General features: G+C 31.5%; 4 protein-coding genes and 2 pseudogenes across 4 annotated transcripts; 2 read left to right on the top strand and 4 right to left on the bottom strand.

The window, feature by feature from the left end:
- Positions 1-642: 642 nt before the first annotated feature.
- Positions 643-1,331, bottom strand: LOC132254508 (elongation of fatty acids protein 3-like; the record flags this gene model as incomplete). The annotated part of the gene is made up of 1 exon (XM_059740346.1): positions 643-1,331. A coding segment is annotated over one exon (636 nt), but the record flags the coding sequence as incomplete, so codon positions are not given.
- Positions 1,332-16,064: 14,733 nt separating this feature from the next.
- Positions 16,065-18,715, bottom strand: LOC100854680 ((3S,6E)-nerolidol synthase 1-like). The gene is made up of 7 exons (XM_059740361.1): positions 18,437-18,715; positions 18,086-18,350; positions 17,605-17,974; positions 17,287-17,505; positions 17,047-17,185; positions 16,719-16,967; positions 16,065-16,535 (listed from the first exon to the last, which is right to left on the bottom strand). The coding sequence occupies exons 1-7, from the start codon at positions 18,632-18,634 to the stop codon at positions 16,221-16,223; spliced, it is 1,755 nt and encodes a 584-aa protein (XP_059596344.1). The 5' UTR covers positions 18,635-18,715; the 3' UTR covers positions 16,065-16,220.
- Positions 18,716-23,645: 4,930 nt separating this feature from the next.
- LOC132252611 ((3S,6E)-nerolidol synthase 1-like) lies at positions 23,646-26,240 on the bottom strand. The gene is made up of 7 exons (XM_059740376.1): positions 26,072-26,240; positions 25,704-25,968; positions 25,174-25,546; positions 24,843-25,061; positions 24,622-24,760; positions 24,259-24,507; positions 23,646-23,978 (listed from the first exon to the last, which is right to left on the bottom strand). Exons 1-7 carry the CDS (start codon positions 26,168-26,170, stop codon positions 23,688-23,690), a joined length of 1,635 nt encoding a protein of 544 aa, XP_059596359.1. The 5' UTR covers positions 26,171-26,240; the 3' UTR covers positions 23,646-23,687.
- Positions 26,241-30,972: 4,732 nt separating this feature from the next.
- LOC104878457 ((3S,6E)-nerolidol synthase 1-like) lies at positions 30,973-33,081 on the top strand (annotated as a pseudogene).
- Positions 33,082-53,085: 20,004 nt separating this feature from the next.
- On the bottom strand, positions 53,086-55,118 carry LOC132254469 (G-type lectin S-receptor-like serine/threonine-protein kinase At1g11410; annotated as a pseudogene).
- A 1,208-nt stretch (positions 55,119-56,326) lies between these two features.
- On the top strand, positions 56,327-58,811 carry LOC100853639 ((3S,6E)-nerolidol synthase 1-like). The gene is given in 7 exon segments (NM_001281131.1): positions 56,327-56,428; positions 56,532-56,796; positions 56,954-57,326; positions 57,439-57,657; positions 57,740-57,878; positions 57,993-58,241; positions 58,521-58,811. Coding segments are annotated over 7 exon segments (1,638 nt in total).
- The last annotated feature ends 2,422 nt before the right edge of the window (positions 58,812-61,233 follow it).

Raw genomic sequence — 61,233 nt, 5'->3', positions numbered from 1 at the left:
AAGGGTGTTTTAGCATTTCTACATGGATGGTGGAACAAAAATAAAGTTTAAAAAAAATGGTAGTATCTACTAGTGGATGCACTATGGAATTGAAATCATAAAATAAGCAAAAAAAATTAGCTTTACAACTAAAATTCTCATACAGTTAAAATTCTCAAAATCTAGAAGAAATACAATAAAAACACATACACCAAAAATCAGAAGAAAAAAAAGTTTGAAAGCAAGGGAAAAATGAAAAAGAAAGATGATTACCCCTCCATTTTCCATAGCAGTGGCCATGATAGCAGCAACTTCCATCACTTATGATAGTAGATTCCACATAAAGCCCAAGAATTTAAGCAACTTGTTTTCCTGTTTTGAAAAATTGTTCTTACCATATCAGTTTTTCCATCATTATTAATAAAATAAAACTAGGGCACTACTCAACAACATAAAGAATTAACCTTTTTCTCATCCAACCTGTTTGGACCAAAGATCTAGAGCCTAGTTTCCCCTTCCTCTATTGCCAAACAGCTTGAATTAAAGCAACAACATGAACTGATTTTCTAAGCAGCTAGAGAGCATTTCAAAGGAAAGATGCTCTTCTATCACCATCAACGTTCTATATTGAAATTTTAGCAGCCTTTAAAACTGCAATATTAGTAGAAACAGAGTCCATCACATTCTCATTGGACTTAAAGAACAAAGGTGACTTGTTAAATGTGCTTCTGCCAAATATCCAACAATTCCTTTAAGGAAGTTTTATTGAAGATCCAGGCCCCAATTCCATTACAGCCATCTTTCCTCAAGTGAAGTAAAAGGGCCCCCACATGGCAGAGGACATTAGAGCCCAATAAAACTATTTGGCAGCTCAACACATACGGGAAGCATGTACTGGGTGGCCCGATTGCAACCCAGAACTTGTAGCCGTATACAACAAAGTACACTAGGGTGGCCAACATGATTTTTACTAATTGGAATGACTGTGAGAATTCAAGCCACATAAATAACATGCATAACATCATTAAGTTCTTGAAAATGTTGAGTAAACCCAGCTTACGATGTCCTAATATGGTGAAGTATGTGCGGAACATGTGGAGGAAGTGAGAGAGGTAGTAGGCGTACAACCAGAAGAAGGTTGGCCCCGATGGTTGTGTCCCCAAAAGGAAGCATAACAGCCGTTGTAATGGGGTCTTGGACCTCCACCAGAACCACTGGGTGTCCCGGATCTCAGTGGCGGTGGAGAAAAACGTCCCGGTGAAGATAACGGTTGAAATCAAGGCCATGGAGAGGCTGTAGACAGCGAGAATGGGGCCTAGAGGCACGGGTCTGCCAAAAATTTGAATGCACTTTCACAGTGGAATGGTGAGTACACTCTGCAACAGGTAATTCCAATTGAGAAATTGAAATCTGTAAGAATGGTGTAAGGAAGAAATTAAAGCCCTAAAATAAAAGAAATTGAATCCTTAAAATGGTATAAGAGAATCAAAGGCCATCATGCAAATAATGGAAAAGCTAATTTCAAGGGAGATAAAAAGATATACCATGGTTATGCACAACAATGTCCATTAGGGTTGGGTTTCAACATCACGATTTTTTGAAATCTCTCTCAACAAGAGAATGTTGGAAACCCAATACTGCTAGGAGTGTTTTGGCAACTCGTGGGTGTTGACAAAAATCATCTGGCTTTAGAACGAACACTTGTTGATTTGTTGGAGGTGAGTGTGAGTATTGCGCATCGAGTGCAAGAACTATGAGGTTAAAGTGGAGATTGCGAGATTATGTGTACTTAAAGATGGCGCTCTTATAAAGCGCCAAGGTTAAGCTACTCATTCAATGACGCTTCTAAGAGTGCCATCATTTAAATTTCATCTTACAATGACCCTTCTAAAAGCGTCATTGTTTTAAAGCACCATTGTTTCTACCTACAAAGCGTCAAGGGAATGTAAGCGCCAAGAAAAGTCATTTTTATTAATAAGCAATGACGCTTTTTAAAAGCGCCAAGAAATAAAACGCCATTGATTTCATTTTTTGTAGTAGTGTGGTTAAATTATTTAACTTAAATATCTAGGTGAGAACTCAAGGACTTTGTAACTTTGTCTGATGGAACGTACAAATGGTGACCATTGCTTTTATTATTTGGGTATATGTTTTTTTTCTCTATTTTTCTAACAAAATATAAAGAATTTTGACATTGATTTTAGAAAATATTTTTAATATTTTTAATATTTAAAACTTTTTATCATTGAAGTATTAGAAATGTTAGAAACTATTTTTAAATTCACTTTTAAACGGGTTTAAAGTATCCAAAAAAAAAAAAGGCGATGACATAATTCAACATTTTTCAAGGTAAATGGTCCATTTCTTTCTTGCCACATGATCTTGAGGTTAGTGAGATTGCCTAACGGAATAGATTGAAATGGAAACTTGGAAACTAATTAAATAAATAATAAAACTAAAATGTTATATTGATTATTTGTGAGGGTGAAGGTCATACAAAATTTTTCCACAAAAAGCATGATACAAAATTTAGACTTGACAATAATGTTGAATCCTCTGGGTCCTTTAACATGATGGGTATCTTTTTCGTAATTGGGTGTTTTTGTCTCAAAACATTGTTTCCCACTTTTGTAATCAACATGTTATTTAACAAAGTTTTACTTGGAAAGTAAAAAAATAGATATAATTTTATTATTTACATAAATACTAGAATTTCTATAAAAATAATATAATAAATTATGCATTATTAACCTAGTTTATTATTCTGTATTAACATCATAAATGATTTTTCATTATGACATCATTTTGATATATTTAATACATTTGTCATTTTTTTTGTTACTTTTTTGGTTGTGTGGGGTTGAAAAAAATTGAAAAAGTATATATATATATATGTCAAAGAAAAATAATAAAAGATTAAAATAAAAAATTGCATAATTTTTTTTATTTTATTATAAGAAATTAAAAATTTTTAAATGTACTTTTTTTTTTAAAAAAAAAGATTTTTTTTTAAAGAACTTGATAAAAAAAAAAAATTTTCAGTATCTCTTAAATAAAAACCACACGATAAGGTTATTATGTTGTTCTATATATATAATATACAATTAAAAACTTTGCTATCTTGAACAATTATTTTTTATGAGCACTCATTAATTGAATTACACAACTATTTTTTTGATATAGCACATGATATTTTTTTTTTAAATAAATTAAATTATGTTGTAATGTATTGTTATATTAGTGTATTTATATTATAAGTATAATGTATTTATACCATACCTATATTATGATAAAAGTAATAATTGAAGAAATATTTATTTATATCCTATTAGCATTAATATTAATATATCATATCAATATATTAATATCATTCACTCAATGCATTGAAATTGTTTAATAATTTATATATATATTGTAACTACAATATATTTTTGTGCACCTGTATTTCATAATAAAAGTAATAATGATAGAGATTTTTTTTTTTATACCTCATTGATATTCAACATATTATATGTATTAATATAGTCAACTCGATGCATTGAAAAAGAAAAAAAGAAAAAATATATATACAAAAATTAAGAAAAAACACAATGCAAAGGAAAAATATAGAAAAATCATATAATTTTTTGAAATTATTTTATTATAAAAAATAAAAAACAATTAAACATTCTCCATCATTTTTTAATTCTTTTTAGACAATCGAAATAAAAAAAGTTCCATCTTGCTTGAACTCGATACAAAAATATGATTTATTAACTTAAAATTAATAAATCTATATATGAAAAGTTCATTATTCTTATTACATAATCATGAAACTTGTTTTGTTTTCAATCATTATATATAGTTGTTAAAACCCAAATTTTTTATTTAAAAATTAGATATCAATGATTATAATTAATGTGGGGCCCCATACCTTAAATATCCCGACAAATTTTGATTTAAAATTAGATGTCAATGATTATAATTAATGTGGGGCTCACATACCTTAAATATCATGACAACAAAAGTGGAGTATTTTAAATGCTTTGAATTTTGAAAGCTTTTAATGAAAGGATATTTATGATATTTCACTTTATTATCATGAAAAGAGAATTTTTTTCTCTTTTATCTTTTCCAATTGCTATTCACAACACCATTTTTACTAATGCAATATTTTACATTCCTAAACTACTCTCCCCTAGTCCTTCCTCCCCCTCTCTCCTCCCCAACCTCACGTCCCAATTGCACCCATTTTTTTTTTCCCAACCCCCACCCCACATTTTAGCATTCTTTTTCTTTTATTATAAGCAAAAAAATTTAGCCTAACCACCATTGCCGCTACCGCCTCCCAGGACGTCGAAGCCCCACCCAGGTCGCCGGAGCCCCACCTAGGTCGTCGATTTTTTTTTTTATAAATATATATATTTCTTTATAAAAAAAATGAAAGTTATAAATCTTACCTAAAAATTGTCATCAATTTCATTATTCATTGTATTTCGTATGTGATTCACAACCTTAATCAACTAGAATTTAGGTTTAATATGTTGAGAGGAGATTAGAGAAAGTTTTTTTTATTTATTAAAAATGGTATATATGAAAAAAAAAATGATAAAAAATAGGCACTAAAGGCACAGTGCTTAATGTTGGGCTTTGTGGAGCCTAGTTTTGTTTGATCCGGTTTGATGACCCGACCAGAATAATATTGCATGGCTTTTTAATGGGAGATTTATTGAGGCCTGTTGGGCCCGTTTAGCCCATTGTGGAACCACCTTTTGTAATTAGGGTTTTTTAGTATGGTAGGATTGCCGTGCTATATATATATAGAGAATATTGTAGCCGCCAGGTTGTACTCTGTATTCTTCCCTGATAATAGTGATATCCCTGCAACTCCGTGGACGTAGGCAAATTGCCGAACCACGTAAATACTGTCTTGTGTGTGTGATTGTTTTTTCTTTGGCGTGTGTTTTCTCTATTTTTGTTTCTCACGGGTGGGGAATTCGGTTTAATTCCCTACAACTGGTATCAGAGCCTAGGGTTAGGTTTGAGTGGGAGCAATGGCAGAGGAAGCAGGAAAGGCGTCTGGAATAGAAAAGTTTGATGGCACAAACTTTGCATATTGGAGGATGCAGATTGAAGATTATCTCTATGGGAGGAAATTACATCTGCCTCTTTTGGGGACAAAACCTGAGAGTATGAAGGCTGAGGAATGGGCGCTTCTTGACAGACAGGTTCTAGGAGTTATTAGGTTAACTCTGTCTAGGTCTATTGCACATAATGTTGTAAAGGAGAAGACCACAGCAGATCTGATGAAGGTTTTGTCCGGTATGTATGAAAAGCCGTCCGCAAACAATAAGGTGCATCTGATGAAGAAATTGTTCAATTTGAAGATGGCAGAGAATGCATCAGTAGCACAACATCTGAATGAATTTAATACAATCACAAATCAATTGTCGTCTGTAGAAATTGATTTTGATGATGAGATTCATGCTTTGATCTTCTTGGCTTCTTTGCCAAACAGTTGGGAGGCAATGAGGATGGCAGTAAGCAATTCTACTGGAAAGGAAAAGCTCAAGTACAATGATATACGAGATTTAATTTTGGCTGAGGAGATTCGCCAAAGAGATGCAGGTGAAACCTCAGGATCTGGTTCTGCCCTAAACCTTGAGACAAGAGGCAGAGGTAATAACAGAAATTCAAATCAGGGTAGATCAAATTCCAGAAATTCTAATCGGAATAGAAGTAAATCTAGATCAGGCCAACAAGTACAATGCTGGAATTGTGGGAAAACAGGTCACTTTAAAAGGCAATGCAAAAGCCCTAAGAAGAAGAATGAAGATGATTCTGCTAATGCTGTAACAGAAGAGGTACATAATGCATTACTTCTTGCAGTAGACAGTCCACTTGATGATTGGGTTTTGGATTCAGGAGCTTCGTTTCATACCACTCCACACCGAGAAATCATACAGAATTATATTGCAGGTGATTTTGGTAAGGTGTATTTGGCTGATGGTTTAGCCTTGGATGTTGTGGGTCTGGGAGACGTCCGGATATCGTTGCCCAATGGGTCTGTTTGGTTACTGGAGAAGGTTCGACATATTCCTAACCTGAGGAGGAATCTGATTCTGTTGGACAACTTGATGATGAAGGACATGCAATACTATTTGTTGGTGGTACTTGGAAGGTTACAAAGGGAGCTAGGGTATTGGCTCGTGGAAAGAAGACTGGTACTCTGTATATGACCTCATGTCCAAGAGACACAATTGCAGTTGCTGATACAAGTACTGATACAAGCCTATGGCACCGCAGACTTGGTCACATGAGTGAGAAAGGGATGAAGATGTTGTTGTCAAAAGGAAAACTACCAGAATTGAAATCCATTGATTTTGACATGTGTGAAAGTTGAATCTTAGGAAAGCAAAAAAAGGTGAGCTTCTTGAAAACTGGCAGGACACCGAAGGCTGAAAAATTGGAACTAGTACACACTGATTTGTGGGGGCCTTCCCCGGTTGCATCCCTAGGAGGTTCAAGTTACTACATCACTTTTATTGATGACTCAAGTAGAAAGGTATGGGTTTATTTTCTGAAAAATAAATCTGATGTATTTGAAACTTTTAAGAAGTGGAAGGCCATGGTTGAGACAGAAACAGGTTTGAAAATAAAATGTTTGAGGTCAGATAATGGAGGAGAGTACATAGATGGAGGGTTCAGTGAGTATTGTGCTGCACAGGGAATTAGGATGGAGAAGACCATTCCTGGGACACCATAGCAGAATGGTGTGGCTGAGCACATGAACAGAACTCTCAATGAGCGTGCTAGAAGTATGAGGTTGCATGCTGGACTACCAAAAACTTTTTGGGCTGATGCTGTTAGCACTGCAGCTTACCTGATAAACCGAGGACCATCAGTTCCCATGGAGTTCAGACTTCCTGAGGAGTTTTGGAGCGGTAAAGAGGTGAAGTTTTCACATTTAAAAGTTTTTGGTTGTATTTCTTATGTTCATATTGATTCTGATGCTCGTAGTAAACTTGATGCAAAGTCAAAAATATGTTTTTTCATTGGCTATGGTGATGAGAAGTTTGGCTATAGGTTTTGGGATGAACAAAACAGGAAAATCATCAGAAGTAGAAATGTGATATTTAATGAACAGGTTATGTACAAAGACAGGTCATCTGTAGTGTCAGATGTTATAGAGATAGATAAAAAGAAATCTGAGTTTGTCAACTTAGATGAATTGACTGAAAGTACTGTCCAAAAAGGGGGTGAAGAAGATAAGGAGAATGTAAATTCACAGGTAGATCTGAGTACACCTGTAGTTGAAGTTCGCAGATCTTCTAGGAACATTAGACCTCCGCAGCGTTATTCACCTGTTTTAAATTATCTCCTGTTGACTGATGGTGGTGAGCCAGAGTGTTATGATGAAGCCTTGCAAGATGAGAATTCAAGCAAGTGGGAGTTAGCCATGAAAGATGAGATGGATTCCCTATTGGGGAATCAGACATGGGAACTGACTGAATTGCCAGTAGGAAAGAAGGCTTTGCACAACAAATGGGTATACAGAATAAAGAATGAGCATGATGGTAGCAAACGTTACAAGGCCAGATTAGTTGTTAAAGGGTTCCAGCAGAAGGAGGGCATTGACTACACAGAGATATTTTCTCCAGTTGTGAAGATGTCAACAATTAGACTTGTACTTGGAATGGTGGCTGCAGAAAACTTACATCTTGAGCAGTTAGATGTGAAGACAACATTCCTTCATGGTGACTTGGAGGAAGACCTTTACATGATTCAACCAGAAGGGTTCATTGTTCAGGGACAAGAGAATCTAGTCTGCAAACTGAGAAAGAGCTTGTATGGCCTTAAACAAACTCCTAGACAGTGGTACAAGAAGTTTGACAATTTTATGCATAGAATTGGGTTCAAGAGATGTGAAGCTGATCACTGTTGCTATTTTAAGTCCTTTGACAATTCTTATATCATATTACTATTGTATGTGGATGATATGCTTATTACAGGGTCTGACATTGAGAAGATTAATAATCTGAAGAAACAATTGTCCAAACAGTTTGCAATGAAGGATTTGGGAGTTGCAAAGCAAATCCTTGGTATGAGAATCATTAGAGACAAGGCTAATGGTACATTGAAGCTTTCACAGTCAGAGTATGTGAAGAAAGTTCTCAGCAGGTTCAACATGAATGAAGCTAAACCAGCGAGCACACCCTTGGGTAGTCATTTCAAACTAAGCAAAGAACAGTCACCAAAGATAGAAGAAGAAAGGGACCATATGAGCAAGGTGCCCTATGCCTCAACTATTGGCAGCTTGATGTATGCTATGGTGTGTACAAGGCCAGACATTGCACATGTAGTGGGAGTTGTGAGCAGATTCATGAGTAGGCCTAGAAAGCAGCATTGGGAGGCAGTCAAGTGGATTTTAAGATATCTGAAGGGTTCATTAGATACATGTCTTTGCTTCACAGGTGCAAGTTTGAAACTGCAGGGTTATGTAGATGCTGATTTTGTTGGTGATATTGATAGTAGAAAGAGTACTACTGAGTTTGTTTTTACTCTAGGTGGTACAACTATATCATGGACTTCAAATCTACAGAATATTGTTACTTTGTCTACTACAGAAGCTGAGTATGTTGCAGCAACTGAAGCTGGAAAGGAGATGATTTGGCTACATGGTTTCTTAGATGAATTGGGTAAGAAGCAGGAGATGGGCATTCTACACAGTGACAGTCAGAGTGCAATTTTTCTTGCCAAAAATTTGGCTTTTCATTCAAAGTCGAAACATATACAAACAAAATACCACTTTATCCGTTATCTTGTTGAGGATAAACTGGTAATACTTGAGAAGATTTGTGGATCTAAGAACCCTGGAGACATGTTGACTAAGGGTGTCACTATTGAGAAGTTGAAGCTGTGCGCAGCTTTAATTGGTCTTCTAGCTTGAGGACAGGAGGATGAGTTGTAGGGATGAGGGATCGTTTCTTGGAGGATAGCGGTTTGATGTTGGTGATTGGACTAGTCTCCAAGTGGGAGATTTGTTGGGCTTTGTAGAGCCTAGTTTTGTTTGATCCGGTTTGACGACCCCACCCGAATAATATTGCATGGCTTTTTAATGGGAGATTTATTGAGGCCTGTTGGGCCCGTTTAGCCCATTGTGGAACCACATTTTGTAATTAGGGTTTTTTAGTATGGTAGGATTGCCGTGCTATATATATATAGAGAATATTGTAGCCGCCAGGTTGTACTCTGTATTCTTCCCTGATAATAGTGATATCCCTGCAACTCCGTGGACGTAGGCAAATTGCCGAACCACGTAAATACTGTCTTGTGTGTGTGATTGTTTTTTCTTTGGCGTGTGTTTTCTCTATTTTTTGTTTCTCACGGGTTGGGAATTTAGTTTAATTCCCTACACTTAAGAGCAGAGACTTGATATGCACTTTTCAAGGCTGGGGAGGCAATGTTTGTCATCCTGAGTGTGACATCAAATGAACCAGTATTGCATTATTAAAGGAACCTTTTTTGAAACAAGTTGAAAATGGATTTGGTGAGAGGCATTCTTGGTTGAGGCGCTTCCACGTGTCTGAAATCATATGGGTTGCACTTTGTTTTCCATGTTCCTTGATTGGTTTTCCTTAGGTGAAAGCTACATCAAACTTTTAGATCTACCCAATCTACCTACAAACGAAATTTCAGGTGGCTGTGTGGTCCAAGGAAATAACGGCATAACATATTAATAACCTATGGGCCTGGGCCTTGCCTTGGCGCCTCATAGGTCATTTGAAAGAGGAATCTTTTCTGTTCAAGACATAAAGCTTGGAAAGTCATCCACAAGGTGTACATTTCCATGGGTTACATCAAACTTTTAGGTCTACATTGCCATTGGTTATGTCATGACCAAGAGAAAACCATGTGAACAAGCACCACGTGTACCCCTGAACTAACGACTCCATTCTTCAAGTACTCCTCAGCCTTGGGCACATGCCCTGAAGCAAAATCATTTTGCTTCTACTATAAATGCATTGCATAAACTCGCCCACCGTTGAAATAATGGATCCGTTAAATGCGCTTCCATTTGTGACTCCCAAAAAAATTTCAATGTCCATTTTGATGGGAAATTTGGTCAGAGGGTAAATGATAATTTGGTTAGAGTATATCTTCATGTTTTGGTTGGTGAATCCATAAGAGTTTTGCCACATATCTTCATGCAGTCTTGACGTTGCTCCAAATAAGAATTCCCAATTTGGTGGAACTTAATTTATATAAGCATATCAATGGATTAACTCCATTGTGAAGAGAGTGAGCTCATCTAGCGGCCCTTAAATATAAAAAACGTCATCATAATGTAGATTAGAGAGATGGTTTTTGTGAGCTCAATTCTTTGCTCTGACAACCTTGGATCTGGGAGGATTGCCACGAGCCACATATGCCATTTCAGTGTTTGGTCTCTTGTAAACTTCATACTCATTAGCCAAACCTAGCTCTTTCCAACTAAGACAAAGACTTATATTAGACGTCAGGATCATTATCTTGTATGAAATGAAATAAATAAGGCCCTGAATCATTTTTCAAACTTACTTGGAAATTTGAAGTGTCTCTGGTTGTACATATGGACTGAACCATATGGAAATCCAAGTTAATTTGTTAGTTCTTACAGGTTATTTCTCAATTCATTTGTGCCCTAGAAATCGGTAGAGGAGTTTATGGCCATGAACCTTACCAAGCTCTTATGATGGGAATGTTCCAATGTATGCCTAACAACTGTAACTTAATGGCATCAAGATGTTTCAACCATCATGTATTAAGGAATTGGCTGCTGAAGTTTCCAGCTTCCTCAAACTCAATGATTCAAAAAGAAGTAGCCGAGTTATTTTTGGAGATGCATCCAAAATGATGATAAACGATAAAGCAATTTTGCTTTGTTTGAAATTCAAAATGGAAGATGCCAATTTATTTCAAATGATTATTATGTTGCAAACATTAAAAACAATAAACTATGTTTGGGTCAACTCTTAGAAAAAGACTGATATTTACATAAAAGATTAAAATTGATCAATAAGATATCAATATGCTAGTTTTATTGCAAATTATGTGTCCATGATAAGAATCAGAATGTTATTGTTGAACATTCAAAAGTAAGAAAAAATGTAAAGGATTTTGATTTGCAGGAACTCACAATATCGTTTATTTATCAAATTGTTCTCTCAATTAAAGTATATGGAACAAAACACCATAAAAAATATTGGAAAGGGAGGAGCAAAATTTTTACATTTGAGAGCATTTGAAAGCATTCCATAAGTTCATGTGTCATGGTAAAAGCAACCAAAGTTTGATGACAATAGTAAAAAGTATATTTTCCATAAGTTACAAGTTGTACAATCAAAGTGATGGAAAAATTATTATTAATGATCTATCAAGTTTAATCAAGGAAAAAATGAGATTAGGATATCCAAGAAGATAACTATGGTACTCCTTTAAACTTTGAACAAGAAGAAAAAAATAAGTGAAGACTTATAAAAGGTCACTATTCCACCTATATTATCACTTTCATTTATGAACATGAAGTTCGAATATCATTTTCATTAATTGGAAAGCTCAAGTTAAAGGACACCATGCTCAAGAGTCTACAAAATTATAAGATAACAAAAAATCAAAATAATTTTTGCTTTATTTTATTTTATTTTCTTGCAAGTTATGAATTAATCAATAGATTTTAAGGGAGTAATGCAATATTTAAAAAAATAAAAAGGGACGAAAAGATATTATACATGATGAAATAAAAAAATTGAGGAAAAATGACACATTGAAGTTAAAATATCTTCTAATGAGGGAAAAAGACAACTATTCAAGGCAAACAAGAAATCAAAAGAAGTAAAAAATGTATAAAACAAGATTGATGGTTAAAGGCTATAAACAACAATAAAACATTGGCTATGACAAGATATTTGCTTCTACAAACTATATGATTAACAATCTCTTTAATAGATTAAAATAATTGGAAAAAAAAATTGACAAATGGATGTAAAATCAATTTTTTTAATGAGCATCTTAAAAGAAAAAATATATGTAGAATAACATATGAGTTGTGAAGTAAAAGGCATAAGAACAAGGTTTTAGAATAGAAAAAAAAAAGTAAAATAACAAACATCAAGAGTATGAAATAATAAAATTGACAAATATTTTAAAGAGAATAATTTTATTAAATCTTCATAAAAATGATCTTTATATTAAGGTCAATGAAAAAAGTGATATGTTACTTGTTTGTTTATACGTGAATGATTTTATTTTCACTTAAAATAATCTAATTCGGGCTCATGTTATACAATATTGCATTGAAGTGAAACAAATTGAAAAAGTTGTTTTTTTTTTTTTTTAAATGATGCAAATTTTTTTAAAGAACTTCAACAATTCATATGCAATCCAATAAACAATCTAATAGAATGTGAAGTACTAAAAATATCAAAATATAAAGAAAGAGAAAAGATAGAACCAACACGATATACAAGCTTAATGGCAAGCCTTTGCTCCTTGACTTGTACAAGGTTGTATATTTGATTTGGAGTTGGACTTGTTAGCTATTATATGTAGGGATGACAACAGAGCGGGTTTGGGATGAGTCGCCTCCATCTCAACCCCGACCCATTTATCTAAAATAATTTTCATCCTCATCCCATTTAAAAAATTAAATGGGATAGGTATAAGAAACTCTCATACCCTCCCCGCTCAGCCTCCTTTAACTTTTTATTTTTTTATTTTTATTTTTATTTTTTAAAATTACTTTTAAAATTTTAAATTACATTCAAATAAATATGTTTTATAAATAATTAAATTATTATATTTTTTTATAACTTATTTTATTAAAAAAAATATTTTATTATTATCTATATATTAAAAATAGTAAAATAAAATTAATTTAATTTAATTTAAAAAATTAATTTTATATATAATCAGGGTAGGACGGGTACCTAAAAAAACTCGTCCCATTGTCATCCCTAATTATATGGAAGCGCTAATAGTGACTATTAGAAGAATTCTTCATTGTATCAAAGGTATATTTGATTATAGCTTATTTTGTTTATCTTGATAATTTTAAGCTTGTTAGATATAACAATAATCATGGAGGTGGAGAGTTAAATTATTGAAATAGTACTGTGTTTTATGTCTTTTAATTTATGGGAGAAATTTCTTTCACTTGGAACTCAAATAAGTAATTTATTATAACATTTTTAATTTATGAAGTGAAATTTATTTTGGCAACATGATGTATTTTTTATGCAATTTGACTAAAAAGAAATTATTGATGGAGCTTTACTTACCACAAAAAGAACCGGTGAAAACATATGTGGACAAAAAATTGACGTTTGCATTGTAAAAAAATCCATTGTTTTATGATTGAAGTAAGTACATAAATACAAAATATTATTTTATTAGAGAATATATTATAAAAAAGAAGTACAATTGAAATTTATAAAGTTTCAAGATTAAAATATTTTGAAGTTTGAATATTTTAAAAGATTATGCATTCTACTTAAAGTTACAAATCAAGTTTAATGGGTATGGTGGAAAGTGACATGAATTTTAAAAATTTTAAAATTTAAATTTGATTTAACGTATAAAAGTCAATTAAAATACTTCTTTTTTTTTTTTAATTACATCGTAATAGATTTTGTTTTTGTGTTTAAGTAATTTAGCCCTATCTCTCCAACAAACTAGAAGAATGGAGCAAGCATAGAAGAGATGGGATCATGAGAGAAGCCCGTTGAGAATGCTAATTACCCAGGAGTGAGGGGAGTGAAGTAATAAAGTTTGTGTGGCTCATACGAGGAATAGAGTTTATTGAATTTGATGTTGTAAAGCATTTAGAGAAAGCTTTACATGTTTGAAATGTAGGCTGCATCTTCACTCTTTTTCTTCCTCTTCCCTTTTTTTTCTTACTCATGCACTTATCTTTACCAAGTGGGGAAAGTTTCTCTAGCGTGTCTCACGTTTATGTGTGGAAGCAGCATGATATGAGGTCACTTTTGACTTAAACCTCATCCCAATAAGAAGGTGCACAAGTTTTGAAATATGTCCACACTGGGTTGGGCATGTATTGATGACAATGATATCTTGTTTGATATTCCAACTCCGGTCCCTCTTCTTTTTAATGCTTTTAATTGAAAGGAAAATGTTATGGTATATTAGTCGTAGATACGTACGGAATAAGGGATTCGGACTAATCAATACGTGGAATAAGATCTAGTTTGAAAATGTGCATGCAATACCACTTAAGTAATAATATTTTTTTTGATAGGTATTAAAAAATACACTTCGATATTATAGCAAGAATCTAATTGAAAACAATCAAATGATTAGTTTTTTTACCAATATTCATGACTAGTGTTAGCGTAAACAGAATCATTAGCACAGAGGTACAAAAGTCTAATATTAAGTCAAAAAGAAATGCAAATTAATTTGCGATGCACCAACATTAATTTTGGTTGAGAGAACATGTGAATGAATCTTAGAATGATTTTTCTTATCATGAATTAATTGGGTCTCCGTCGATAGATCATATGTGCCACACAATTCCCTGTCACTATCTCAAGCAATTCCAACATCGATCATCACCATCAGAAATGAAAATTCACATGGGCCGCTATTAGCCCCTACACTGATAGCTTCTCTATTCATGGACCCCCATATTTCTTGACATAGACTTGCAGAGACTATACAGGATTTATATTCCCTTGTGACTGACAACCATGACCCATGAGAAGGAGTTTTCTTTGGTTTGAAAACTCTGCTGCATGTGTTCCCACATTAGCTGGATTAATCCACGCTTTTGGTTGATTATTTTGACGAATAGACTAGATAACAACTTGAAGCCACTAAATAATTTGCTTTTGGTTGTTTCTGGGAGGGTGAAACAAATATAAAGATTTTCTGAAAGAACTGTGCAAGATGTAGAACCAAAATATATATTTCACTGAATGATTGATCATGCTTAAATTTTATACATTTATTCTATCATTTCAGCTACTGAGAGATTAAATTTTTTCCAAAGTATTACATATGTGTGGCTTGGAATTGAGGCTGATGTTGGATCTAAAGAAACTAAACAAACCAGTTTTCACATGCATAGTGAATTTATTTTTATTAACTCATCATTTGATCAAGGGGCATACGCTTGAATTCGAGTTCATCATGCAAGGATTCAAATTCCTTTTTATATGTGTATTTCCAGAACCCTACTAAGCTTGTCATTTGGCATGATCATATGAGCCTGCTTTAGATCAAATGCCTAAGAAAAGTCCTTTGTCCCCTAGAGGTGATGGACAGGTCAACACAGAATAGTATGGCTTCACGTTGTTAGAGTACATGATATACAATGTGGGTTTAAGTCCTATAAGTTTAAGCTTTTAAAAAGATTTGATAGTTTTAATATCATATCAGAGTTTTGTTTGGTGGGAGGTCTTGATAAGGATATACAATCAAGTTGAGAAAGTCAAGGGAGAAAATCAAGGGATTTCCAAGTTTTGAATATTTTGGAATATTTGTAGTTATACCATTTATTTGTATAGTTACTCAATTTATTTTGTTTCCTATTTCTTTGTAATCAGTTTCCTATTTTCGTACTCATGCAATCTGTATATATACTAACCATATCAATGAGAATCACAAGTAAATAATTCTTCAATTTCTCTCTTCCAAAAATCCTTTAGGTCTTAGGTGCAACATTGTAATCCTATTCTCGCTCTTGAAAAATCCTACATTCCTTAATGACTAGTAGAACTTTTCTCCCATTCAAGATCAACTCCTTAACCCCAATTGGTTCTGATTGCTTAGCACTATATGAACATGTCATGCGATAAGGGATGACTCAAACTTGGGCTAGAAAGGGCCACGTCGAAGTACTTCAAAATCACATGCATGTTTTCGTGATTTTGAGCAGCATTTCAAGTTTTTATCACATGGCTGCAATTATGATTTCGTGACGGAAAAGAAAACGTTGAATAGCACGTGTACATCCAAGTGGACCAGATGCATGCAGTAGTTTGGAATCATTTGCAAAAGGAATCCAAACCAAAGGATTTTCTTGTCTAAAGAACTTGCTTAGGCAGTGGAAACGGAAATGACTTGCAGGTAAATTTATTCAATAAGATTGCACTGAGGCCATGAGTATCTCCAATGGGATGCAAAAGAGGATGCTGTTCTTGTAGGAAGAGTGCAAATTTCACTACATCAAAGCGTATCTCCAATAGGCTGAGGCAAAAATTTCACTCATCTATTTTTTGAGCGTTTCTGTATGGTAGATTCTCAAGGAGCAAGGACTTCATATGCTCCTCAAGGCCAGGAAGGCACTGTTGGTCATCATAACTATACATCAAAGGGACCATTCTTGCAATATTGAGGGAGCCTTTTGTAAAAGAAGTTGAAATTGGATTTGGAGAGAGGCATTCCTTGTTGAGGCGCTTCCACATATCTGAAATCATATGGGCTACGATTTGTCTTGCATTTTCAACTGAAGAGCCTCGGTGTTCCTTCAAGTAGCACTCTACATAGGACCCATCATGCCCGTCTTGATTCTCATCCTGTCAATTTATTCAACTTAGGGTGGTTCTGTGAAACCAAACATTATGACATACCACTTCAAAACATCAATTAGGCCAACACTACATTTAACTTTTAAGGCCACCTCAAAATAACTTTTTATAAACCAAACATGAAAAATTGTAGACAGATTAATTAACAACCTGCATGTGGTTGGCATTTACCTTGGCGCTTCCGAGGTCATCCCAAAGACGAAGAATTGTTGCTGTAGAAGATATAATGCCTGGAAAGTCATCCACAAGATCTACATTTTCCTTGGTTATGCCATGACCCAATAGAAAAAACAAGTGAACTAGCACCACATGTACCCCTGAACTAACGGCCCCATTCTTCAAGTACTCCTCAGCCTTTGGCACATGCCCAGAAGCAAACCATTTTGCCTCTACTAGAAATGCGTTGCATAAACTCGCCCACTGCAGCAATGGGGGATCTGTTAAGCGTGCTACATTTGTAATCCCACTGAAACCCATACAAAAATGTTTTGAATATTACCGCCTTCCGTAGAGAGCCCACTGGGTTCCACTTATGCTCCTTGTGGACCTTGGTACTGATCTCATTCGTGATGTCATCAAGAGTCTTGAAACACATCTTCATGTACTCTGGAAGCTCTTTGAAAGCAGACAAATCCCATCTATATACAATAATTAATGACACAAATTATTGGAATTATGTATATATATATATACACACATACACACCCATTAGCGAATCAATGAATTAGTCCATTTCTACCTATTAACAGCTTCTGTGAACAGAGTGAGTTCATCAAGGGTTCCACCAACATCAAAAATGTCATCTATTATGTAGATTAGAGAGATAGGTTTTGTGAGCTCAATCCTTTGCTCTGACAACCTTGGATCTGGGATGATTGCCATTGGCCATATGTACCATTTCAGTGGTTGGTCTCTTGCAAACTTCAACTCCTCGGTCAAACCTAGGTCCTTCCACCATCTAATAATTAATATGACAAATATTAGTTAGAGATCAAAGTGTCTTAAGAATATATAACAAGAAAGTAAATATAATCACAATGCAATTTTTCAAACAGACTTGGAAATTTGAAGCATCTCCTTTTGATGCACGGATTTAACCATATTGAAATCTATTTTTGCTAATTCTTGCAATGCATTTATCCATCCATTTGTGCCCTGGAAATCAGTAAGGAAGTTTTTGGTCATGAACCGTGCCCAGCTCTTGTGATGGGGATGCTCCAATGTATTCTTAACAACTGCAGCTTGATGACGATCAAGATGTTGCAAACATGCATTAAGGAGTAGACTGCTGAAATTTCCGGCTTCCTCAAGTATATCTTCTCCTATACTTAGCTGAGAAGCTTCATACAAACCCATCAATCCTCTGATGTCTTCGCGTAGGTTTTGTTTAAACTTCCCCTCCTTGTTCTTGAAGTTATTCAACACATCTATCCATGCACATTAACCAGTAAATTCACTTTCAGAAACAAACGACTCTTGATAAATGTCGGTAAGGTTAATTAAAAAAGAAAAGAGAAATAAAAAGAAAAAGAAACCACCTGCGGGCAGAGTGTAACCTTCTTGTCTCAATAGGCGAAAGCGGAGTGCAACCTCATAAAGATCCTCATCACAATCACCATGAATGCTAGATTTCATATACTGCTTCTGCAGAACTGCTTCAATCTCCTCTTCGAAGTGATGATCAATGCCTAGGCGTTGTATGGCATCAATCATCATCATGCTTTCCATTGCATCTTCTCCTAGTTTGCTGAATACATGCTTAACTTCCTTTAACTTTTGTGCATGTTCATTGTAGAACTCATCCTGTAAAGTTAGGAAATTAGAAAGTTAGAAAATGCATGGCATAATAAGAACTATAAAATAATGGAAAGCAGTAAGGCAATCTTAACAGTAAAACTGCCAAGTTCAGGTGAATGGTTATCTTTCTTTAAGGGGATAGAAACCAAGGTGTGATCGTGGGCAATACTCCATTTGTGCGTATCAGGCATAGGCACAATTCTGGTGAAGTTAGTCTTGCCTATTTCTCTGAATTTGTTTGGGCCAACTGCAGGAATGGACCAAGCATAAAAGCCCCAAGAACAGGCCATTAGGAGTAATAATAAATTATTAAATTAAAGAGAAGAGGGCACGCAACCAGATTGAGGATGAATCAAGTAGTGAGGCTTGTAGTTTTGCTATAACAATGGACTGAATTTATAGACAAGGAGCCTTGGAGTCTTGCTTGTTGCTTTTTACACCATGGGAAGCTTTTCTCATGACAAATAGAAATTTTTTATATTAAGAATGCAATTTACAGTATTTTTAAAGAGCTTTGAAAGAGAAATAGCAAAATTTAAAAATCAATTTTAAAAAAGAATTATAAAATCACTTTAATGCTTGCCAAGGAGATATTTAATTGGTGGTTCTTCCAAAAGAAAAATACTTCAAAAGAAAGCCCTTTTATTAAAAATATTTTAAATAAAAATATTGTCAAATAATGCACACCAAGATAATAGTCATTGTCAAATTTTAGAAGCACTTAATGATGCCCAAGTTATCATTCAATAAAATAGATACGAATTATCAAATTAAAAAAAAAAAATCAAAATATCAAATAAATTTAAATATTATAAAAAAGAATTAAGAAAACATCCAAAGTATGTAACTTTTAAGAAAATAATAGGAATAAATTACTTCAAATATAATTTTTAATAATTTTAGAAACATTTTAGCAAAGATAATCCTAATTTTTTTTCAAAGAATTCAATAATTTTTCTAATAAATTTTAATATATATTTTCAAATAATTAAATATAAATTAATTGAAAATTATTTTTTACTAAAAATTTATCCATAATATCATTAAAATTTTAAATAAAATATAAGTGATTAATCAAACTTTGATTATTGTTAAGATTTCTTATTGATGCATGTTGTCTCTTATAATTTAAACTAAATACAAATTTTCTTAAAATGTTAAAAGTTTTCAAAATTAAAACCTAAAAAATCCAACATTAATTAATAAAAAATTAATATAATAATTGCATGGAAAAATAAAAATAAGAACAAAAAATAAGTTATATATACTAAATGGATTTTGTGAAAGCTTTTTTTTTTTAAAAAAAAAATAATTATACAACAACCTTTTTTTTTTTTTTTAAATTCTAGCCAAAAAACAAGTTATATATACTAAATGGATTTTGTGAAAGCTTTAATTTTAATTTTAATTTTTTTAAAATTAATTATCCAATGACCTTTTTTTCTTTTTTAATTTTAGCAATCATTGACACAGCGACTATGGGTAGCCATATTTTCATGTACTCAACTACTTTAAATCATCATGCGAGTAGGTGAAATGTCATTTTCTTTGTACGTATATGTCATTATTCAAAACACTCTAAATAAAGGAAAAAAAGAAAGTACTATTGGTTTAAGTTCACCCATCTTGAGGTTAGAGAGATTGCCCGAGAGATAGTGCTTTTGAAGATATAGTTCATCCAAGTTTGATATAAGTGGTTTTCATATCTAAAATCACCACTCCATCCTCCTGATGGAGACTCTTGAAGCCCTCAAAAGTTGTTCTTCCTGAACCCATATATGTTGAAGATGTGGTAAGCTTAAAAGGAAGCACATTATATGAAAAGGAAAAACAACAAAACCATTTTAAACTGATTTTAATTCATAAAATTTACTAGCAAATGAGTTATTTTTTAATTTTAAATTATTTGTCTTATTAAAAAACTCTAACACTTGAAGTTTTGCATGACTTTTTAATCTATCTGTCCAGTGAAAATATATATATATATGTTATTTGATTTAGAATCTATATATATAATGAAACAAATTTAGTAAAGTTAAAAGAAGTTTAGAAAATTACATGTAATTAATATAAATTTATATTTGAAGATTTTTTATATTGATAGGTGGAATACAATAAAATAAGAAATATTGTATTTTATTTTATTTGCTTTTTATGATTTTTGAAGATTACTTATATACATGCCGGGACCAATGTCCTGTCCTGTACTGTGCAAACTCCTCCAAACAAACATTTGTGGTTCTTGTGATATGTCAGGAGTATGGAAAGTGTCCATTAAGCCTCCAATTTGCTAGTATCCATACGAATATGAATCGAGCAGCCATTCAATGTTTCGATTGACCTTTTGGGTTTTGAAAAATACAAGTTTTTATTCCTATATTTTATGTCATTTTAAGCTCTCTTTCATACGGTTGGCCTTAAAGTGGTTACACTTCAAAAAATAATTAATTCCTGCTAGTTGATGCCACTTCCAAGGCTTATTATCAACCACCCATTTGACCACTTCCAAGGTTTATTATCAAGCACCCATTTGTTTACAATGGAGCGTAACCACCCACCAATTTGATACTAGTCTTTGGACCCAAGACATTAATCACTTCACTTTAAAATCGTTTAGCTATCTTTTGAAGGTGTCATATTCGCTTTTGTAGCTTTGGACATCTTACAATCAGTCCCAAGGCTATGTAGCATTGAACATCATTTAGTTGGTCTTTAAGTTGTTACACTCAAAAGAATGAATAATTCTTGCTAATAGGTACCGCTTCTAAGGCTTATCATCGGCCACCCATTTATTAACAATGATTTGCAACCATCGTGGGGTCATTAACCCATCGCGTGGCTCTTGATACTACTTTTTGGACCCAAGACATTATATATTTATATAAAACTTAAATTATAAATATATATTATGTAATAATGTTCCACTAATACTTATTTTATTTATTACAACAAATATTTACTATTTAAATATTATTTAAAAAATTAATGTTAAGCTAATAAATACAACTAATTAAAACTTATATTTACTAATTCAAGTTTAATCCTATTTAAACCCAATCATATTAAAAAAAAAAAAAAAGATTTGAATTGAGTTAAATTTAAACAAATAAGTTTCATGTATGAGTTTAACTTGGATCACCTGTCAATTTGGGTACCTTATTAGCTTTATTTTGCTTGGTTGAGTTGCACTCACACTTAAAGTGCAACTTAATCACATCACAAGATACTAATTCTATGGACTGTTTCTATCTCAAGGCTTACAATAAGGACTAGTTAACATACACTCATTTTGAAACTTTATAAGATTTATAATTAATCATCTTAAAACTTAACACACATTATGGAGACATTTCTTGAGTTATCATCCTAGAAGACTGATTTGTTGTATGTCCAATAATGTGCTTCTACACTCTTCCTAAATGTAGTACCATCAAATTCTCTCTTTCTATCACCTTGGAAGTATTAAATTTTAGAATGAAATATATTTCCCATATGGTTAGATAAACACTCTATGCCTAGTAATTGCTCGCATATAGATATTGCAAAGGCTGAGAATTTTGATCCACAGAAAAAGCTGGTATTCACATGTATAATTGGATATTGCTCGCATAGCTTACGTACAAGGACTTGGCAGTTAGCTGGGTCCTTGTCATATTTCTGTACTGGGTCGGCCCTCTCTCCTTTGGAAGAAGTCCCTTGGTTGCATTTGGATCCACACATCTCCATCCCGTACTTTCATCAGTATTCCCACTGCAACAATAACAGTTCCTTTCAGATACTTTTGGAGGAAGAAAGAAGGGCCATTTGACGTTCAAGTTATTGCTGAATTATTGATGTAACGATTATTCAAATATCCCATTGTCCTGCTTCAATGCCACCAATTATTAATTCATTACAATTCATGTTTCTTTGAACTTTGAAAGAGCATTGGTTGGTTTTGGATTTGGTGGCCTTGCAGAATGAAAAACTGTGGTAGATCCCCAGAAGACACAGTAGATTTCTGTATGCTCTTAAGGAACGAATCTCAGGTAAATAAAGTGAAAGGATTTGATTCTCTATCCACCACTGATTCAAACCAGTCCTTCACACTTAAGTAAAAACTTCAGAAAAAAAAAATGCCCTATATAATTCAATACTAGAAAAGTGTTAGATGAATTCCAATACACATTTACATTTAAAACAAAGTAAGAAAACGAAGGGTCAACCATTAGAATTCGATATCTAATTTCCTATTATCAAAACCCTGTTATAAAAATGACTATAGGTGGGAAAAGTAGGTTATGTTAAAGAAATATTTTATAAAATAGTTTTAAAAATAGTTTTTTAGAACAGTTCTTGAAAACTGTTTTACGATGTGTTGTAAAACAAATGTGTATTTGAAAATTTGAAATATTCTTAATTTTATATATTAATTTAAATATTTTTATAAATAAATTTTATTTGTAATACTTTATTTTTACTCATTCATTATCTGTATATATTTAAAAACAATCCTAAAAAAATAAATGAAAACAATTAAAAATTATTTTTTAAACACATCATGTTTTAAAAATATTCTCTAAGAACACAATAACACAATTTTATTTATTGAAATTCTTTCGCTTATCCATTAATTTGAAAGGCACTATGGTGGACTTCTCAAGTTAATTATCTTTTACTTCTATTAGTTTCGGAGATCCACTAAAATTGCAACTTGTACTTGTCCATTGTATTTTACATCTGACCCATCACATTTTCCACTATTCAAAATGCCCCAACAATATTTACCATTTGAAGACTGATTTTCAAGAAAAATGCAATTCTCCATAAGGTTGACAATAAGGGTCTCCAACGGGCGGGCCGGGCTGGGCCGTAAATAGGAGGCCCGCGGCCCAGCTCGGGCCGGGCCTATGGGCCCGTTGACTGGTCAACGGGCTGGGCCGGGCGGGGCCATGCTAAAATGCTAGGCCCGTGGCCGGCCTATGAGCCCACGGGCTAGCGGGCCGGGCCATGGGCTTTTTGAAATAAGTCAAAATGGCTTTCAAAAAAAGGAAGGGAGAGGGGGGGATTCGAACCACTCCCCTCGTGCTTAAATTTCAAGGCTCTAACCAACTGAACTACATTCCTTTTATGCTTACTAATTGAATTAGTTATATATATATATAAAAATAAAGTATATTATTTTTTTAAAAAAAATTAAAGGGGCGGGCCTAAGGGTGGGCCGGGCCTAAAGCGGGCCATGGGCCGCGAGCTTTTTGGAGACCCTTAGTTGACAATGCCATATACACTTTATTTATTTATATGTGATATTTGTCAACTATATAAGTCTTGAAAATTTAACATTGTCATCGACTACAGAATACTTTATGAGGAAACACTTTCATAGACAAGCGACTTCATGTGCTCTTCAAGGCTTGGGAGGCACCGATTATCATCATAACTATACATCAAAGGAACCATCCTTGCAACATTGAGACAAGCCTTGGTAAAACACGTTGAAAATGGATTTGGAGCAAGGCATTCCTTGTTGAGGCTCTTCCATGTCTCTGAAATGGTATGCATAACATGGCATCGGGCATTTTCTATGGAAGTCCCTGGTTTTTCTTTCATGTAGCACTCCAGGTATGATCCGTCGTGCCCATCCTGATTCTCGTCCTGTAAAAGTGTTAATGCTTATATGTGTTAGTGGCCAACTATGAATACGACACATCATTCCCGTTCTCGGAAGCAGTTTATGAATGTATAGTGGGAAAGCAGACATCAACCACATGATGCGGTTCCCACCAGAAGTGACCACAACCATGAATGAGCTGGCGTGGGTCTAGTTTATATGTTGAGGAATTTTCAGTGAGATCGCTATCAGGGGTAGGTATGTATAAAACAGACTAAAACTGGAGGCTAGAGGTCATTTTTCTTTATGTTTCTTGAGATTTACCTTGGCGCTTCCCAAGTCATCCCAGAGGCGAAGAATTTTTGCGACCGAAGATATAATCTCAGGAAAATCATCCACAATGTCTACATTTCTCTTGGTTATGCCATGACCCAGGAGAAAAAACATATGAACTAGCACCACATGTACTCCGGAGCTAATGACCCCATTCTTCAAGTACTCATCAGCCTTTGGCACGTGTCCATCAGCAAACCATTTTGCTTCTACTAGAAATGCATTGCATAAACATGCCCACTGTTTGCAAAAAATAAAATAAACTATCAAAAAATTGCAGAGGCACTTCCAACTCTTTTGCATTTGCAATTAAAATGAATATTAATCTAGTATGGTAAATATTATCTGACATACTGCCTTTCGAAGAGATTCCATGGGGTTCCACCCATGATCATTGTAGACCTTGGAACTTATTTCATTGGTGATTCCATTAAGAGCATTGAAACATATCTTCATGTAGTCTGGTAGTTGTTCAACAGCCGCATATTCCCATCTACATGCAATTAGTGATTAAATGATGATTTTTGAGATTTGTAGAAGCATTCTGATGAATTGTATTGTTGTTATATGCCTACCTGTTGACAGCTTCTGTGAAGAGAGTGAGTTCATCAAGTGTTCCATGAACATCAAAAATGTCATCTATTATGTAGACTAGCGAGATGGGTTTTGTGAGCTCAACCCTCTGCTCCGACAAGCTTGGATCCGGGAGGACCGCCAAGGGCCACATGTACCATTTCAGTGGTTGGTTTCTTGCAAACTTCAACTCCTTGGCCAAACCTAGATCTTTCCACCATCTAATTAGGTACAAAGAGAAAGAAAAAAAAAAATTATTTACATGAAAGGTACGTCAGGGAATAATCTTTGGAGAGCAACAAATTAACTTAATTCAAGGTCAGTGAAACTCACTTGGAAACCTGAAGCATCTCCTTCTGGTGTATGGATTTAACTACGTTGAAATCCATTTTTGCTAGTTCTCTAAAGACATTTTCCCATCCATCTGTGCCTTGAAAATCGCTAAGAAAGCTTTTGGCCATGAACCTTGCCAAGCTCTTATGATGGGGATGGCCTAATGTGTTCCTAACAATTCTAGCTTGACTGTGATCATTGTGCGTGTCCCATGCATTAAGAAGCTGGCTACTGAAGTTTCCGATTTCTTCGAGTATATCTTCCCCCTTTATACTTAGCTGCGAAGCTTCATACAAACCCATTAATCCCTTGACATCTTCGCTTAGTTTTTCTTGAATCTTTCCCTCTGTGTCCTTGAGATTGTTAAAGACATCTGTTCATACACGATAACCGTTAAATGACTTACTCTTCATAACAAATGATTTAATAGTCGAAACTTAGAATGTTTAAAATAGTAAATAAATAAAAGGGGAAAACCCAAAAGAAAAAAAAGAAAAAAGAAAAAAGAAAAAAGAAAAAGAAAATCCCACCTGCACTCACATAGTGACCTTCTTGTCTCAATAGCCGGAAGCCAAGTGCTAGTTCGTAGAGATTGTTATGGCAATCACTCAGAGTGTTAAATTTCGTATGTAGTCTCTGTAGTACCACTTCAATCTCTCCATGAAAATGGTAGTCAATGCCTAGGCGTTGGATGGCATCAATCATGAGCAAAGCTTCCAATGTATCTTCTCCTACCTCCTTGAGTACACTCCTAACTTCCTCCAGTTTTTGTGCATGTTCCATGTAAAATTCATTCTGCCAAAGGAAGCTTGTCAACAGTAGGAAGTTGAAAAGTGAAAAACCGCCATAAGAACTAAAAGCAAAAAATATATATAGAAAATGGGGACTGAAGCTTAACAGTGAGGCTGGGATATTCTGTGGATGGATGATTATCCTTTTCTGAGGGGATAGAAACCAAATTCTGATCCTTAGCAATGCTCCATGTGTGAGTTGGCATATTGACGATGTTGGTGAAGTTAAGTATGCTTTCAGCAGGCGATTGGTAATGAGGGAGAGTTTGATGAATGGAATAGGATTGTATCATAAAAATTGTATCATAAAATAAAAAATAAAAACCAATGACTATGAAAACATATTAAAAAATATGTGACACTTCATGTGACATAGGATTGTAAATAAAAATTTAAATCATATTCAACACATGATTTTATTTTTGCACCATTTTTATATGGCACAAACTACCATAGATTTAAAAATAATTTTTAAAATGACTATTTTTCATAAAAATAAAACCCTATAAAAATTTGCTCCAAATTTAAAGCGTGTTTAGTAAAACTTAATACATATTTCAAACTTAAAGTTTTTCAAAATAATCAAATTACCCTAATTAAATTTAACTAACATTTATTTGCATTAATCATAAGCAATAAATTTATTTTTTAAGCATTTATATTAAAAGTATTATAAACATATAACATAACTATAAAATGTTTACTATTAAAATTAATGATAGATGTGAAAGATATTCTCACCAAATATATGAATGATAACTTAGGTGAAAAAGACTTGAAATTCAAAATAAATTAATTATTTTTACTGAACACTTAATGATATTTTTAAATTTAAGTTATAATATTAAGTTATTCTATCAAATACGTTTAGTCTATTTAATGATTTAAATTAAGTTACTAAGTTATATTAAATTATTATGTTGATTTATCAAACATTCTTTAATATTGGAATTACAAAGCATGCTTTATCATTGAGGATTTTTTTTAAATATTATTTAAATATGATAGTATGCAAAATATTAAGAACCATATGATAAATAATGTCACATGAGACTCATAAGACGAATTCATTATAAAAATAATTTATTTTATCGTATCAAATTTATTTTTTAAAAGACAGGTTTTATATGCTTTCCACTTTTAGAAGGTATGATGGTATCAAAAAAAATATTTTTAGGAGGATAATATTTTAGGTTTGGAGTATAACCCCAATTTGATGACTAAACATAGGAAAAAATGTTGAGATTTTGAGTAGGTGCCTTCAATTCTAAATTCGAAAGGTTGAACGTGAAGGGAGAGAATTTAAGTATTTAAGTTACAAACAATGAGTAAGTGACACGCCAATTCACTTTATTGGTGGTGACTCTTCTAGCCAACCACTATAGGCGGGACCCAAAAAGGTTGTACATCTTTATAAACTGTGGCTGATATCTTTTGCACTTCTATGATTACTACCCGCCAAATGTCAAATCATTAGGAGTTGTGCACTCTTTAAAAAACGTTATAAACGATTCATTAATCAAATCTCGACGAACTCCCGACTTTTGTACCGACGTACAAATTCCTATTGTGTGATCATTACGGTGCCACATTTAAAATTTATTTGAGGTAGAAAAAATACGTTTGATTATTAAAAATTATTTTTTATATTATTAAAAAATAGAAAATAAAGTATTTTAAAAAATCATTTTTTTTGGACAATTGTGTTTTAGATCCACTTGAACTTAAAAATTAAGTTTTGATCCATATAAATTCATTATTTAAGCCCAAAATCCAGAGAAAGTGTGAAAATTGGAAAGAATAATATAAATTTTTTATCTTTCCAAAAATAACATTTGCTCATTATGAAAAAAAGAAAAAAGAAAAATATTAATTTAAATTTCATTCCTTTTGTAAACCTCAATAAAATTTAATATAATTTAGTGATTTGAAAAAAAAAATACACCCTTTTCCAAAAAAATAAAAATAAATTATTATTATTATTATTTAAAAATCAAACATTTTGGAAAATATATATTTTTAAAATTGTGTATATAAAAATAACTAAAAATATGTCAAATATTTTTTTTTAAAATGATATATTTTTAGAATATATTTTTAAAAAAAATTAGTTTTATAAAAATAATCAATTTTCAGAATAGTTATTTAAAAAATATTTAACACAAAAAAGTTTGTCAAACATTATGGTAGAAAATAGTTTTGAATGGTATATTCATTTCTTCATATTTTATATCATTTCCATCAATTATACAACTTATATGGACCAAAACTTAATTTTTGAGCCCAACTCGGTGCAAAACTAAATTGTGTCGTGACTGATATCTTTTGTAGTACTATGATTGCTACCCGCCAAATGTCAAATCATTAGTAGTTGTGCATTCTTTAAAAGTCGTTATAAGTGATTCATTAATCAAATCTCGACGAACTCCAAGACAAGGGGGCGGAGGCTTTTGTACCAACAAACAGATTCATGTTGTGTGATCCTTACGGTGCCACACATTTAAGATTTATTTGAGGTAGAAAAAATATGTTTGATTATTAAATTTTTTTTATTTTATATTATTAAAAAATAGAAAATAAAATATTTTTAAAAACTATTTTTTTAATAATTTTTATTTTATTTTTTTAAAAAAATACTTTAGAACATAATTATATAAACATATAAAATAATTAAAAATAAAATATTAAATTTTAAAAATGAGTTTTAAAAAATATTTAAAGTTTTCAAATAAACTTTTATTTTAAAAAACATTAGAAAACAATTTTTACAAATGGTTTTTAAAAACAGTTATCAACCATGGTCTTAACTATCTATATTTCTACCCATTCCTTTAAATTAGATCAAATTAAGTGAAAAAAAAAACAAAAGAGAAAAAGAGGGAAAATAACAACATAATCCTTCAAATATACCATGGATTTCTGAATTTTGTATGTCTACGTGCTATTCATCTTTTATGACCCATGATTTAAAGATGAATTTTTGAGATCTTTCATTTAGATGGTTAAAGTAGTCTTTGAACATTCTTGTTTCAACAGACAAAGATGTCTCCTTAACTATCCTAACAAAAACAAAATCATGGTTGATTAGTCATAGCTGTTTTTATTGAAAATTCCATTTGGAATTAGATTCCCACATTAATCATGGCTTCATTATAACCTAATATCAATTTAGCATCTTGTTAATTGTTAAATTAAGCATGCATAGTATTAAATTACCAATTTTGTTAAAGTTTAAGTTTGTAGGATTTATATTCACAATATATATCATACTTTTCTAACAATCTCCCCTCACATGTAGTGGCAGTGGCAGAGCTAAAAACTTTTGTTAAGGGGGCATGAAAGAAAAATATTATATTATAATCATTATTTATAAATTATAAAGTAATTAATGATATTTTATATTATTGTTAAAAACTAAATAAGTTTAAATATTAATTATAAAAATGTATCAAATTAAATGATGATGATATTAAAAACACTTAAAAAATTAGATTTTATATATAAAAAAAACTATCAAGAATATTTAGAGAAAAATTTCAAAGAAATTTAAAAAATATAAAAAGAAAATTATTAGAAATTTTCAATAAATTTTCTCATTTTGTAGCAAAAACCTTTAAAATCATTTTTAAAAATTCAATAATTTCTATTATAAATTTTGATATTTTTCAAATAGAGAAGGCACACATCTTTACATCTCATTGTTTTATAACTTAATTTCATTTATTTATACCTTAGTCTTATTTTTTGTACTTATATTCAAAAACCTAATTTTTTTTTTTTTTTTGTATTTTTAAAAGTGAAGATTATACTTTTTCTTCTTCTTCTTCAAATAACTAAATATAAGATAGTTGAAAGTAAAATCTTTTACTTAAAACTTATGTTTCCAATAATAAATTATTAAAACACTAGTAACTTAATGATTAGATTTTGATGGACTTACATTATATTCTTATTTTCAAGTAAAAATATAAGTAGCTAATAAGAACTTAACAAGTATTATTTTTTATGATTTAGTTAAATTAACTATAAAAAATAAGTATAAAAAAGAAAAAAAATTGAGTGAATAAGAAAGAATAAGTATGAACAATATTAAATAAGATTTAATTTAATTTTATCTTATTTTTTAATTTTAGTTCAATCTTAATATATTATTACTAATCCGTGGTAAATATATTTTTTGTAATAAAATTTAATTATAATTATTTTATTTTTAAAAATTTTAAACATAAATTTAAAATTGGGGGTTGGGGCTTAGACGGCTCTACTAGTGCTCACATGCAACTTGTAGGTAAACAACTACAAATAATCCTTTCAAAAATAAATATACAACCATGTTTGAATGAAAGACTTTCCATCAAATCACACTTTAATATCATATGTATAAAAGATTAAACTCTCTTCAATGAAATCATAAATAAAAAGTTTCATTCAAATAAATCTTGCTTTAATAACATTTAAAGTACCATTTAAAAAAAAAAAAACTTAAATGTATGATATTTTGCTTCACAATGTATATTATGCTCTTTTAACACATCAAATTTGGAATAACTCGTGCAAAGTTGGCTTCTAATGCCAAGTTACTTTCCTCTCCCTCAAATGACATGAAACCTTATTCCAATTATTAAAATATCTCTCAATGTGATCAAATTGTTTTTTAACACCATCACATCATGTCTATAAAAAATGTTTATGTTATTTATTTATTAAGTTTTGGCATACATAGGCAAGTAAATGAAATGAATTCAAGGAGGGCAGAACATTAGAAAAACATGATGAGCATATAGGTGGGAAGGGAATTTTAAACATGCTATCGTGAGAGGAAACATTTTTTCCAAACCATTTTTTTATAAATTGGGTCTGTCAATTGTCTCAATTGACAACCTACACAAACATCACCTATATATTCATTCATCAACCTCTCCCTGATTCCCAATTGCCTGCTACACATCAGTTGCTCCAAGCAACCTTCATTACAGTAGGCAAGACTAGCTTCACCAACATTGCCATTATGTCCACTGCTCACACATGGAGCGTTGCCGAGAACCACAACTTGGTTTCTGTCCCCTCAAAAAATGATAATCATCTATATGCACAATATTTAAGTCTCACTGTTAAGTTTGCATCCCCATTTTCCCTATATGTATATATTTCCATTAGGTCCTATGCTCGATTTTCACTTTTCAATTTCCTGTCGTTGACAATCTTCCTAAACCTGGAGGAAGTTAAGAGTGTACTCAATGAAGTAGGAGAAGGTACATTTGAAGTTTTGCTCATGATTGATGCCATCCAACGACTAGGCATTGACTACCACTTCCATGATGAGATTGAAGCAATTCTACAAAGGCAGTATAGGATAGTTATAACTACGGATGATTTTAGTGACAATCTTTACGAGGTTGCACTTAGGTTTCGGCTCTTGAGACAAGAAGGTTACTATGTGATTACAGGTGGCCGTTTTCTTTTTCTTTTAATTATAGTATAACCTTCTCTGATTATATATTGAATCCTTTGCTTTTTGGGAAAGTTAGTTTTCTTGGTAATGTGTACGAATGAACTAACAGATGTCTTTAACTTCAAGGACAAGAAAGGGAAGTTTGAAGAAAAACTAGGTAAAGATGTTAGGGGATTCATGGGTGTTGAAATCTGTGCAAAGATTTATAGTGAAAAATAATGGAAAAAATGAGAAAAAAGAACACGCAAATTTAACATGATTTGGCTAATTGCCTACGTCCATGGGAACAGGAAAGAGGATTTTCACTATGTATCAAATTAGGGTTACATAAAAGGGTATTTATATTAACCCTTAGGAATGAAAATTCCAAAAATACCATTGAATCGTACCGCGGGGGCGTTGTCCCCCGTACTCCCCCAACCTATCGTTCACCCCACAACAAAAAGAAGTACATGCCTGAATGGCAAATGTCTTCGTTCCCGTATTTGTCCCTTTTTCTCCATATGTCTTTTCGCTCAAATATGAGTCACATACTACAACAATGGGTTTGTATAGAGCTTCACAGCTAAGCGTGCACGGAGAAGATATACTTGAAGAAGCAAGAAACTTTAGTAACCGACACCTTAATGCATGGAACACCCACAATGATCAGCATCAAGCTCGCATTGTTAGGTATTGTGGATGATTTTCAGGGAATTATATCCCTTTCTTCTTCTTCAATTTTATGCAATGCATTTCTGGTTGAAGCAAAATGGTTTGTGGTGGGGCATGTGCCAAAGACTGATGACTACTTGAAGAATGGGATAATTAGCTCCGGGGTACATGTGGTGCATGTTTTTTCTGTTGGGTCATGGTATAACCAAGAGAAACGTAGGTATTGTGGATGATTTTCGGGGAATTATATCTTTTGCTGCTACAATTCTTCGTCTCTGGGATGATTTGGGAAGCGCCAAGGTAATTCTCAAGACTAGTCTTTGTTCCCTTGCACCACATGATCATTTCTTGTTTTAATAAGTCCACAAATGAACTCTGGCCCCGCCTATATATCATCCGTATATATCCCTTAACTTCTCTTTATCTGATTGCTACATCTCACTTAAGATAATTTGAGGCCATAAAAACTACACTAGTAATGGCTCATTAATTGTTGTGGTCACTTCTAGTGGGAACCACAAACTGCATTAAGTGAACAGGATTATGAGCAATAGTCGTGTTTTTGGACAATGACCTGACTGAAGCAGAATATGTGGTAGGTGAAAGGATTCCCAGATTGGGAATGATATCTTATCTTCATGGTTGGCCACTAACATAGGCATTTACACTTCCCAGGATGAGAATCAGGACGGGCATGATGGATCCTACATAGAGTGCTACATGAAAGAACACCCAGGGACGCCCATAGAAAATGCGCGATGCCATGTTATGCATACTATTTCAGACACGTGGAAGCTCCTGAACCAGCAATGCCTCGCTCCAAATCCATTTTCAACATGTTTTACAAAGGCCTGCCTCAATGTTGCAAGGATGGTTCCTTTGATGTATAGTTATGATGATAATCAGTGCCTCCCAAGCCTTGAGGAGCACATGAAGTCGCTTGTCGAGGCGAGTGTTTCTTCGCAAAGTATCCCACCATCAAGGATTACACTTCTCAAGGTTCATCTATGAAAAATAGTATTGTTAACCTTTCTCGATGGTGTGACAAGTCATTGGAGAATTGTATCTTGCTTGAAAATCAGTAATAAAATGGTTAAGGTTTCTGTGGCATTTGAAATTTGAAAATAATGGACAATGTGATGGTTGGATGAAAAATACAATAGACAAGCATTCGCTGCAATATTGGTGGATCTCTTAGAGAAAAAATGACAAGTAACATGAGAAATGCACCCAGTCCTTTCTAAATTAATGGGCAAATGAAGGAATATTGAGAAAATATCAAGAGAAGACTGAAGTCGAATGATTTCAGCTGAATGGAAATTTTGTCCCTTTCCACCTATAGAATAGGTGGTGCTGTGATCTGAAATACATTTCTGTTATCACAGTAACTAAGAAAGGAAAAGAAACAGAGAACACAAAATATATAAGGGAAAACTTTGCAATCATGGATACACCGGTTGGTAGAATAGATTTTTTGTGAAGTTAAAAAGTTCACTTTCGGACAAGTACATGTTGAAAAAAATAATTCTTATAATAGCGATATCAATGACAATGTTATCCTTTTGTTATCACGGCTAACAATTACCCACATTGTTTTTACTTTTCTATTTTTTTTTTTTTTTTATATAACAAGTGTTCATCATGTTTACAAGTGTAATTATTGTACTTATTAACCTTTTTTTTTTAAAAAAAAATAAAAAACTAATTCTAGTGATTTCAATGATAACACTATCATTTTTGCTATCACGGTTAATAATTATCCACATTATTTTTACTCTCTTTTTTTTATATACAACAAGTGCTCATCATGTTCACAACTGTAATTATTGTACTTGTTAACTCTTTTTTTTTTCCAAAATAATTCTAGTGATTTCACTGACAAGGCTATCCTTTTTGCTATCACAGTTAACAATTATCCACATTATTTTTACTTTTTTTTATATTTTGATATAACAAGTGTTCATAGTGTTCACAATGGTAATTATTGTACTTGTTAACTTTTTTTTTTTCAAAAATAATTATAGTGATTTCAATGACAAGGCTATCATTTCTGCTATCATGGCTAATAATTATCCACATTATTTTTACTTTTTCTTTCTTATTTTGATACAACAAGTGCTCACCATGTTCACAAGTATAATTATTGTACTTGCGAACTTTTTTTTCTTTCAAAAATATCCTTTTTGTTATCATGACTAACAATTATATACATCATTTTTACTTTTTCTTTTTATTTTGATACAACAAGTGTTCATCATGTCTACAATTGTAATTATTATACTTGTTAACTTTTTTTTTTCTTTTCAAAAATAATTATAGTGATTAATTCAATGACAAGACTATCCTTTCTACTATCACAACTAACAATTATTCACATTATTTTTACTTTTTCTTTTTATTTTGATACAATAAATGCTCACCATGTTCACAAATATAATTATTGTACTTACTAACTTTTTTTTTCCTTTTCAAAACTAATTCTAGTGATTTCAATGACAAGGGTATCCTTTCTGCTATCACGACAAACAATTATCCATATTATTTTTAATTTTTATTTTTATTTTGATACAACAAGTGCTCACCATGTTCACAACTGTAATTATTGTACTTGTTAACTCTTTTTTTTTTTTTTCCAAAATAATTCTAGTGATTTCAATGACAAGTCTATCCTTTTTTCTATCACGACAAACAATTGTCCACATTATTTTTACTTTTTCTTTTTGTTTTGATACAACAAGTGCTCATCATGTTCACAATTGTAATTATTGTACTTGCTAACTTTTTTTTCAAAATAACTCTAGTGATTTCAATGACAACACTATCCTTTTTGCTTTCATGGTTAACAATTATCCACATTATTTTTAACTTTTTATTTTTATTTTGATACAACAAGTACTCATCACGTTCACAATTGTAATTATTGTACTTGTTAACTTTGTTTTTTCCTTTTCAAAAATAATTATGGTGATTTCAATGACAAGGCTATCCTTTTTACTATCACGACGAACAATTATCCACATTATTTTTACTTTTTCTTTTTATTTTGATACAACAAGTGCTCACCATGTTCACAAATATAATTATTGTACTTGCTAACTTTTTTTTTTTCCAAAAATAATTCTAGCAATTTCAATGACAATGATATCCTTTTTGTTATCATGACTAACAATTATCCGCATTATTTTTACTTTTTCTTTTTATTTTGATACAACAAGTGCTCATCATGTTCACAATTGTAATTATTGTACTTGTTAACCTTTTTTTTCTTTTAAAAAATAATTCTAGTGATTTCAATGACAAGGCTATCCTTTCTGCTATCACGGCTAGTAATTATCCACATTATTTTTATTTTTTCTTTTTATTTTGATACAACAAGTGCTAACCATGTTCACAAGTATAATTATTGTATTTGCTAACTTTTTTTTTTTCAAAAATAATTCTAGTAATTTCAATGACAAGGATATCATTTTTGTTATCACGACTAACAATTATCTATATTATTTTTACTTTTTTTTTTTATTATTTTGATACGACAAGTGCTCATCATGTTCACAAGTGTAATTATTATACTTATTAACTTTTCTTTTTTTCAAAAATAATTCTAGTGATTTCAATAACAAGGCCATCATTTTTGCTATCATGATTAACAATTATCCACATTATTTTTACTTTTTCTTTTTATTTTTATTTTGATACAAAAAGTGCTCATCATGTTCACAAATGTAATTATTGTACTTGTTAACTTTTTTTTTTCCAAGATAATTCTAGTGATTTCAATGACAAAGTTATCCTTTTTGCTATCACAATTAACAATTATCCACATTATTTTTTCTTTTTCTTTTTATTTTGATACAACAAGTACTCATCATGTTTACAAGTGTAATTATTACTTTGTTAACTTTTTTTTTTTTCAAAAATAATTTTAGTGATTTCAATGACAAAGCTATCATTTCTGCTATCATAACTAACAGTTATCCACATTATTTTTACTTCTTCTTTTTTATTTTGATACAACACGTGCTCATCATGTTCATAAGTGTAATTATTGAACTTATTAACTTTTTTTTTCAATAATAATCCTAGTGATTTCAATGACAAGACTATCCTTTCTACTATCACGGGTAACAATTAATCACATTATTTTTAATTTTTCTTTTTATTTTGATACAACAAGTGTTCATCATGTTCACAAGTGTAATTATTGTACGTGTTAACATTTTAAAAAAAATAATAATAATTCTAGTGATTTCAATGACAAAACTATCTTTTCTACTATCATGGCTAACAATTATCCACATTATTTTTTCTTTTTATTTTTATTTTGATACAACAAGTGCTCATCATGTTCACAAGTGTAATTATTGTACTTGTTAACTTTCTTTTTTTTTTTTTTAATAATTCTAGTGATTTCAATGACAAGACTATTCTTTCTGCTATCATAACTAACAATTATCCATATTATTTTTACTTCTTCTTTTTGTTTTGATATAACACATGCTCATCATATTCTTAAGTGTAATTATTGTACTTATTAATTTTTTTTTTCAATAATAATTCTAGTGATTTTAACGACAAGACTATCCTTTCTGCTATCACAAGTAACAATTATCCACATTATTTTTACTTTTTCTTTATATTTTGATACAACAAGTATTCATCATGTTCACAAGTGTAATTATTGTACTTGTTAAGTTTTTTTTTTTTCAAAAATAATTCTAGTGATTTCAATGACAATGCTATCATTTTTACTATCACGACCAACAATTATCCACATTATTTTTACTTTTTATTTTTTATTTTGATACAACAAGTACTCATCATGTTCACAAGTGTAATTATTGTACTTGTAACTTCTTTTTTTTTCTTTTTTTTCCTCACTCTCGGTAGGACTCACCTTCTTCATCTTTGATATTTTTAAAATGTTAACTATACATTTTCTTGTCATTCTTTTTATTTTTATTTTTTTTCACTCACCTTCTCCACCTTTGACCATTTCTTCATGTTAGTTACATATTTTCTTTTAAAAATGTTAAATTTTCTTATTAATATAAAATAAAAATTTGACCATGCTTTTGACCTTTTACTTTATTAAAATTTTTAATTTTTTTATTTATATAAGATAAATATAAAATAAAATTTTCACAAAAATATTGTTTTTAAAAATTTATATTAATTTTCTTTTAATTTTATTAGGAACTAAAATTTTTGCATATTGAAGTTGGATACCTTTTAAGTGTGCTAGCAAAAATAGCATACCCTCAAGTGATAATTTTTTATTATAAAGTAGTGATACTGTTTTCTTTCATGGGTTGTGTCAATGAATGTTAACATGTAAAAACTTCATTCATTTCATGTTATTTCACCATTGCATAAGATGCGAAATATATAATATGTGGTAACATGTCTTACCGTAAATCAAATGTGTGACACATTTTTTCCATCTTAGTGGCACTTTTAACACATCAATATTATTTTTAATACATATCATGTTACTTTTTGTGGTACCTTTCAATATATCTCATTCTAAACCAAAAGTGTACAACATTTTTCCTACCTTAATAGTACTTTTAGCATACATTAGTGTTATTTTCTTCATAAAGAAATGATACCCTTCTTTCAACACACATTCTTTCCATTTTAGTGGAAGCATGTAACCTAGGGGTACCATGCACATCATTACACAATTTGAATAAAATATAAATAATAAAACAATATAATAAAAATATTTTTATTTAATCTATATATGACAAAATTTTAAAAATAAATAAACAAATATTTTATTTAACACGAATATATAAAATCTTATATCCTAAATCTTTAAATTTGTTTATTATATATTTATTTTTATATTAATTCCTCTAATTAATTATGAATTATATTATTATTATTAGTTTAAAGTTTCTATAAATAGTAGTGAAAAAATGAAATTAAAATATTTCATGAGGAAAAATTATTAGCTCATTTGACTTGTTAAAGTTTTTTCTTAAAAAACTATTATGTGACATGGTTTGTGTGTGTTCTACCACATGTGAAAGTTCCAAAAAAACAAATGACAAACATGATAAGGACGTGACTTGTCATGTCAAAATTAATAAAAAATATTTGATGTAATTGGTTGATGGTAAGAAAGAGGTGGGTTAAGGAATAGTATTGAATGAAATCACGGTGTTACTATTTGAGTGCATGTTTCCGTGTAAACATGTATCAAAGTTCTCAAAATTTTTATTTTTTTTTAAGTCTTTACATGGTTACACCAATGTAATCCACAATCAAAAGAAAGAAGTGGGCGTGTTTGTGGGGTTGGAAATCCACTAGTTCATTTTTGTCCATCACAGTGTATTTAATGAGAGGATTTCAAAAGACCTTATCCAGGGGTATCTAGCTACCTTGGATTCCTTTCTTTGGAGCATATACAACTGTACTTTCTCCTAGCTGCCGCTGGTTTCATTCTTGGTAGGTCACCTAAGTCTAAAACCAACCGACAGTAGTCCTTAAGATTCGAAAAAATTTCATGACAATTTCTAATAATTATCTGGATTTGGAGCCGGGGAAGCAGATATTTCAATAGCGCTTATATAAACAATTCAGTAATAATTTTAAGTGGACCTTCTTTTTTCCTCCCATAATATCTTAAATGAACTGGTATTATCGCGGTAGAAATATTGATGAATGTACGGGATGGGTGATGTGGATCCCAATTGAACCAAGGAAGAGAGGACCCCTCACGGAAATGGACAGCAGCCAACTGCCAAGTCCTTCTGTGAACTCAAGCTCCTTAGAGCAACATGACACTCATGTCTCATAGTGCAACTAATAACAAAAAAGTAGCTCAATGTAAATGTGAATACTGGATTTTTCTTTGGCGCAAAATCATCCCAGTATTCAACCACACTCTCAGTTATGCTATAACCTAATACTTGGTGATTGAGCTTTGTATGTTATGTATATATTATATATATAATATAATATATCATTAGTGAATTACCTACATTCTTTTTTAATGTCCGCAATGTATCACATCATACTCATTAGTGAATTACCTCAACATCATGATGAAATTATTTACTGAAGAACCAAATATTTCTAAGTTGAGTTATTGAAGGATATTAATTATTAGGAGCGCTAGGTAGAATAATGAATATGAGATCACATTGCAGAATGACTTATTCAAATGAACTAAACTTTAATTTGTTACTATCTTGCATTCGTTCTTTTTCTTGAAAGCAAAACCTTTTTTTTTTTTTTCGCATGAGCTTTTCAAACTGCACTTGCTCTATCTTCACCAATGATGTTTTTGTCCATAATAGTGTTATGTTCAAGTTCTTGGATGGACATGTTTTTACTTGCAATTCTTTTTATGCTGAATTCTATATCATGCATTTGTATAGCTAATTGTTCAAACATTTTTGGCTTCATACAGTGCAAGATGTAATGGAGTTCCCAAGACATTCATTGGTTCACTTTTTGTTATGTAGTATTGGTTGAGTTCAAACATGCTGACGGTATGATTACTAACCATAAAACTGATTAAGGAGTTCTCCTTCTATTTGTTTCCAATTATCTATAAAATTAACTTCAAGATTTGTGTACTAATGGAAGGCATATCCTTTTAATGAGCTAATAAATTTCTTGACTAAAAGGACACCCTTTGTTCCATTGTTGTTGCCTGTTTCTAAAAAGTGAGCAACATGTTGCTTTAAGTTTCCCTTTCCGTCAAAAGATTAAAATTTATGCATCCACTCAATTCTTTGTATATGTGGTTTTGCATATGGGAAAGAAGCATGTGAAACCTACCATTTAATGTTTTGTTTATTATCTCTAGGATGAGGTTTTTTAATTTATTTGTAGAGAAAAACTCATTAGAAAATACTTAAATGTTTTTTGTGATTTTTTTTTTCATGGAGCAAATTTCAAGGTTATCTTGAGATATGGATGTGTGGTGTCATTTGTTGGTTCTACAAAGAGTCCAAGTTTGTAGAAAAATGCATTAATCATGATATCTTGCTCTTGATTGTAATTTTCAAGCTCTTTCAACTTGGTCAATCTCATAACTAGGAGTTTGAGTGAGAACTAAAAAACCGATAAAATCAATCCAATCCAACCAAAAATTGATCAAATGAGTTTGGTTTGAGAATTTTAAAAACTGACTTTATTGGTTCAATTTTAATTTAGTTTCCTTGTTTCCTAGTCAATAAAAACTAAACTAAACTAGGTTAAAACTTTTTATCTCTTGTGATTTATGATTATTCATTATTTAATGAGTTTTTTATACTTATTATTATATATTATGTAGACTTTGTTAAAGTAATTTATTATTATTAGACTATGATCAAATAAATATTTAAATGTTGGGTTTAAAATTTTAAATATAATTTGAATTTCAATCCCAAGTTAGTTTAATTACTTTTAAAAACAAATTATATTTAAGGTTTAAATTAACTTATATATATATATATATATATATATATATATATATATCCAATGAATCATTTAAATCAAACCACATTGACATTAAATAACCTTGACTTGATTCGGTTTTTTCATCATTAAAACGTTGGTTCAATTTTAATTCAAGTATAAATTAACCATGTCGATTTGGCCAATATTTCCACAAAAAAAAAAAAAAAAAACATATTGAATTAACCACACCTTTTTATCCCCTATTTCAATAGAAATGCTTTAACCACCATGAATGGCGTAAAAATATTATTTAATATTTTAAGAATCTGATGTGGAGAGCCATGTGAAGATGTAGATATATATTTGATGTTAAACTTCTTGTCATCTTGGCTAGGCAAAGGATATGGTTTGGAGATGTTTCTAGAGAAATGGCTATGGTGCGGTACCACTTCCTCAACCATCTATTTCGTCTTTGCCGCCAACAAAGCTAATGAGGTAATTGGATTTTGGACGGAAGTTAATTCATGATTTGCAATTGATTAGAGGAAGAAGTATTTTGGAATTGCTAGTAGGAAGCTACTTTTGAGTTGCTTTGATTCATGGGGCAAAAAGTACTTTTCTTAGATTCTATGTATAGATCTTTGACTTGTAAAAAAGAAATGGGAGGTAAAGACTGTGCATGCTAGAAATTTGTAAATACTCTTTAAGAAAAATTATATGTTTTTAAATTGGATTTTTATTAATTTGAAGAATTATGTAGGTAGAATCTTTATTTTATACATGTATCCTCTTATAATTCCATTCTAGTGGTTAATCAAGGGCTTGAAGAAGTTTGATCTTGAATGGTTTGAGTTTTATTTGGGCATTGACTTAAATTTAGTTTTTCTTCTTAACTTCACTTAGATCTTGTCTTGAAGTGTACCTTGATGTGATTTAAATCTTAGATTGACTTGGCTTTGGAATTGGTGTGACTTGGGCTTGGAATGACTTGAATTTGGGCATCGACTTGAATTGAATAAGGTCAATTGAGGGCTTGGATAGGTTGATCTCATATAAAGAGGCTTTTTATAAATTTGATTTGATTTTATAATTTGAAACTTTGAAGATCTTAACAATTCAAAAATACTCTAAAGAAATTAAGATTTGTTAAAATCTCCTTCAAAGATTTGAAGAAGATTTAGATCTCTTTTGAAGAGTTCCTCTCCAACTTTTGTCTTCTAAATTATTTGGTCACAATTTGAATCAATTATAAACATTTGATATTTTTATTCATGGATAATTAACTAGATTTGAGTACATGGTAAATTTTAAAATGTTAAATTTTACACTTCTACATCATCAATTTCCTATTTAATGAAATTGAAAGCCTTTTTTCTCCTTCAAAATTTTATTTCAAATCTTCCATATTTTATTGATCCAGATAGAAGATATGTGAAATCCAAAAGATTCAAAGAGAAAGAAAATCTAGTGAAAAATAAAAAACCGGTAAAATCAATCCAATCCAACCAAAAATTGATCAAATGAGTTCGGTTTGAGAATTTTAAAAACTGACTTTATTGGTTCGATTTTAATTTAGTTTCCTTGTTTCCTAGTCAATAAAAACTAAAACTTTTTATCTCCTGTGATTTATAATTATTCATTATTTAATGAGTTTTTTTTATATTTATTATTATATATTATGTAGACTTTATTAAAGTAATTTATTATTATTAGACTATGATCAAATAAATATTTAAATGTTGGGTTTAAATTTTTTAAATATAATTTGAATTTCAAACCCAAGTTAGTTTAATCACTTTTAATAACAAATTATATTTAAGGTTTAAATTAACTTATATCCAATGAATCATTTAAATCAAACCATATTGACATTAAATAACCCTGTCTTGATTCGGTTTTTCCATCACTAAAACGATGGTTCAGTTTTGATTCAAGTATAAATTAACTATGTTGATTCAACCAATATTTCCACCAAAAACATATTGAATTAACCACACCTTTTTACCCCCTATTTCAGTAGAAATGCTTTAACCACCATGAATGATGTAAAAATATTATTTAATATTTTAAGAATCTGATGTGGAGGGCCATGTGAAGATGTAGATATATATTTGATGTTAAATTTGTTGTCATCTTGGCTAGGCAAAGGATATGGTTTGGAGATGTTTCTATAGAAATAGCTAAGGTGCGGTACCACTTCCTCAACCATCTATTTCTTCCTTGCCCCCAACAAAGATAATGAGATAATTGGATTTTGGAGGGAAGTTAATTCATAATTTGCAACTTTATTAGAGGAAGAAGTAATTTGGGTTTGCTATTAGGAAGCTACTTTTGAGTTGCTTTGATTCATGGGGCAAAAACTTTTCTTTGACTCTATTTATGTATAGATCTTTGACTTGTTAAAAATAAAAAAAGGTAAAGATTGTCTCATTGTGCATGCTAGAAATTTGTATATATAGATCTCTTTTTAAGAAAAGTTATAAATGGTTAAATTTGATTTTTATTAATTTGAAGAATTATGTAGGTACAATCTTTATTTTATGTATCCTCTTATAATTCCATTATAGTGGCTAATCAAGGGCTTGAAGAAGCTTGATCTTGAATGGTTTGAGTTTTATTTGGGCATTGACTTAATTTAATTTTTCATCGTAACTTCACTTAGATCTTGTCTTGAAGTGGACCTTGATGTAATTTGAATCTTAGATTGACTTCGGCTTTAGAATTGGTGTGACTCAGGCCTTGGCATGACTTGAGCTTTAGCTTAATTTGGGCCTCAACTTGAATTAAATAAGGTCAAGGGAGGGATTGGATAGATTGATCTCATATCAAAGACATATTTTTTAAAAATTTAATTTGATTTTAAATTTGAAACTTTGAAAATCTTAACAATTCAAGAATACTTTAAGGAAATTAAGATTTGTTAAAATCCCCTTCAAAGATTTGAAGAAGATTTAGATCTCTTTTGAAGAGTTCCTCTCCAATTCTAGTCTTCTAAATTATTTGGCCATAATTTGAATTAATTAAAAACATTTGATATTTTTATTCATGGATGATCAACTTGATTTGAGTGCATGGTAAATTTTAAAATGTTAAATTTTACACTTTTACATCATCAATTTCCTATTTAATGAAATCAAAAGTTTTTTTCCCTTTCAAAATTTTATTTCAACTCTTCCATATATTAATAATACCTTTCAATAATAATCTTTAGCAACAAAAGTTTGAAACTCATCGTATTTTATTGAAAATAATCCTTCCATGGCATATTCAGGTGACTTATAACCACTGTAGTGACAAACAAGAAAAATTATTAAGATTTAATCATGTGTTCCTTATTGGTATCTCATATATGATACTTACTATGTCCCAACTACCCGATTTATGCTACCTTTAATTTGATTCCCACCAAACAATCTAGTCATACCAAAATCTGAAATTTTTTGGATCATATCAACATCTAATAGAACATTGCTTGATTTTAGATCTCTATGTATGATTCTTAATCTTGAGTCCTCATGAAGATGTAAGATCTCGGGCAATTCCAGAAATAATTTTCAAGTGTTCTCTCAAAGTCAATGTTAATCTTTTTGTTTTATCTATATAAAAGATATGAAATTTTCATTTAGTTATGAAAGATTAAAATAGCCTCTCCAAGTACTTATGCAAGAACCATAGGTATAAAAGATGAGAAAAATGATGTATGATATTGAAAATGAAAGAGTTCAAGCTTTTGTAAAACTTTTCTTACATATCCTTGTATTCTTTTTCAAGACATAGGATTTTTTTTAAAGAGACATTTTTTGAACTAAGTTTTTCATGGTCTTCATAGAGTTCCTCAAAAGCATCTTGTAAATCCTCGTAGTTTAAGTTAGAATTTACTTCATCTAGCTCATCAATTGTCATGAAGCATATGTTGATCACTTTATTTTCATTTTTTTCTTCCATGGAGTCATCTTCACTATCACTCCAAATAGGCACCATAGTTTTCTTCTTTCATTTCTTCTCTTTATTTTTGTAGAGAAGACAATCATACTTGATATGTCTATGTTTATTGCATTTGTAGCATATGAAGTCCCTTTTTTATTTTTCTCCATTTGTTGACTTCTTTTTTTGAGAGTTTTTCCTTGGTTGAAATTTTTTTTCCTTATTCTTATTAAATTTGATGAACTTTTTGAACTTCCTTGTGATGAGTGTAAGATCCTCATCTTCTTTACTAGTTTCTTCCTCTCCAGTTTCTTCATCAATGGTGGAAGCCTTGAGAGTAATATTCTTTTCCTTTTTGTCTTCTACTCTTTTTTTTTTTCTTTTTTTTTTTATGACTCTTCATTGTAATCTCATGAGTCATTAACGATCCAATTAATTCCTTTGAAGGAAAATTTGAGAGATCCTTGACTTCTTGAATTATAGTGATTTTTTATTTCATTTCTTTAGAAAAGACCTTAGAATCTTCATCAGTTTCTTTGTTTCTCTATAGATCTTTCCTGATGCTTGAAGTGCATTGATGATATCGGTGAACCTAGTGATCATCTCTACAATGGATTCATTATTTTTCATATAAAATAACTCAAAACTATGCATAAGAATATTCATTTTAGATCATTTGACATGATTAGTTCCCTCATGAGTTGTTTCAAGTAGTCTTCAAATATCCTTAAGAAATTCACCTTGGCACACAAGATTATACTAATTTTTATTTATTACACAATGTAAATAATAAATAACTCTTGCATTTTATTGAGCTTTCTTTCCATCAAGCTCGTCACGTTCTTGACTTGGTTTAGGAATAACTACTCCATTCTCTACTTTAGTTGGAATATGGGGACTATTTTGAATGACATCCTAAAGACTGTAATCAAATGATTTCAAAAACTGTCATTCTAGTTTCCCAATAAGAATAATCAATTCTTGAAAAGAGTAGAGGTCGATTAATTGAAAACCTTTCCATATGAGATGAGTTGTAAGATTTTTTCATATCCTTTTAGATTATTAAATAAAAAAACAAGAGTCCTAGCTTTAATACCAAGTTATGAAAAATGACTAATTAAATCAAGCAAATTATCTAAAAAGAGGGGATGGGAAGTGATGGTGAATTTAGTGTTATAAAACTTTTCGAAAATGTTTTAAAAAGTTCAATGAGACAAGGAAAGTTAAGTAAAATAGTAAAAGAGTTAAGAGTAGAGAGAAAAAAATACGAACTCTTTTACAATGATTTGACAATCCACTTACATCCATTCTCACCAAACTCTTAATTGAGTAAAGGTTTCACTATCTCCAAACCTTAAGACTAAAGTCTTCAACCTTTTTACTCTTGGATTACGAGGTTCTAATGGACCTTCACACTTTCTTCAAGTTTACACACAATTGAATTTTTTTTTTCTTAAAATAGAATAAATGAGAAAAGAATTCAATACTTCTAATCCTAAAAAGAATTTGGTTTATAATACAAGAAAAACTAGAATGGATTTTGTGGTGCACTAAGGAAGCAAGTTCAAATTCAATGCAATTAAATGAAAAGCTTTAAAAGTGAGAAAGTTAGTGATTTTCAATACAATGCAGGTGCTCTTTTTTTAATAAATATAGTAGGGCTCTTCAATTTATACAAAACAACTTTGGACACCTAAAATAGCAAAAAGTAGCCTCAACTGGTAGAGCTACAGTTTGAATGGTTGACTAGTCGTAGATACATTTAACGCTCTATAAGTGATCATTGAATTTTTTTTTATTTTTTTTAGGTTTGAAAAAAGCTTAACTGGGTGAGCCAAAACCTCAACCGACTTCATATTAGCTAGTGGAAGAGAAATTTTGTGCACCTTTAACCAATCCTTAATCAAACGAGCCCAACCGATTGAGTCGGTTTCTTAATTGATTTACCCTCATCTAGTTGCACCCAAAAGTGCATAAAAACTTTCCATTTTTTATTCCAATCTCCTAGGAACTTGTGTAACCCCTTTAAAAACTTTTTTTAAATCAACTTTAAAAGAAGTGGGCTTAAGGTTTTAAATTAAAACACATATTCATCCAATTTCTTGATAAGATTTCATTTTTAAGCCTAAATAAGAATGAAGAAAACAACTTTAAAGTACATGAAAAAACATTTAGATCTAAGGGCAATCTTGAAAATTTTGCAAATGAGCTCAAAATAACAATATTGCTTTTGTGTTTTAATTTATATAGATTTTTGGGATTGAGCCCCTAAAAGTGAGACATGATGTAACAAAATTAGACTTAACTATCCCTTTGCTATCCTTTTGGTGTATTGACATTGATTTGAACATTCAACTCATGTCTCTTACATTGTACATGACTTGTGTGCATTAGGAGTTGCACAGAAAGAAGGAAACCATTCTTTTTGGATAGTTCAATGATAAGAAATAAGATAGCAATTCTTTTAGCCTAGAAGTCTCAATTTAAAAGTAAATAATGGATTTGAAAAATCTCATGAAAGAGAATTTATGGTAAGAAGGGTTGCCAAAATAACTTTGGAAAGGTTTAGTAATTTAATGAAGATAATAAATATTTTGACAATACTTTCCAAAATGGATTGGTTAATTCCTTTTTGGAAATAAAAATTTTTGGGGGTCTTTCATAGATAATATTTTATCTATTAAGGAATTACTAAAACGTTCTATTTTTGGTAGTATTTAATGGAATAAATTATTATGAAAATTCCGTGGAAATATTTATTAAGTAGGAAAAGTGTAAGGTATAAGGAAAAAAAAACTTATGAGGATTTTTTAATATGAGAAGCAAAAGTTCCTTTCTTGGATAAGATGCTCTCAAGATTATTCAAAATCTCATAAATTGGTAATTTCTTTATTACACGAGTTTTCAATTTGGAAAATAAATATTTTGAAAATTTTCATTAGAGATAATTTATCATTAAAAGATTATTACCAAAAGTAATTTGATGGAAATAAATTTCTTTGAAACATATCCTAGATAAAATATTTATTAATTGGAATTGTGTATGAAGGAGAATTTTATTAAAATAGATTTTAAAATTTTGAGAGTGGATATTTTATCAAAATTCTTTTTGAAAATTACTCTCAAGGAAATTTTAAATTTTTTCATGTTGGTGATTCCCTATTACACTAGGTTTCTAATTACAAAATAAATATTTTTGAAAATTTTCAAAATAGATAATTTATTCATTAGGGAAATTACTAATGATTTTAAAATGCTCTTATTTATCTTAAAAAATTAAATGGGAGAGGGCCTTAGGCATGCCCACCTTGATTTGGGTTCATCATCATCCCCACGATGGGTTAACTAAGAAGCAAGAGATATGGACTCTTTACATGGACGAGACTAGATATGTCTATAGTGGGGGTGACCACCTCCACGGTGGAGTTCTTTGCTTGGTGACATTGATAGTTCAAGGACAATGGTTATCCTTTTCACATTGGATACAAAGTAGTAGAATCGCCCCACACTGTCTCACTTGCATAATCTATGAGCCAAATAAAAAGTATGTTGATCTTGTCTTTGATACCTTTATGGTTAAGGCATTGAGATCAATTTGAGAGGGTCTCTAACTAGTAATAAGGTCATGACTTGCCTCACATAGGCTTGATTCTTATGATACTAGGATACCTTGCAAAAGGACATGTAATTTGAAAGCACTACATTTTTGCTAAATTAATCACCAATTATCATGAATGCTAAATTATGTCATCTGCTTGGTTATATTCTTTGTTATAGATATCATGTTGGTTCTATAATCACTCTCCTTCTCACAATAGGGCAAGCCGAACTAATCGATTGGACTAATTTTATTATGGATATAGTAATTAATTGCATAGAAGTTAGTTTAGGTAAAGCTAGTTATTCCTTATGAACTAACCTAGCAAAAGAAAAGAGTGGTATATCAAGGTGGTATTAGATGAATCGGAAGACCAAGTGTCTAATACTTGGATCTTTGGATAATGTGTTGCAATAGCAACACATGTCTATTACTAGAGACTTTGATATTCTCTTTCTAGTTTTCAATGGTTATTTGGTGATAAGAGTAGGTCAACTTTGATAAGCTACTATTAGGATTGTTATGAACACTAGTATTTATATGATCTTAGAGACTTTGTCATTTTCCTTTGGGATGACTAAAAAGATTCTCGAAGATTATAGGGTGTTCATATAGAAGTCAAATGTTCTTCAAGTTCTTCTATCAAGAAGAAAAAGAACAATACCAAAAAAAAAAAAGTTCAAGAGAAATAATAAGAAAGCAAGCTCAAGGGAAAATGATTCCTTTTTGACATTTTAAGACACTCAAAAAAGAATGTCCAGTTTACCTTAAGAAAAAAAGAAAGTATACATCATTTTCTCATTTTTGAGTAATTAGTAATGGATTCCACCATTTATGTTGGATTAATTCCAAGCCCACTGTCTATAAGTCCTTACAGGGTATTCAACAAGTGAGAAGGTTAAATGATGGGATTATACTTACCTTAGCTTCAAATGCAACGTTAGTTATGTAGGTTAGTGGGAGGTAATATCCTATTTCTTTATATGTATTCCATTATTACTTTGCCAAGTGATGAGAACAGTCTGATTTCAAGATTAAACCTAGCACTAATTAAACATTTGGCTTCTAGACCTAGGTCATATTAATCTAAATAGGATCCAAAGACTAGTAAAGTCTAGACTCTTTGATTCTAGAAGATCTTTCAGTCTACAAATCCTGTATAGATGGTAAAATGACCAAGATTATTAGAACCAAGGAATGTTTAGAGTTAATTTATACTGACATGTATGGAACTTTTAGTTTCCATGCATGGAGAGGGTATGGGTATTTCATCACTTTTAGTGATGATTACTTTAGGTTTGAATATGTACATAGGAGATCTGATGCCTTGGATACATTAATTGAATTTAAGGTGGGATCGAATAACCTATTGGGTATACATATCAAGTCACTTCGATTAGATCAAGGTGATATGTTTAGTAAGTTTGATTTTTTCCATTAGAGCATGATATTATTTCCTAGCCATGTGCACCAGGGTCTCCATTGCAAAATGGAGAAGGAGAAAGAATATATCAAACTTGGTTGGACATAGTGAGATCGTGGATAGGTTTCTCATCTTTTTCTGGATTCTTTTAGGGATATGTCTTATAGACAATGTAATGCCTCTTTTTCTTAAGAGGTATATCAGTTTATAGGATATCTAAGAGGATTTTTGGGTTATTACCTTTATAGTCAGGATTATCAGAAGATATTTGTTGACACAAATGTAACTTTTTTTATGAAGACCATATGATAAAGAATAAAGCAAAGAGTGATACAGATTGGAGGATATATTAGAAGATAGTCCCACATTGCATAGGATACTATGGATCCAAAGGGTTAAAGACATACCATACCTATGATTTCTAGTACACTAGTGCCTCATCATAGTGGGAAGTTCATATTCCATAGATTACAATGAAGTAGTGAGTAGTGTTTGTGCTCACTTAAGGCAAGGAGCTATGAAAAGGTAGTTAGAATCTTTCTGTTCTAACATATTTTAAGTTCTTGTAAAAGCACCTAAAGGGATAAAACCCATAGGTGTAAGTTGGTCTATAAGAGAAACATAGGAGTAGATAGAAAGCTTGAGTTTTATGTGGCTAAGATTATAGCTAAAGGTTATAATTAGAAACTTTGTTTCAATTATGGAAAACCTTTTCAACAGTGATCATACTTAAATTCATCATATTACTCCTATCTATTGTAATGTGTCTCATTTATGAGATTTAATAACCTAACATTTTCATAGCAAAGGGTCTTATGTGTATGTGTATAAGAAGATACAATGAAGTGTGGTGATACTCTAAGATCTTGTAGGTAGATAACAATCTACTCATTGGATATGATGTAGGGATATTTCCATTAGTCAAGATTTGGTAGTTTACTAAGTTTTAGAGGAAATTGCAATATATTCTTGGGGTTAAGGTCCTTTAAGCTTGTAAGAATAGGAAAATTGTACCATGTCACCTACATGGATAAGCATTTAGTCAAGCACATGATGCAAAACTCCAAGAAGGGTTTGTTACTCTTTGGATTTGGAATTGTCTTTCTTAGGAAAAATGTTCTTGGACATTTATGGAGAGAGATCGCATTAAGACGATATCCAATGCCTCTCCAATGGATAACCTTAAGTATGCAAAACTATGCACTAGACCATATATTTGCTTTGTTATAGGAATAATGGGTAAATATTAGTCCATTTCCTAATTAGAGCTTTGAGTGGATGTCAAACATATACTATAGTATCTTTAGAGAATAAGAGATTATATGTTTGAGTCTTTGCAATGAGTTGGTACTCTTTTCATACTGAGAAATTGGACTTCAAGCTGATAAGGACTCTCGAAAGTCTACATCTAGGTATGTGTACACTTTAAGACTTTTTTTTTTCTATAACAACAAAGGAAGTCTTTTAGCTTATGGGTTATCTTGGCTATATCGTCTAAAATCCTATTATGTGATAACAATGAGATAGTGGCATGGTCTAAAGAACTGAAGTACCACTAGAAAAGGAAATGCACAAAGAAAAAGTGTTACCTCATTGTAAGATAGTACAGGGAGGTGATATGACTATGGAGCAAAATCTTTCTACAATGCCCAGTCTAGTTTTGGGGCTAGTGGGAGTTTGTTGGGATTAAACCCCTAAAAGCAAGACATAATGTAACAAAGTTAGACTTAACTATCCCATTGTTATCCCTTTGGTGTATTGACATTGATTTAAGTATTCAACCCATGTCTCTTACATTTACATGACTTGGATGCATTAAGGGTTGCATAAAAAATAAAAGTCATGGGTTCGTTGTAAGTAGATAAGTTGTCCATAGTTGTTTCATGGATTTGGGCAATCCAGTAGAAATTGTATGCACCACCTCTTAATTGGAGGAATGGTTTCTCTTGGCTATCGGGATAGGTTTCACATGATGAGTGTACTAATGTATGTGATGCACACTGGACAAGACCTATGATGAATCATGACGCAAGGCTATCAATTGTCATGATTCACCAAGCTACATGGACTCTCAACCTTGAAAGAATATTAAGGTTATGTCAAAATCAACAAAAGGTTTTGACCTATGGGTGAGACCTTAAAGTGGTCATATATCTCTATGGATTAGGTAACTGTTGATGGAGGTTGGTGGTAACAGGTATTCTCGATAAGAGGTACCATGATATCTCATGGGATTGAGATAGTGTGTCATCTTGGGTGATCCATAGAACATGTAATCGTGAAATCTGTGGCCACAGTAATTTCTCTAGTGAAATTTGACATATGCTCCTTGGAGCTAGAGTATGTCATTTGATCACATAATAAGTAAGGTTTGTAATTCAAGGATTTGAGAGGTAATCTTGATAAATGATAACACTACCTTATTAGATTACAGACACCAGTTCCTAGGAAGTCTACATGTAGTAGATAATAGGTCAAGGATTTGAGCACTTAGTGTTTCGTTGTAATAGACATAGGGTATTGGAGTGTGGTTGACTCTCTATAATGGGATGTTGAGTCAATTTCAAAGTTTGATTATGAGAGAATCAATACTCCTATGGGTCCTAGTGGTTGCCACTCTAAGCTCATATTCCTTATTGACAAGATTTATGAGGGTTGGATGGGTTTTTAGTTCACTTTTGTGTATCAGGGCGTTTTGATAATCACGCAAGGTTGCACAGGGATAAGTAAGTGGTATCTCTGGACTAGGCTAGTTGATTAATTAGGCCTTGTATGGTTAATTAATCAATCAACAACTTTTTTAGGCTAAATTAAGTGACCCAAGCCCATGGTGGGCTTAAGTCACTTAAGCCCAACAGGAAGCTTATAAATACTCCTTTAGGGGTTAGGGTTTCCAAGTCTTGCCATTCTCCCTTCAGTCTAGAGAGAGAACACTAATCTCTATCCTTGAAATCTCCACCATTTCAATGCTTAGATACAAAGAAATGTCATTGAGCGGAAGATCATGGTGTTTATGAGATCCTTTATGAATTTGGAGTTATCTACATCGATTGGAATTGATTCGGGAACATCCAGATCAAAGGTATGTGGTTTTATTCTCTAGATCAATGTTTTCTATGGCATCCATTTTATTTTTTAATACCTGTTTATTCGTTGCGATAGATTTAGAGAGCTTAGTATAGATTTGCATGCATCCTACACAATCAAGAGCATAAGAACGGAGTAATCCAGGGTTCCCAACACGGACACCCTACAAGTACTATGTTTGTTTTCAAAATTTTGAATTGAACTTCAATAGATTTTCTAAGTGAAAACCATTGATATTTCAATCAAGTATAGGAATACTAGTGCAACTACTCATTTCCAAATTAGAATTGGAACTAAAGACCCTATTGAAAGACTCAATTAAGCTTTCAATTAAACAAATATGTTTGATCAATTGCTCAAATATGTATCCAGAAGCCTTGCAAAACATAAGAATTAGTCAATTATGTAAATAAATAAAAAACTAACCATTTTATTTCTCATCCACATAAGCATACATATATTACCCTATAATTACATCTAATTAAAAAGAAAAAAGTGAGTTATAAAGGTAGAGAAATTTAATTATATTGTGTGCATAATTTATTGTCATGGTAAATAAATGTATACTTGAGAGCTTAAACATTTAACGTGCATCCATAGTTATTGTTAGCTCATTTATAGAAGCTTCTACAGTAGGTGAGTTTGCATCATTATGACATGGTTTCACAACAAATGCAGGCTGATTAGGAAGAGGGAGAGTGGAGTTGTTACCCAACATGGAAATAATTGTCAACATGGTAGGTCGATCTATTATGAATTCTTGCACACATAAGAGTCCAATGTGGACGCATCTCAATACTTCGTTTGTATGATTTGACTTTTCTAGTGATAGATCTACTATGTCTAAGGCTTTGCTTTCTGTCCATAGGCTCCAAACCTATTTTTTATTTTTTCAATATCAAATAGCTTACATAAGTAAATAATATAAGGGAAAATAAAGCAACAAAGGTTCAATTTACTTACATATCCAACTAAGTTGAAGGAGGGGCTACCATAATAATAAGTTGTGTTTTTTCTCCCAGTAATAATCTCTAATAGCAAAACCCCAAAGCTATATACATCATATTTTATTGAAAATAGTCCTTCCATTGCATATTTAGGTGACATATAACCACTGCAGTGACAAACAAGAAAAACTATTAAGATTTAATCATGTGTTCCTTATTGGTATCTCATATATGATACTTACTATGTCCCAACTACCCGATTTGTGCTTCCTTCAATTTGATTCCCACCAAATAATCTAGCCATACCAAAATCTGAAATTTTTGGGATCATATCAACATCTAATAGAACATTGCTTGCTTTTAGATCTCTATGTATGATTCTTAATCTTGAGTCTTGATGAAGATATAAGATCCCTTGGGCAATTCCAATAATGATTTCAAAGCGCTTCTCCCAAGTTAACATTGATCTTTTTGTTTCATCTGTATAAAAGATATGAAACATTAATTAGTAATGAATGAATGGTTAAAAGAGCCTTTCTAAATGATTATACAAGAACCAAAGGTAAAAAATATTAACAAAATGGTAGAAGATAAGACATCAATACCAAAAATGAAAGAGTCCAAGCTTTTGTTTGGCATGTACTCATAGATTAGCACTTTCTCTTATTCTTCAATACAACAACCTAGAAGCTTCACAAGATTTCTGTGTTGGAGTTTTGCAATTAAGGTGACTTCATTCTTAAATTCTTCTACTCCTTGCCCTGAATCCTTTGATAATCTTTTCACAGCTATTTCTTGTCCATTAGATAACTGGCCCTAATGATCATTATAATCCAAATTTAGCTTATTCATGATCTATATAGCGGAAAATTCAACTTGATATAGTAGTTGTCATGAAACATATATGTAGAAGTGATTAACAAGCCATACAAATTCAATACACATCATTGAGAATGAGTACCTTATAAACTGAGCCAAAACCGCCCCGTCCAAGTTTATTAGTGAAGGAGAAATTATTTGTTGCTGCAGCTATAGTGCTTAGATCAAATAATTGCAATTTAGAAGGTGTCCTACTTTCATTGCCCTGCTTTGCTTTTGAATAGTGTGCAAGCCACGTATCACTCAAGTTCAAATTAAACAACAATTTATGTTGTCTTCCTTTACCTGCATATGTTGAGAATCAATAACAAATAGTTAATGCATGTTAAATTTTTAAGCACTTAGGTTTGTGGAATTATTCTACATTATTTGATTATGGTAAAAATAGAAATTAATTAGAACATTGTTTGATGATGTTTTAAACAAAATTGTTTACGGTTTTTTCAATCTATTCTCCATAAAGAAATCAAGCATTTATGTACAATATAAAAGTTCTCAACTTATTTTCATGTTTCTAGTTATTTGTAAAAACAATCTACAAAAAAAAAAATTAAAGCAGGTCAAATAAAGACAGTTTTCAAGTGCTTAGAATTTTTAGAATGATTATATTTTATTTGATTATGGTAAAGGAAAAAAGGAAAAAAAAATATGCGAGAAAAAGAAGAAGAAGAAAGTTTCAGTGTTGCTTTACCATAGATTTTTAATTACCTTTTCTCTTCTTCATTACCAACCAAGATAAGGAGACCATGAGAACCGTGACCAAAGCAAGCCCCACCGTGAGAATCACCATCAACCATTTCTTGTGAAAGATATTTTTCTTTCTTTTATTTTGAGCTAAAAATGAGAAGATCAGAGAGGAAAAAAATCATTTGTAGGTAAGTCTGAAGACCCTTTCTCAATGCAAAGGAGAGGTAAAACCAAAATACCATAATATGACATGTAGCTCTTATGACAACTTGAAAATGGAGCCTAACGAAATAATAATATTAATAATAGTAAAACCTATAATAATAATAATAATAATAATAATAATAATAAAGGAAATTACAAATTATACAATTATAAAATATGATAAATGTAAAAGAAAAATAAGCAACAACATAATAAAAAAAAAAATTAACAATAGCATATAAATAAAGAGAGTAAAAAAGAGATAAATGCAAACTTAATATTTTAAAGTGATTCAATATAACCTAAACTACATCCAGTACCCTCCTCGAGCTTCAAATCAAGGATTCCACTATGAAACAAAGGCTTCTAACATAAGCCTCCAAATATATAATTGGATTATAATTCCAATTAATCATGGTGGACTTATGAGTCTAAGTATCCTCTTGGATTTTAATTTCAAGGAACCTCTACATACATATCAAGAGAACTACTCTTGAATCCCTGTCAGATTTCTAAAGTCCTATCCTTGTTAGATTTTTTCTCAATGGGCCAGGTGTTGGTTGGCAAAATTCTCCATGTTTTTTCAAAGTCAGAGAACAGACAAGTGGTTAATTGATGAGAATTCAAGGAGGTCCATGAGTTTTGGCTACTATGGTTAGGTAGTAGCTAGGCCGAGGAGAATCTATATATTCCCCTACCCACGCGAAAAACGTTTCTAATTATTGAACCAAAATGATAAATCTCCACCGATCTTCTGAACACATTGACTTCTATGTACGAAAATATTTTGAGGTTACGAAATAATGTAGAAAAATATTTTGATTTCTTTATATTTTATTTTCATAAACTAAATAAGCCAGAGAGCTTAAATGAATTGAAGGTAGCGAGGGCATACAAGGAACGTGAAAAGCATGTGGTAGGAAGAGACCCATTCACGTTTGCCACTATTATAAAGGATGATATTTTCCAATCAAGCCAATTCTATAAATTGGGTCCCGTGCTGTACGTAGTACCATCCACACAAATACCACCTATTCCGTTCATCAAACTCTCCCTCATTCCCAATCGCCTGCTGAAAGCAAACTCAACTTCACCAACATCTTCAATATGCCAAGTGCTCACACATGGAGCATTGCTAAGGATCAGAACTTGGTTTCTATCCCCTCAGAAAAGGATAATCATCCATCCACAGAATATCCCAGCCCCACTGTTAAGCTTCAGTCCCCATTTTCCATATATATTTTTTGCTCTTAGTTCTTATGGCGGTTTTTCACTTTTCAACTTCCTACTGTTGACAATCTTCCTTTGGCAGAATGAATTTTACATGGAACATGCACAAAAACTGGAGGAAGTTAGGAGCGTACTCAAGGAGGTAGGAGAAGATACATTGGAAGCTTTGCTCATGATTGATGCCATCCAACGCCTAGGCATTGACTACCATTTTCATGGAGAGATTGAAGTGGTACTACAGAGACTACATACGAAATTTAACACTCTGAGTGATTGCCATAACAATCTCTACGAACTAGCACTTGGCTTCCGGCTATTGAGACAAGAAGGTTACTATGTGAGTGCAGGTGGGATTTTCTTTTTCTTTTTTCTTTTTTTTTTCTTTTTTTTTCTTTTGGGTTTTCCCCTTTTATTTATTTATTTTTTAAAAATATTCTAAGTTTCGACTATTAAATCATTTGTTCTAGAAGAGTAAGTTATTTAATGGTTATCGTGTATGAACAGATGTCTTTAACAATCTCAAGGACACAGAGAGAAAGCTTCAAGAAAAACTAAGCGAAGATATCAAGGGATTAATGGGTTTGTATGAAGCTTCGCAGCTATGTATAAAGGGGGAAGATATACTCGAAGAAATCGGAAACTTCAGTAGCCAGCTTCTTAATGCATGGAACACGCACGATGATCACAGTCCAGCTAGAATTGTTAGGAACACATTAGGCCATCCCCATCATAAGAGCTTGGCAAGGTTCATGGCCAAAAGCTTTCTTAGCGATTTTCAAGGCACAGATGGATGGATAAATGTCTTCAGAGAACTAGCAAAAATGGATTTCAACGTAGTTAAATCCATACACCAGAAGGAGATGCTTCAGGTTTCCAAGTGAGTTTCACTGACCTTGAATTAAGTTAATTTGTTGCTCTCCAAAGATTATTCCCTGACGTACCTTTCATGTAAATAATTTTTTTTTTTCTTTCTCTTTGTACCTAATTAGATGGTGGAAAGATCTAGGTTTGGCCAAGGAGTTGAAGTTTGCAAGAAACCAACCACTGAAATGGTACATGTGGCCCTTGGCGGTCCTCCCGGATCCAAGCTTGTCGGAACAGAGGGTTGAGCTCACAAAACCCATCTCACTAGTCTACATAATAGATGACATTTTTGATGTTCATGGAACACTTGATGAACTCACTCTCTTCACAGAAGCTGTCAACAGGTAGGCATATAACAACAATACAATTCATCAGAATGCTTCTACAAATCTCAAAAATCATCATTTAATTACTAATTGCATGTAGATGGGAATATGCGGCTGTTGAACAACTACCAGACTACATGAAGATATGTTTCAATGCTCTTAATGGAATCACCAATGAAATAAGTTCCAAGGTCTACAATGATCATGGGTGGAACCCCATGGAATCTCTTCGAAAGGCAGTATGTCAAATAACATTTACCATACTAGATTAATATTCATTTTAATTGCAAATGCAAAAGAGTTGGAAGTGCCTCTGCAATTTTTTGATAGTTTATTTTATTTTTTGCAAACAGTGGGCATGTTTATGCAATGCATTTCTAGTAGAAGCAAAATGGTTTGCTGATGGACACGTGCCAAAGGCTGATGAGTACTTGAAGAATGGGGTCATTAGCTCCGGAGTACATGTGGTGCTAGTTCATATGTTTTTTCTCCTGGGTCATGGCATAACCAAGAGAAATGTAGACATTGTGGATGATTTTCCTGAGATTATATCTTCGGTCGCAAAAATTCTTCGCCTCTGGGATGACTTGGGAAGCGCCAAGGTAAATCTCAAGAAACATAAAGAAAATGACCTCTAGCCTCCAGTTTCAGTCTGTTTTATACATACCTACCCCTGAGAGCGATCTCACTGAAAATTCCTTAACATATAAACTACACCCACGCCAGCTCATTAATGGTTGTGGTCACTTCTGGTGGGGACCACATCATGTGGTAGATGTCTGGTTTCCCACTATACATTCATAAACTGCTTCCGAGAACGGGAATGATGTGTCGTATTCATAGTTGGCCACTAACACATATAAGCATTAACACTTTTACAGGACGAGAATCAGGACGGGCACGACGGATCATACCTGGAGTGCTACATGAAAGAAAAACCAGGGACTTCCATAGAAAATGCCCAATGCCATGTTATGCATACTATTTCAGAGACATGGAAGCGCCTCAACAAGGAATGCCTTGCTCCAAATCCATTTTCAACGTGTTTTACCAAGGCTTGTCTCAATGTTGCAAGGATGGTTCCTTTGATGTATAGTTATGATGATAATCAGTGCCTCCCAAGCCTTGAAGAGCACATGAAGTTGCTTGTCAATGAAAGCATTTCCTCATAAAGTATTCTGTAGTCGATGACAATGTTAAATTTTCAATACTTATATAGTTGACAAATATCACATATAAATAAATGGATAAGCGAAAGAATTTCAATAAATAAAATTGTGTTATTGTGTCAAGAGGAATTTGATGAAAGCCCTGTGATTTCATCTGAATGGAAAATGTGCCCCTTATTCTTGGGTAATAGCTGGCTAATGTATATCAATTTGGATATGTGGATCACATTAGCTTAGACAGGAATGATAGTCAGATCATGTGATTATTGACAACAAAGTACTTGGACTTGGAAGAACGAAACCGACAGCATACCAAATAAGATAATTAAACAAGGAAGAAATAAAACAGAAGAAAAGTCAGCTCATGGGCCACGCTAAACACCAATTGTAATTTTATGTCGACGCCCATTTCTAATCTTAATAATTGATATTTAAAATGACATAAAATATAGGAATAAAAACTTGTAGTTTTCAAATTGGATACTAGCAAATTGGAGGCTTAATGGAGACTTTCCAAACTCCTGACATATCACAAGAACCACAAATGTTTGTTTGGAGGAGTCAGATCAATAAAATATAAATTAAAAAAACATAAAAAAAAATATAAATAAATAAAATACAATATATTTCTTATTTTATTGTATTCCACCTATCAATATAAAAAATCTTCAAATATAAAATATATCTTAATTACATGTAATTTTCTGAACTTCTTTTTAACTTCACTAAATTTTTTTCATTATATATATAGATTCTAAATCAAATAACATAGAAAGTATTTTTTTTTTTAATTTTCACTGGACAAAAAAGTCATGCAAAACTTCAAGTGTTAGATTTTTTAACAAGACAATTAATTTAAAAATAATTTAGAACTAAAAAATAACTCATTTTTGCTAGTAATATTAATGAATTAAAATTGGTTTAAAATGGTTTCATTTTTTTCCTTTTCATGTAATTATTGTAGACCTTAATACTTGTCCAAAATATTTTTTTACATTAATTTTTTGGTCCATTTACACCCTTTCAAACTTAACATTTACTTTATTTATTTATCTTTTTATTTTTGGTTTCTTTTCCTTTCTTTTCCTTTTCCTTTTTCTCTTACTTCATTTTTTTTTCTTTTTTTTTATTCTCCTCCTTTTCTCCCACTCAAGTGCACCACAGTGACCAGAGCAGCCCCCTAGATTCAATTCTTAGTGCACCTCTTAATCCTAATTTCCTTGTATTTTTTAGCAAAAAATTGTAAAGTAGGAATATTTATTGAGAAACACATTTCTTCTAAATCTTGTGAGATAAGCTCAAATATGGGGTATTATTTGAGGGAGAAAAAAATATAAGTGTAAGATATTACTTAAGGTTTCTCAAGTATAGGTTATATTAGGGAGTTTAAGAGTGAGACATCTTTTGAGAAATATTGTAAGTGTCCATTAGAGCCAATTGGTCCAAGTGTTTTTTTAAAACCATTTGCCAAACACCATTGGTTTTAGAAAATAGAAAAAATTTATTTTTTAACTTAAAAATAAATTTTAAAACAATTTTAAGAAAACATGACTAAATAGGCCATTATCAACATTTTTTTGGGTTTTTTATAAGGAAAAAAAAAATAAGTGACTTGAACTATAGACTATGTACCAAGATAGGAAATTAAGATCACCTATATTAATTATATGAAGGATGCTTTCTTAGAAGGTATTTTTGGAAAAGTTCTTCAAAAGAAGCAACTACAATAGTAAAGAAACTTTCAAAATTCATTATGACAGATGCAAATCGATTCTTTTATTCTTTAATTTTTAAAGAATTAATAAATTTGAAACAAATATTTTGTCTTTTATAAACAAATTTAATTCCTTCATCATCTACTTTAAAAGGGTAAAGTATAGCAAGAAATGGTGTTCTCAAGATTATCTTTTTATTCATGTCTCTGACAAGTAAAAGAGAAGTCTTGTAACAAACATTTTGATTACAAATATGTACATTTAAAATTTTGAAATCTATGGCCAAGGGTGTTGAGTTGGCACTCATAGCACATTGGTAAGTTTTTCCAAAGTATACGGTTGGAATTAATCCTTCATGTACACAGTTTATATTAGCACCAGAATCAACTAATGCCAAAAACTCTTTACAAAAGTCACGATTTATAAAAAGTTTTACTTTGATATGCCATTTTTGAGTTAACATTTTGGTTATAGAGTTTACAAACAATTGAGAATATTCTCCTTCTTCTAATTGTTTATTCTCACTAGTTTCTATGTTTTGAATTTTTTTCATTTTTTTCATTTTCTAACATTTGAAGTCTTAGATCTATTTCTTGATTTTGATTTAGCATGGTATTAATTTGGAGTTTTATTTAACTTATTTCATTTTGAAGATCTTGAATCCTATATGTTTTAGTTTAGAAAATTGATCTAATACAGTTTTTAGGTTG

Source organism: Vitis vinifera, chromosome 10 (genome assembly GCF_030704535.1).
Source record: "Vitis vinifera cultivar Pinot Noir 40024 chromosome 10, ASM3070453v1".
Taxonomy (NCBI): Eukaryota; Viridiplantae; Streptophyta; class Magnoliopsida; order Vitales; family Vitaceae; genus Vitis; species Vitis vinifera.
Note: the sequence above shows the minus strand (reverse complement) of the source record. Positions and strands in the feature narration are given on the sequence as shown.

Bases quoted from the DNA above. Each gene is read 5' to 3' on its own strand.
- LOC132252611 (XM_059740376.1), bottom strand. From the start codon at position 26,170: ATGCCAACTCACACATGGAGCATTGCTAAGGATCAGAATTTGGTTTCT. The intron at 25,062-25,173 runs GTGAGTTTCACT...GTACCTAATTAG, and splicing joins GAGATGCTTCAGGTTTCCAA to ATGGTGGAAAGATCTAGGTT. The intron at 24,508-24,621 runs GTATGTCAGATA...TTTTGCAAACAG, and splicing joins TGGAATCTCTTCGAAAGGCA to TGGGCATGTTTATGCAATGC.
- LOC100854680 (XM_059740361.1), bottom strand. From the start codon at position 18,634: ATGGCCTGTTCTTGGGGCTTTTATGCTTGGTCCATTCCTGCAGTTGGC. The intron at 18,351-18,436 runs GTTAAGATTGCC...CTAACTTTACAG, and splicing joins CTGAACTTGGCAGTTTTACT to GATGAGTTCTACAATGAACA. The intron at 17,506-17,604 runs GTCTGTTTGAAA...ATTAATTATTAG, and splicing joins GAGATGCTTCAAATTTCCAA to ATGGTGGAAGGACCTAGGTT.